General features: G+C 47.3%; 1 protein-coding gene across 1 annotated transcript; it reads right to left on the minus strand.

The window, feature by feature from the left end:
• Positions 1-8,827: 8,827 nt before the first annotated feature.
• Positions 8,828-53,358, minus strand: LOC8053068 (glucoside xylosyltransferase 1). Its single transcript, XM_040221625.3, has 7 exons — positions 52,560-53,358; positions 52,279-52,435; positions 18,967-19,114; positions 15,241-15,357; positions 14,166-14,361; positions 9,117-9,433; positions 8,828-9,028 (listed from the first exon to the last, which is right to left on the minus strand). Exons 1-7 carry the CDS (start codon positions 53,356-53,358, stop codon positions 8,864-8,866), a joined length of 1,899 nt encoding a protein of 632 aa, XP_040077559.1. The 3' UTR covers positions 8,828-8,863.
• Positions 53,359-72,089: the final 18,731 nt, after the last annotated feature.

The raw sequence follows: 72,089 nt of genomic DNA on the forward strand, positions 1-72,089 counted from the left end.
TTTGTTAAACCCTTATTTCGAACTAGTTTGTTTGCGTACTGCCCTTTGAAAAGCATGTCAAAAGAGCCCAAGCGCGCACATGATCTCGCTATACCGCCTTCTCCTTCCGCACGATAAAGTCCATCTGCTATGGACTAGCTTGGAGCCTATAGCTCGGAGTCCCAATCTAGCGGAGCCGTTACCAGAAAACTGGCTGTTTTTGGCATCAGACTCTGTGTTTGCGTGTGCGTCTTTTTAAGAGACGCTTAGTTGATATTGTGACGTTAACCATAGCAGACGGAATTCGTTGTATGGAAGGAGACGGCGGTTTTGCTTATAACATGTGCGTGTTTCGGCTCTCGTCTCGTACTCTTCAATGAACAGTCAAAAACTGCCTGTTGACAAGAGTTAAAAAAGGGGGCTGTCAAGCAGAAAGTTCGAAATAAGGGCAGCCATAAGCTGCAGAGGCCATCCTTTAATGTTCGTAGTCTATGAACCATTAGGTCTCGAGTACAATAAATACTCAAACACACAATTTCATGGCTGCTTTTGTAGCACTCGCCATTTAGCACAAGAGCCCTATACGTTCAAAATGAAAGCGCGCCACTCTTGTTGATTACATTGGAACTTATTTATCGATGTTTTATGTTTATCCGGGTAAGGGCGCCCACAGCGGGTACTTGCAGCTTTAGTCTTAAAGGATGGAGGAGAAGCCTCGCTAGCTGTGACGATTTATATACGGCAAAGTGTTATAGATCGCGCCGCTTTCTGTGCTAACAAAATGTGGCGAGAATTGTTCCATCAGCGACTTCAAGGTAACAAACGCGTGGTTTTGACATCCTGTAGCCTCTCCTTGAACTACTTGGTGAAGCTCGCCTACAAGAATGTTGAGGTCGCTGTACCACCTCTGGTTATGTACATCAACGCTAGCCCTAGTAAACACCTAAGCGTGGGAAATGCAGCCACCCCGAGATAAACTATACGTCCTATAACCTTATTTGGTTGAGTTAGGTCAACACCACCCAAGTAACACTTCAGCTGGCCCTGTCACAGGGCTCATAGAGCAGACAAAAGACAACGGTGTCAACTGCAGATGCATCCGCAGTGCCACGCACGTCAGCCGAACCCAGCTCACGCATTGGACGCGAGCACTGAGTCACTCGGACGTTATGCGATCTTCAACAATCAATCCGTCGACGAAAATATGGATTCGCGTTGGTGGCGTGCCGTGACGGCACTCTTGTCATCGCTTGCGAATGACAAGTTCCATGGTGTGCTGAAAAGGCTTCGTGAAGGTTCGGAGTCATCGGTTCCGGTAAAATACAACGTCACGACCACGTGATTTCACATTTCGCTTTTCCGTTGACGAGGAAATCTCAGGAGGACGAATGTTAACAAATCATTTCGTGGCGTTCGAAGCATGTTTGCTTCATATATGTGTATGCGTCGAGCATGTGTGCAAATAGTTTTGGGATAACCAGTGTGACAGGGCCATGATATAAGGAGGAAAGGTGCCTCGGACAGTTGGCAGTTTTAGGGAACCGTTTTTGCACATCCGATATACGGTACGATGGGCCATCCGGCACGAGCTGCGCGTATCAGAGTCTTCTGCGGTGGCGCATGTGCAGTTCGTACCGGAGAGCCGTACGTGACTCGACTAAAGCCCCTCTATTCAGGAAAAAGTGGCGCCATTTATTGTTGGAGAAATGCTCGAGGCACGTGCAGCGCGTCACTTCCGGGAAATTCAGGGCGTCTGAAATCTAGCTCAGTGCTGCGCTGAGCCGCCATGATCTTCCCAAGGGCTGCACGTTGCACGTGCCTCGTGCATTGACATATCTTGCGCCACTTTTGAAACATGAAGGGGCTTTACCGCTCATTCACACTGGAAGCGGATCCGCGTTCGCAAAGCGGTTGCGAACGCGGTTGTATAAAGATCCAGTCCAATTGCACGCGCACTCGATGACATCAAGTGCGCGTGCAGTTGTACTGGATCTTTATAGAACCGCGTTTGCAACCGCTTTGCGAACGCGGATCCGCTTAATTACAAAAGCGCAAAGGACAAGGACAGGACAAAGAATGAACAGGACAAGCGCTTACTAACAACTGATTGTTTAATGCATAATAAGAGAAAGACGAAAATGAGAGGAGATTTGATAAATGAAGACTCCAATTGTTTTCCAACTTAAAATGATTAAAAATTATTTGAGAAAAATTAGGACTGATAGAAAAATAAAATTAAAGAAAAGCATCCAGATTAAGAAAAAAGGTTGAGGTACCCTATCTCTTTCTCAGACAGTGAAATTGATGGTGTGCTAATGCACGTGTCTCCTTTTTCAATTATAGTTTTTGCCTCGAAAATCTCTCTGGCTCTCTTGCTCCGAAAGCGTTTGAGTATTTGCGTTTGATTGAAAAGAGGAGTGCACTTCTGGTCTCTGGCATGTATGGCCAAGTGTCCAGACGGTGACGCATGCAGGGAAAGCTCATGCTCTCGTAGTCGCACATTTACGCAGCGCCCAGATTGACCGACGTACACTCTTCCACATGTGCACGGAATTTCGTAAACGATGTTGACGTTGCAGTTGATATATTTATGTGTGTGCTGGACTGAGCAGTGTTCTTGTCTTTCGTTCTGAGAGTTGATTTTTGGACACAGTTTTTTAAGTTTGTCAGGAGCTGATGTTACAACCTGTACGTCATATTTTGACGCTATTCGTTTCAAGTTGTGTGATACTTTGTGTTGGTAGGGTATCACTGCCGGGCGCCGTGTCTTATCTCTTCTTCTTCTTTCATTGTGAGTGGTCAGGCTCTCTGCTACATCGAACATTAAAAAACTGGTATACCCAGATTCCTGTAGTTTTTGAACTTGTGCCTCAAAACTCTGCTTGGCTGTGTGCTCGCATGATTTTTGCAAGGCTGCTATGAAGCAGCTTTTTACAATTCCTCTCTTGATTATTTTAGAATGGGCCGAATCAAATGGTAGAAGTGATTTTTTGGACCGTGGTTTGTATGTCCAGCAATTATGGTTGTCTTCAAAGGACAGCTGAAGATCTAGGAATTGAAGCTTGATTTCATCTGGTAGCTCGTGGGTAAAGCTTAGTCCCTGAGATTGAGTAAGGAACGTGGTGCAGATATTGTTTACAGTTGAGTCATTTTGTTCAGGTCGTTCATGCAGTAGGACCAGATAATCATCAACATATCTGAACACCCGTGATACCAGGTTTGCTGGGAGCTTCTGGGCTATGTTCTTGTCACATTGGGCTAAGAAGATGTTACACAGAACTGGTGCCACGCATGAGCCAATGCATATTCCTTTTTTCTGGATATATGTGTTGTTGTTGAACGTCACTACAGTGGAAGTGAGGTAGAACTTCAGAAGCTCCATGAATGACTCCACGGAGATACCGCACTGATTTTGGAAGGACACATTTCCATGGTTCTCTATGCACGCACTAGTTGCCGCAAACATTTCCTTGTGTGGGACAGAGTAAAATAAGTCTTCCACGTCTAGCGAAAACCCATACCTCACTGTCGTGCCATCTTGTTTAAGGTGTTCTATCAATGTCTGCGAGTTGGGAATCAAAAAAGGATCGTTGATTTCAAGATTTTTAAGGTGGTCTAGAAGGAATCTAGACATAGCTCCCTGCCATGATGCTTTTTCTGTTACCACTACTCGAAATGGGCAACTTTCCTTATGAGTTTTTGCCGTAAAAAATATTTCCAATTGGACACCTTTTGCCGCGGTAATCTGTTTTCTGAGTTGAGTTAAGTCCAATCTATTGCAAAGTTGGAGAGCTTTTGCTTTTATCACTTTGGGTTTAAGCCCTTCCAAGTAGTTAAAATTCTTGTCAATCGCCAACCGAGCTTTATTAAGGTAGACTTCTCTAGGTGCCACAACGAAGCCTCCTTCCTTGTCGGAGACCAGCAGGTTTAAGTTGTTTTCTCGGAAATGGTCAACAACCCGAGATACGTTCAATTTTCTTTCACATGGTGGGCCTGCTCTCAATACTACGTCCACGCAGTCTGCTACGCATCTCGTTCTATCATTTTCTTGGGCTTTTGAAGCGATGTCGTGGATGTTAGACACCATATACACTCCTTGCTGTTTCGGCTCTGTGCAAAATTTAGGGCCTTTTTCAAGCACCTTGCGTATATTTTCTGGAAGAGGTTCTCCACCCAACAGGGTGACAGACTCACCCTTGGGCTGCGTCTTAGGTGAACGTAGGCTTTTCAGATGAGGGACGTAAGATCCCCACAGGAATTCAGTCATCTGTCTGGCCGTGTTCAAGAAGGTCCTGCATCTGGATCCGCCACCTTTGTCATTGGGGTTTCCACACCCAGCAATAACGCTGAGGCAATACCTGTAAAACCGCACTTGTCGCCACATTTCAGACCTTAGGATCTTGCACATCCTCTTGTTATGTTGCATGGATGGTCTTGCATATCCGCTTCCAGTGTGAATGAGCGTTCGGATCCGCTTCCAGTGTGAATGAGCGGTTAGACTCGACCTCTCATCTGTTGTCTGCAGCTCTACTTTTTCACTTTCGGCGGCCGCGTCTCATGGCTATCTGCCAGGCTTTATAAGTATAGAGGAGGCTATAACTCAGGATCCCAGGGGGGCTATGTTGCGCTTTTTGCACTCCCAGGAGACTAGGGAGACGGAAGTGATGTCAACAACCCAGCGAATGCAGATTGGATGTTGATTTTGTTTTCTTCTGTCAACATCCAATCTGCATTTGCTCTAGTCGTTGACGTCACTTCCTTCTTCCAAGTCTCCTGGGAGTGCAAAAAGCTCAACATAGCACCCCTGGGTTCTGCGCAGCGCGAGCTTTCGCCCCACGGTCTCCAAGCTGTGGTGCGCTATTGGCGACGTGGAAGGCCAATCACAGCGTCGCTATCGGCCTTCAAGATGGGCCCAATGCTGACTACGACGTCAGCAAAGGATTTCTCTTCGACAGAAATAAGAGGAATGGAAGAACTTCAATTTTGGCGGTGTTCGCAGCGTCGGTTTCAGAGCGCAATGATTCCAAGCTTCCACCATGCTGATTACAAACACCATCGAACTTGTTGTTCGCAAGGAAATGACGTCACGAGGTTAACCATAGGAGGGCGCCACCAAAACATCTCGCCTCTAATGCTCCGCTCATCCTTAAAGGGATACTGAACCGAAATTGGAATTTCGCAAAGTAAGGCAGCAGAAGTGTTGGACCGGACGCTACGAACTCCAAAACATCACTCGTAGATCGATATCTCACACGGATGGCCGTACTTTTGGAAAAGAAGGGCGCGATCAAGCAAGTTCTTTGACGTAACTGTCCTCCGGGAGAATTTGAGAATGAGGAGAAGCGGCCTCGCTTCTCTCCTCGCTTCGGTTCACCAGCTTGACGGAACGTAGCGAGGAAAAGAGAGAATGGGTATCGTGATGTGCCTTGTCTCGTCGGCCTCGTCGGCCAGGTTCAATCGCGCACTTCTTTCCCGAAAAATACGGCGATCCGTTAGATATATCGCCGTATGAGCGATATTTTTTGGTTTTGCAGCTTCCCGCCTATCTGCCCGGCCTTGTTTAGTGAGCTCGAAATTTCGGTTCAGTATCCCTTAAGCTGATACTGCAGCCAATGCTACAAGCATGACTGCACGAGATCGAGGCTTTTGAAATGTTCTTCTGCAGAACGAGCGCTCGCGCTTGAAAGGCACGTCTCAAAGGCAGGAGCGCGGGGCAGCTCGCGCTTGTAGCTTTTGCTGTAGTCTTAGCTGAAAGGCGAAGGGCGATTGCAAGCAAGGCCACCGGCCGCCACCATGCCTCTGTTCAGACGGACAAGTTCGTGCAATTTCAATCTTTTCAAAGCCATGTTCACGCGCAAGTTGCACGTGCTTGCACTCTTGGGGCACCAGTCGTGACACCATGCTTGCATTGTCTATACACCTTTTCCCACAAGGGCGTAGCCATCATGAATGTCGTCACTTCCGGTAGGCGGCAAAACATCGTTTTGGTCTCTCCACGCCGCTGGAAGTTGTTTACGAAAAATGCGTGATTGTCACACATTCTTGTTTTGCCTCACCTATATTTTCTCGCATATTCCAGGTTGAAATGTTTTATTATTTTTTCGTCCCGCATACCAGATACGGAACCCACGTGACTGAAAACGATAGGAAACAGAAAACGTGTACAGCACTCTCAGCCGTACACGTGTTGCCTAGTCTCAGTGTCATTTAGAGGTAAAATATTAGAAGCACAGTTCAATCAAAAAGCAACAATAACCTTGAGGGAGGGAAAAAAGGTGATCCTCAAATCTGTTGAAACAAAGCCTGTACAAGGTCTGTCCACCCATGTTGACAAAAAGCGTATTAAGGCCGATATCAACAAATATTCATCGCAATGTCCATACAACTTTTACGAGCTGCAATCTATTAACTTCTGTGTCAACAAATGCTATACATGTTTACGCATGTTTCTAAAATGTACATTACAAATAGGCAGTAAAAACCTGATGCCATGTTTCTGGAAAAAAAAAGAGTCTGTTTAGTTAATATGAACAAATATATTGATAAAAAAAAATGGCCCGGTGAAACGTTGCCGAAGTCGTTACGACGTCGAAAATATTTCTATACACTGTCCGAATGTTTCGTATGTAAGGGCATGCAGTTGCAGTCATCAGAGCCATAGATAGGGGAAGAGGCTGGCCAAGGGGCGTGGCCTCCTTGACAGCTCGTCATCCACGTGACTGACACGTCACATGAACGCCATGGGCACACCCCAGTTCGCCATCTTCGAGCCGGGCAGACTCCAGGGACCTATAACTGCGTGCTTGAATCTCGGTTTCCTTAAAAGTAGGACCGTTTGATTCTGTTTTAACTCAACCGCTAGCAGTATTTATGCTGTTCGTGTTTATTCAGTAGCTCCAGTAAGTTAGTTCCCGCCTACCTTGTCAATTCTCCTTTCATTCGCGCAGCGGCAACAGCCCGTTCCTACGCATAGCATAGCATGTGCTCGATGTGTCGCGCAAACTTCGATTTGTTCAGTTTTAGTTCATTTCTTTTGTTATTCAGCGGGGCACATAACTGACTACTAATTCGCAGCTGGCGAACTTTCGGTAGAATATTACGGTCGGCGAAGGTAAACAGGTCGTCAGTGGATTGCAGGATACGGTCGTCACCCGAGAACTTCTCGGGTGCACCCATTTTTTTTTTTCTTAGACAATTGTCCGTTACGATGTAAAAGGAACTCAAGCCATTCAACCCAAATGTTTGTTTTACGAAACTCAGTTTTTCATCTTTTTTTTTATTACTTATTTGTCAGCGTCTCAAATAAGATTGCTTTCTCGAGGCGAGGCTCCTGATTTTCGCGCCGAGAAGCTCGCTATGGGCGCTTCTGTTTTCCTCACTGTGGGTAGTGCCTGTGCTACCCACGTGTCGGAAGTTGAAGTAACCTCACTCTGGGTTGCGAAAACATTCTTCCAGGCTGCAATACCCAAACTTCTCGACGCGAATAGGATTATCAGGCCGTGCATGCCTACCGCGAGCGTCAACCGAGATCTTTCACCAACGAGACACCGATCTTTTTTTCTTCACATCGTTGAGGAAGCCGGATGGTTAAGTAAACTTCGAGCGGCTGAGCGTTAGACGACTGTACGCGAATAGTAAGATACAGCTCTTTTTGAAATAATCTATATAAATTAAATTAATTTGTCATTGTTTAAGTTGAAAAAATTAACCAAAGACAAAAATAAACAAACTCACATTTCAATGCGTAAAATTACATTGATTGGAAGCCATCAATTAATGTTTCGATCAATTAATTTTATGGTGTGGGAAGAGAGACAGGGAAAATAAGCTGCGCAGCGTGTAGCATAGGACGTCCCCGTTTTCCGCTGCATTTATTCACATTATGGTCCTGACCAGGGCAAGATCAGCATCGTAACTTCATGCGCAAGCAGCTCTTTCAAGAACTTATGTCACGAGACCGAAGCTACTAACCATTCTTTAGAAACCCGTACCCGTGTTATCGCAGCTTTGAGGACAGCCATGTTCCGTAAATAGAATTTTTATATCAAAACAAAAATTCCTTCATCTCAAAGTCCGGAACCTGCCGTGGATGTCCACTTGATTTTCACAAACTATTTATATTTTGATTTCGTTTTTAAATTTTTGGGTTATATATCCTTTTATTTTTATTTCTGGGTCATACGAAGAGGTAGACCTTGACGGCTGCGGTTGGAGCATTCAACGGCACGACACCCGACAACTGTTGAACCAGATACCTCAAAGCGTTGAACTCGGTACACGGAATACCATGTGGCCCGGCATGCGCACGCATGAGGAGTGGAATCAGTGATGGCGAGCAGGTGCGCGTTGTTCGCACGGCATCCGCCGTTGCAAGGCGGTTGCTTGACTTGCGAGAGGAGCCAAGAGGCAGCAAGAGGTCACATAAAGCAATAGATGGCCAAACTGTCCCCCTATCTGTGGCTCTGGTACTGACTAAAGCCGTACTGACTCGACTCCAGCGCCATCTTCAGCCACTTTCCTCCTTTCACTGCAAACAGATTGTTTTGCCCACCGTTAGAAATGACCTTTTTTTTTGCAATGGATACGAATGGTTTTCCGCATTAAAACTATGCAGTATATGTGGAGGCGCATAAGCGCGTAAAGAGGACTGGTAACCTGCAGTATCCAATGCACGTGCGGAAATCTCTTTTTTTTTTTTTTTTTGCAAATGCCTTAGTGATCATTTTGGATCCGCATGTAACTGTCCACGATTCACAACGACGGACTGTTTTCGTATTCAGTAGTGAACTATGAGTCAACTAAACATGCGAACCTTCTTGGCTATTTTTTTTGTCTAGTGTTCAGGATTGTCTAAATAATGTTGCTAGTAGTTACAGCAGGAACATCATGACGTGTTCCAGCCACGATCTGCGTCGACCTGCCGCGCAAGTTCTCTCCAGTGCTTCACGAAGCGTCGAAACCTCTCCGCGCACAGTGTCGTTCCCACACTTTGAAGGTTCCTTTCAAGGACGTCCACGAAGTTCCGCTCCAGGCTTGTTCCCAGTTCGTACTGCGTGATAATGCATCCGTATTCAGACACCCGAGCTCTCGTTGGCGTTCCAGACCGCGCGACCTAACAGAGCGCATGAATGACCTACCTGCTGCATTGCCGAGCCGATGGCACCGTAAGCTTTCTCTTTCAGCGGATCAAAGAAGGTGTTCTCTGTGCCGTGCACGATTGCCGGTATCTCGTCCTGGCAGGCCAACTTTGACCAGCAGACTCCGTGTATGAAGTTCCATCGGCAGGGACCCACGAGAACCCTGTCAGGGTGGTCGTGGAGCACGATGTTGAAGAGGTCCTGGTCCCTGTACTCGAGGTCATTGCGGTACTCGTCTGCCAGGCCCACCAGGCGAGCCTCAAGGCCGAATTCACGCATCCGTGTCAGGTTCATCAGCATCACACCGGAGTTGAGACCTGTACATCATGGTCGTAGTTAAAGGGGCCGTATAAAGATTTTCAATTGGAATGTCTTTCATTTTACACGAGCTTACTGGCACTAAGGGGACTCAAGGATACTCGCGCTCAACGCCACTGGCGAAGAAGCTCCTTTGTTGCGGCGTAAACTCAAGAAAAAAGCGAGCGTCTTCATTCAATCTCTCTTTCGCAAACCTTGGTGATGTAGCTGGGCGGTCGCAGCACCGCCTACTGACAATATTCGAATGCGACTCATAGATTGGACCCGAGCACTGCGTGGACACTCGATTTGGGCTCGTGATAGTCATCAAAAAGGAGGAGGCAAGCCGCGAATGAGCCTTCCTCGGCATTATCAGATAGTGGGGTCCCGATCCCTTGTTATCATCTACGGTCATCGACTTATCTCAGCTAGGAGTGCGCTATGACGAGGCTGCGCGTAAAACGCGCCAATCAAACCTTTTTTTTTTTTTTTTTTTTTTTGCTTCCGCGATGCTGATAAAGAGTTTTGGGCTCAATCTGAAAAAAATGAGAATCGCTATCAAGCAGCTCCGGTGCAGCGTCAGACTTGGCTACTGCGCAACGGAGGCGCACAGCTGGGCACGCGGCGGCGCCAATGCGTCTGCCGCGGCTATGACGTCACTCCTCTAGAATGCGCTGACCGGTGAGGCGCGCGCGGCGGCGGCGGCGGCGGCGGCGCGCCCGCTGTGCACCGTGTGGCGTCACTGCTCCTCGCGCATGCGCAGCACGGCTCTCCAGGAGCCACGCGAAACTGCTCAACCTTGGCCAGTGTAGCTCACACTACAAAAACTGTCCTTGAGGTGTGCCTAGAGAAATTGAATTTAGGACTTGCCCATAAGTGATCATAAAGCAGTGATTACTTCAGTCACAAAGAATTAAATAAAGACAAACAAAGTCGTGTACGTGTCTTAATTGCAATAATATGTAAATCGTATATATGTCGTATAGTTGTCGTAAAGTTGTAAAGATAACAGCTTTGCTGATCCTCCATTTTCACGTGAAGTGGTTGGGCTCTACAATTTTGTGAATGATATAATCCTGGCATGGATCAGCAATACCGGCCATTATTGTTGAACTCATGTTTTCAGGAAGCCAATGCGCGTCAATGTCAACATTACCTAACCCCAAAAGCTCACCGAAAAAAAGCTCACCTTTTTTTTTCACAGACCCGATCAAAAACTTGCCTGTTGTTGTTGTTGTTGTTGTTTCTGTTGTTGCTGTTGTTGTTATTTTATCTACTCGAGCGAAAGACGGGCTGAAATAAAATGCGGACGCGATGGACGTTGCACAATTTTTAGGAGAGCGGCTACACCATCTCATGCAATGGTATCGAAAAGTAAGGAATAACAGGTACGGAAGCAACGGTTTGGGACCAAAATTTAGGTCACCAAAATTGAGTGGAGTTGATAAGATCAAGCTTGGTTGACTCAAGGTACGCCTGAGCACCCTTTCGCCGCGCACAAGAAACTTCGTGAACCGAAGTTTTTTTTAAACCGAAAGGTGACCTCGCTTCTTCATTGTGCTTGTGTCACTCTAGACGAGCACATAAAGGTTAAGCACAATGTCTCTTCCCTAATAAATGGGTATTCTTAGGGTTTAGAGAAATACTTGAAGTGAATGGCTAAGTAAATTACATTGTTTCCGCCATTGTGCGTCGTAAATATATGTGAAATCAAGGATTTTCTAAGGGTGATGGGAAAGGGAAACTGAAGCCAAACTGTCTTCTACAAACCATGGAATTGCGAATTTTTTAAAAGTAGTTTGCAGGTACGGGAGTTAAGCCTTTTGGACAAGTAAAAGACTGACGACAAATTAAAAAAAAAAAAAAGAAAACTGTGCAAGATGTTGGACGGGCTGGAGTTGTTTCCACCACAGCTTGTGCCCGAAGGACCGACCTACATTAAGGAAAAGTCTACCGGTGACGTTAGCGACCTGCCGGACTACCATGATTGCACATATGTCACCGGCCCGTTCCATAATACTTCTGTTCCTTCTGCTGCGGAACGTTAAGCGAATTCTTCGCTTTGCCTGCTTGTGCGCCGACGACAACCGGAGTTTTCCCCGGAACGGTAGATATGTACGACACCATGCTACAATATGAAGACCGGACGAACAACGCCTGCGAAGGATGGAATAACGGGTTCCAGAAGCATGTCGGCCACGCTCATCCAAGCGTCAGGAGGCTGATTGAATGCCTACAGCAGGGGTGGACAGGTTGACCCAGCCTAAGAGCCGCAAACGAAACCACGAAACTTCCAAGAGCTGCGGTGAAAGGAGGGGGGGGGGGGGGAGGGATTTTGTTTTGGGCAATAAACGAAACTCGAACTACTTTTAATCTATCCCAGACAAAAACAGTCCATGTGTACCTAAGGTAGCAGTAGCACAAGACCACCGAACCGCAACCTGTCTTTCGATTTAAAACGCGTTCCGTTTCTCTTTGAGAAAGTGCTCGTGTAACCGGAAGGGAGGCGAGGCGGGGCGGGGGAGGGGGCGGGGGAGGGGGGGGGGGGGGTTAGGGGGGGGGGAGCCGAGAGCCGCACTTCACCACGCGAAGAGCCGCAGCTTGGCCACCCCTGGCCTACATACACCAAGATCAGGCGCTCATTGCCAGGCATTGACACAAGCCCGGTGAGGTGAGTCCCCAGTGAAGCTGGTGCGAAAAACCACCCTGTGACTGCAGAGCCGTCTGAAAAATATTTGCGAGGGGTTTCAGGTACACCGAGATCTACCAATTCTGCTGGAGGCAGTAGGGGACTGCATTCGCTTCGAACCAGACGATAAATAAACTTTTTAGAGCGCAGCTTTTAGGCGCCAGCTTCCGGCTTGAGCTGCGTCACTGTCGGCGTAACCGCGCGGTGCATTATGGGAAATGTTTCATAATGCACCGCGCGGGACCCTCGTGGCGTCACTCGTGACGTCACGTGTGACGTCACGAGGGTCCCGCGCGGTGGATTATGGAGCATTTCCCATGATGCAACGTGCGGGGAGGAGGGGGGAGGACGAGGGGGAGGGGAGGAGGAGGGAGAGGAGAAGATAAAGGGAAAGAGGATGGAGTTGGAGGAGGAAGAAGAGGGGAGGGGGATGACGAGGAGAGGGAGGAGGAGAGGAGGAGGAGAGCAGCTTGAGGGATGAGGGAAGGAGCAGGAGGGGAGGAGGACGAGGAGGAGTATCAGAGAGGATGAGGAGGTGGGAGGAGGGGTATGCCCTCCCCTCAGTACCCTTTCCTCCTCCTCCTCAAGAGCTGCGCTCTAATTCGGCGTTACAGGGTGTTGTAAAGGTCTTTCATTTTTTTCCACTCTAATTAACAAGCCACGTACCTGTTCAATTTAATTTATCGTAGCATATTTTGGGTCGCACGCAAGCAACCAAGTTGTCCGCACTCGTGTTAAGACCAACATGAAATATTCTCCTGGTGAGCTTTTGTCCGGGTTTGTGAAAAAATGAGCAAGCCTTTGGCGGTTGAGGTTTTGCCCAGCGGCGTATATCCGATCGCCTAAACCCCCCACGCGGCGAGGGAAAAACGAGGGAGAGGAGGGTACTGTAGCAACGATAGACACCCCAGCAATGGCGCTCACGCCGGATTGGCTGCTCGGCAACGCGCGGGAACTTGGATTTCGGAATTGGACCGCGCGTCTATCACTGGGGGATCGTGTTAACCCATCCCCTCGCCTGAGTTCACGCTGCTTCGCGGCGCGGCTGCTCATTACAGAACTATTATCCTACTTGAGCCCCCCCCCCCCCCCCCCATACACGCTATCCCCCATGCACCTGGGGAAAGGGAGTCCCATACCATTTAGTTCGGCCAAGTTTCGTCGACAACACTCGTTTTTCTTCAGTGTTAATCGTAGAAAGGGAATTTCGTATATATCACGAAATGCCTCAACAAAATAAAATGTTTCAGAAAAAAAATTAAAGCCGTTCACAACTCCCTGTAACGCCAAATTAGGGCGCAGCTCTTGAGGAGGGGAGGGTACGGAGAGACGGCATGCCCCTCCTCCTCATCCGTACCCTCTCCTCCTTCCTCTTCATCTTCTCCTCCCGTGCTCCTCGCCTCCTCCCCCTCTTCTCCTCCCCCTCATCCTCCTCCCTCCCCCGCGGTGCATTATGGGACGTTTCCCATAACGTACCGCGCGGTTACGCCGACACCTGTGCGTTAACGCGTCGCGCCTATGCGCTACGCCGACGCGTTACGGTTACGGTGACGCCGACGCGTCACGCCGATGCGTTACTGTTTTGGCGACACTGACGCGTTACGCCGATGCGTTACGCCGACGCGTTATGATTATGGCGACGTCGACGCTTCATGCCGATGCGTTACGGGTTACGCCGATGGGGACGGCGACGCTGCTCAAGCCGGAAACTAGCGCCGAAGAGCTGCGCTCTAAAAAAAAAAAGTAATCCCACACTGGATCGAACCGGGGTCCGCTGCGTATGACGCAGACACCTTACCACTAAGCTACGCTATCGCTTCGGAAAATCGTTGTAACCGCTGCCTATGTTGACGGCGGCAGCGTCTATCTCCAGAAGCCAGCCAATACGGCGTGAGCGACGTTGCTAGGGTGTCTGTCGTTGCTAGCAGTCCTCCTCTCCCTCTTTTTTCCCCTCGCCGCGTTGGGGGTCTACGCGATCGAATACACGCTGCCAAGTGAGCTTCTCTCCGGTGAGCTTTTGTCCGGGATTCAATTCTTCCAATGGTGCCCACGCGTCCACGTACCGTAGCGTCCGTAGCGAGGCATCTTCCGTTGTCTGTGGAAGTACAGGCTGAGGGACGGGTCCTCCACATCGGAAACCATGAAGGTCAGCTGCTGGTCGTTCATCTCGCCGAAGTACTTCCAAAGATCTTCGACGGGGTGGAGGAACATGATGTCGGAGTCGACGTATAGCACCGCGTCTTCTTTGGGGAGCACGCTCTGCGGAACAGCAACGTATGCTACACAAGCCATCATGGCGCAGGTGCATTTACTCAATTTCAGTTCCACAGTACACACTTTGTACCGCTGTTTTGTTATAGCCTGTTTACTAGAGCTATAAGCACCTCCTTCTGACCAGTGACAAAAAAAAAAAGAAAGAAAGAAGCTTTTTGGCAACTTTGAGTAATTTTTTCACGGTATCAAGTGTTCACAAATAGTTTTCCTTCTGACCAGTTGGCTGCATGCTCTCAAGCGAACAATATAAAGCTCCTTGATATACGCATAACTCACGCTTCACGTGTCCTAAAAGTACTGACGACAACCGTTGTGCGAACGGACATGACACGTGACACGAGCGACTCCCAAACCTCTATTCGCTTCCAAGGGATGCTAATTTCAGTGCTGCGCCGTCTACGGCTGTACGGGGCGCAGGCCTCACACACTGACGCATTAAGCTCTACTTCTAAAAAGAACACAAACACATGAAGGGGCTTTAATCCATACCCTTGCATCATGCCACCACTATTTGTCATCTTAGAACCAGAAAATCCGAGAAGACAAGGAGACCACGCCGCCTTGTCTTCTCGGAGTTTCCTCACTGTCACATGCATGCATCGAAACAGAATGGATCCGATCAGAGGTTTCTCGAAGGCATACGCCGCCGTGTAGAATGCGGTACGACGCTTGCTGGCACGTGGTGCGTGCCAGTAATGTGCCCTCATGCATACCATTCCAATTTACAAGTCCTCAGCCTGAAGCGTGCGCCCTCCCGAGTACACCACACGCATGATTGTCGTTTCGGAAAGCGAGCAGTCACGCACACAAACACAGAAAATGGAACCGGCCAGGAGCCCTTCTTTGCACAGGGTCTATACGTACCGGTAGGAACATCCGCTGGTAGTCGCACCGCTTAAAAATATCTGGGCGCTTCGGAATGCGGACGAGACGAAGCTCGTAGTCGACTCGCTCCAGGAATATGGCTGGCCATCCCTGGATCTGCGTAGGAACGCCACGCGTGGGTCACGTGGTTGCCTCTCCGCATACAACCAACGGTGCGTTTTAGCCCGCCCCTTCGCTAAAGCCAACCAGGTAGCACCAAAAGTGCACTGTCACGGTGCTGGTCGTTCTCGTGACCGGCTAAACCGATTACGAACAGAAAGAAGCGCAGGATCGCCGGACATTCAGGTGCCTCAATGGTTTAGTCGGTGATGGCAAACGCACAAAGATGACCAGGCGTCGTGACAATGCATATTTTTGCGCTGTTTGTTTGGTCCACTTGAATTGTATCCCGAGCAAAAGTTCCTCTGCTTCTTGCATAAGGGTTTCGATGATGTCAGAACGCCAAGCTCATATTGGCTGATTGAAAAAAAAAAAAAATAGTGGGTAGACAATTAGGCGTCTAGCCTTGAGGTATACCAATCATCTCTTCAATCAAGGCCAATCAGACCTCGGCGTCGTTCTGACGTCATCGCAACTCCTAGACAAGAAGCAGACGAATTTCTTTCCACATACCGTCAACTGCGGCCGGACTTCAGGCGAGACGAAGAATAAAGATGTTTTTGCAGCACCCCTTGTGCCTAAAAGGGTGCTGGCTGCCGGTAGGGTTTTCAAGTAGAACCTATAGCTGCAGTGGTTCTCAACTATTGATGTTTCGCGGACCCCTGGTGGATCGCGGCGGCGATGATGGAGGACCCCGTTCATGGTGAGCAAAGGGAAAGGTATAGGTTAATTATGATAATGACTTAATAATAAATGAATATAACTTAGGGTTAATGGGTAGCAGGCTTCTCTTATTGACATACTCACTGGAAAACTGCTTCGAAAATTGGAACGTTTCTTCTGGATTTGAAAAAAAAAGACAACTTTTATTGCCGAGCTTGCCAAATGAGGCGGGGCTTCGCGGACCCCCATTTGAGAACCACTGCTATAGCCGCTACAGGAACTACCTAAAGTGTTCTACCCCTATTGGGCAATTATGGTGATAACCCTGCAAAAGCTATCAAGTAAAAAAAGAAACATTAGATACGTATTTTGTGGCTACCCCGGGCTACGCTCTCAACGCACGCGTACATTTCTGCAATTAACGTTAATGCACCGCGTATTCCGAAACAACGAATACGAACGTCGTCAAGGACGTGCGACACTAGAGTCAGGTCCTTGGTGGCTGCTCATCCGCGGGATGTATACCCGACCTTTGGAAGTCAACGAATACGACAGGGGACAACCTCAGCAATAGTTACAAACATCTTGTTTTGTCTCATTAATATTTTGCGTGAAACAAGTTCTCGGGATTGACTAAGAGCATCAGCTTGGAAAGGGCATCGGTACAAGCGACACACTTTTTAAACACAGTCGTTCAACAAGCTTCGCTAAGGCGGTTCCAAGCTGGTGTGTATGGGCTGCACTGCACATCATCGCCCCCTCTTCACGAGCTTTCAAAAAGCGTACGGTTAAAGGGGAGATCCTGTGCGAAATAAGAACGCTGAAATGATGCAGCCATAGACCTTCTTCAAAAGTTCATCAAGCAAAGTTAGCGGTCACCATTGCTTCGACACGAAGCGCGTGATTGGATCCGAGTCCTCGCCGAACGCTGACGTCACACTCGTTTTCAATACAAGCCGAGCCGAATTCGCGCCGAAGGCTGACGGAGCCCTCATGTCCAATAGACGCTCAGAGTATGTGATTAAGCAATGGCGAACAGGCGGTGGCGTGAACTTTGGAAAGGGGTCTGATGGCGCAAGTCACCGGGGCACCTTTTGAACTCCCATTATGAGTCTTGGTGCTCGAATCAATGTTTATAAAATGCTCGATGTGATTATCAATACTAGCTGCGAGCACTGCTAACGCGAGAAAACCCGCTTTTTGAGAGCAATGAAGCATTCGCGTATGTTCCGAGGGGATGACGCTGACGACCTGCTTTTCAACTTTCATCGCGAAACCGAAACCAAAAACTTTAAATAAGTCCCCGCCCCCTTCAGTCGAGTGAGTCCTCCCCTCGGGGCAGAATGGAATCGCCCGGAGCGCGCGCAGCGCCGCCAGCCACCGTCTCGGCCACGTGCTCCAGGTGGGACTTTCATATTGCAAGGAACTGTTCATTGATTACTTTGTACTTTATACTCTAGTTCCATATTCTAGAAGCATTAGAGTCACTTGACCTTGGTTTGGTCATAACCTTAACACTATTCGCAACTCCTGAGGAGGTGACGCACCCAGCGGAAAAGACATGAAGGACAGAAGCCTGCAGCTACCGCTTGTCTAAGTGTGGAGCGAAAACTGGCGCGCCCTGTCAGCGGAAATGTGAAACCATAGAGTTATTATAATAAACGCTAGAGGCTCAGCTGGCGCTAGTGTCTATGGGACTTCCGGTTGCAAATTGAAGCAGACAGCATGCAGTCTACTTTTCCAGTCTTCCTGTGTATTCCTATGAGAAAACGCGCGTGAATTTTGTCTCGTCGCCGGAAAATAACATTAATAACTTTTGTTATTTCGGTTGTACCGGATAGTATGTACCTTTATTAATATTGTGAAAGTGTAATTGCTTTAGTTACAGCATTTTACCTGTATCACTGAACTAGTTAAACTTCGCTATATTTCAGGCCCAAACCTCTGTTTTACGGCGGGTATGTAGAAACGAGCGACGATTCCAAGCAAAATAACAATCGAAAGGAATGTAGAGCGTGTTCAAAGTGCGCCAGCATTCCGTTGGTGCTTATATATATTGCTAATATGCCTGTCCTCTCACTATAAGAAAATTCCCCCGCCGTGCATCTTTACGAGTGGTTAGAAAAACGTTCGAAACGTAAATAATAAAGTACGTGGGTCACGAAAGGTGTATTTTCTTATTATTTCCTATGTTGGACAGTTTTTATCGCGCACCTGTTCCCTGGCTTCCCCCTATTTGCAAAGATTTGGAGCGTGCGGGTGATGATTTGAACACAGAACAAGCATCTTCGCATGCATTCATGAGCAGAAAGAATAAAGCAGTACTTATTTATTGCAAATCGGACTATATTACGTGACTTTCAATTTATTTTGATCGTCTGCAAGCACAAGGAGTTACTTATCCAGTGTTACTGCGTAGTTCTTGCCGTCTCTCTTGGTTTTCCACATGTCCTTCCGCCGGCGCCGTGTTCGCGCTAACAGTGTCCGACAGTGCGCATAAATACATGTACGAAGCGGCTTTAGCACCGTTTTTCATGTCACGATTTTAAAATAAAAACGCCGTAACTGACCAATTATTTCATCTGCGTGTCTGAGAAATGTTCCAATGTGCCTAGTAGGTACGAATTATTCGTGATATTTGCTCTTATAATCGAGCGCAGGAAGGAAATGCACTCGCTTTTTTCCGTAGAAATGCATTACCGGAAGTCGATTTCGGACTGCTTGCTGTCTGCTTCAATTGGCAACAGCACACTAGCGCCAGTTGAACCTCTAGCGTACATTATAATAACTCTATGTGTGAAACAGGGCGACGGTAACTAGATACGCACGGTTGGAGTTGCAAATACTGAAAGCTATATTAATTCTGCTCAACAACCCAAAGCCCCCGAGCAAATGGGTCTGGATAATTCCCTGCTAAGGAAAACCATTTCGTGGGAACGTTACCATGTCCTGAAGACGTTGGATGTTATCGACATCAGCGAACAGGATCAGACGAATGTGAGCCGTGGAGAAAGCCAGAACTGATTTCAGGTTGATCATGGTCGTTTCCAAGCGGTTGCCGCAGGTCACCACCACCATTGTAATTGGGCTCCTGCGTTGAAGGCACCCGATGTAAACATTTCTCTCTTTTTTACTTTCACGTAATATCGTTTAGACCTCTTTCTTGACATTCGTAACCTAAAGAAGACGACATTGAAAATTCGTGTTATTATTGCCCTTTGTTTCCTCACCCTCTAAGGTTTAAAGTGACAAAAGCACGGGTTAGTTCGTTATTTTTATTTAGACACACTAACAACCACTTAAAAAGGAAAACTAGTAAACGGGCAGCAACAACTGCCTCAACTCGAAGCCAGAACAAGCGGCGACGTAATCTGGGGCCGATTATATGCCGCAAACGTCTATCATAGCCACGCGCTGAGATGCCAGATCACAGTGCACGCTCTTAATTCCACACATTCTTAAAGGGGCTATGCAACGATATTGGGTAAGAACGTTTCTCACTTTACGCCGGCTTACAGAAACTATACTCCGTTTCACGATAACTTGGCGAACTGGGCCCCCGCAACCCAATAAGAGCGCCAGAGCAAGGCACGTCATAACGCTCCATGATCCAGCCAAGGGGGCCTCGTTACCAACTACAGCAACAGCGCCGTCCGCGACAAAAAGTAGTTCTAGGCTCCTTTTTTTTTTTTTTAACGGCAATTGAATTTGCACGATTTTATCTCTGACGAGAAGATACGAAGAATAAAGAATCAACAATCGCAAATTTATGAGTTTCAAATATATTTAAACAAAAACAGTGATGCCGCATCCGTATCCGCTGTAGATTTTTTTCTCCAGCGCCGTGGCCGTTGGCTATCGCCGGCGATCGCAGCCGCGTAATCGGCTGTTTCCTCTCAAAACATAGCACTGTGCCCTGGCATTAGCACCCGTCATGGATTCGCGGCCAAATTGAGCGTATGGTTGTCTCATGAACTGTCCCTGGAGTGCTCGCTCTTCTAGCGAACGGAAATGTTGCTGCGGTGGGAGTTCATTCAAAGTTGGTTCGTTTCGGAGAAGACGACTCATGGCTAGCGGACAAGAGCCGGTTCCTCCGGGCCTCGCATTTATCGTAATATCGCAAAAACTCCCTTCACGTCGGGTCACCTGCCTCGTTCCGACGCTCTTATTGAGCTGCGGGGCCTTCCCATACAAAAATGGTCTATGGTCGGCTATAGAAAATCCTTTGTATGGCCGGCTATAGCAAATTGGCCCAATTAGCTATAGCCGTTTCTATGGCTGTCTATAGCTTTTCCTATGGTCTCCCCTATAGTTGTCTATAGCTTTTTCAATGGAAATTTCGCTATCGAATTCGGTATGGTTTAGTCTATGGGTCTCTTTAGAAAGTATGCTATAGCCGCCTATGGCTTTTCTTTTGGTTTCTTTAGCCGCCTACAGCATTTTGTATGGTCTGCTATAGAGATCTCTATGGCTTACTCTATGGATCTTTTTAGACACCGTGCTATAGCTGCCTATGGCTTTTCCTACGATTTCTTTAGCCGTCTATTGCCCTTTGTACGGTCCGCTATAGCTCATTCTATAGCTCGTCTTATGGTTCTCTATACCCATCGTGCTACAGCTTTCTATAGCATTTCATATGGTCCCTTTAGCCGCCTATAGCATATTGTATGGTTTGCTATAAAGATCTCTATGGCTTACTCTATGGATCTCTTTAGACACCGTGCTATAGCTCCCTATGGCTTTTCCTATGGTTTCTTTAGCCGCCTATTGCTCTTTGTATGGTCCGCTATAGCTCATTCTATAGCTCGTCTTATGGTTCTCTATACCCATCGTGCTACAGCTTTCTATAGCATTTCAAATGGTCCCTTTAGCCGCGCCTATAGCATATTGTATGGTTTGCTATAGAGATCTCTATGGCTTACTCTATGGATCTTTTTAGACACCGTGCTATAGCTCTCTATTGCTTTTCCTATGGTTTCTTCAGCCGTCTATTGCCCTTTGTATGGTCCGCTATAGCTTACTCTATAGCTCGTCTTATGGTTCTCTATATCCATCGTGCTACACCTTTCTATAGCATTTCATATGGTCCCTTTAGCCGCCTATAGCATATTGTATGGTTTGCTATAGAGATCTCTATGGCTTACTCTATGGATCTTTTTAGACACCGTGCTATAGCTACCTATGGCTTTTCCTATGGTTCCTTTAGCCGCCTATTGCTTTTTGTATGGTCCGCTATAGCTCACTCTATAGCTCGTCTTATGGTTCTCTATATCCATCGTGCTACAGCTTTCTATAGCATTTCATATGGTCCCTTTAGCCGCCTATAGCATATTGTATGGTTTGCTATAGAGATCTCTATGGCTTACTCTATGGATCTTTTTAGACACCGTGCTATAGCTGCCTATTGCTTTTCCTATGGTTTCTTCAGCCGTCTATTGCCCTTTGTATGGTCCGCTATAGCTCATTCTATAGCTCGTCTTATGGTTCTCTATACCCACCGTGCCACAGCTAGCTGCCTGTAGTTTTTCTTTTTACCGCAATCGTATGAAATGTGAAACAAATTATTTGTTTTCACTGGACATCTTTAAAAAAAACCTTGTGAGGCGTGCCGAACTTCATAGCCCCATTTAAAACAAAGAGCTAACATTTCAACAAAACAACAACAAAAAACAAATGCACTCACTCAGGTGTTTGCAAAAGCACAGGTAAACAGACGCAAGGTATTGTTTTCAAATCTCCTAGAAGTTTATTACACACAGCCCATTCTGTAGACAAGCACACACTAAGCAATCTCTACTATGTGAAGAGGTACTACTGAGCTGTTATACAACTGAGAATATTGTAAAGCAAACAAGAACCAAAGGCAATTCCTGGGTAGTGTCTAGTCCCCCGGCAGCCGGCCGAATTCCACCCCCCCTCTTCCCCCCGAAATTCTAATGCCAGTCGCCACTCATTGGCGCTGCAATCAGTTTATCAAAAGACGTTTCATCGAGATCGTTTCATCAACACGTGACGTTTATAAACAACTCAAAATATGTTTTTTTTTTGTTTTTTTGTAATGATTTGCCAAGAAGTGGCGTGAACGGGTGGGCTGAGTAGGTGAGCACGCGCCTCAGGAATACAGGCGTGACGAAATGTCCCTGCAGCGTGCAATTCGCGTAACGAGTGCCGACTAAACGTGTGTCCATGAAGCGTCTATCCACGAAAAGGTGTCCATGAAACGTCTTTTCACGAAACGCAGAGAGAATAAGAATGTCAGTATTCTAACTACAATTTTCACATGATTTCAGAGAGCTAATGGCAGGCGACTGCGGTAGAATTACGGGGAAATTATTCTCCCAGCTGTCAGAAGATAGGCCCTGCCAGGATATAGACACTACAGAACGGTCAATTGTCGCCGAGTAGGTTGCAGCGCACTTACGTTCAAAATACCGGACTTGAAAGACGTAATCCGAAATATACGTCGACATGGGCACTGCAGACCAACCACTCAAACACAAAACCGAGAAGGAAGGGATCCGTGAAGATTCACCACGATGTAGCACAAGCTGTCATTTGCCGAACCGAACACTGAACGCATCACAAGAATGTCTTGGGCTTCTTTGACGAAATCGCTTGTTGCCGACACACGGGTAGGACTTTTCCATCGGGACATCTTTTAACATAGAAGCGAAATCCACAGCAGCCCCGCGGGCCGCACGACACGCGAAACTAGGTCCGCAAGCAGCCTCATTCCGGGATTGGCAGCGGCTATTACGTCATCCGTCAAACCACGTGATCACGCTCCTTCCGTTACATGCGCACAGAGAGCGGAGTGAAGCGATAGAAAGTCTACGGTTGATTGGTCCGCCGAGTCCGCACCTTCTGCAATGCTTTTAGCTTAGGGAGAGAGAGAAAACAGAAAAATTGAAAAGCAGAGCTCCTTCAAGGCCAGAACGGGGGTGCGATCACAAAGACTAATCTTCAGGGGCATACCAACAATGAACACAGCGAGAGAATGTGTCACTTATATCCTGTTGACAGTTCGAGCCAAGGTTGATAGTGCAGTGGATGCTATGTGTGGCCTTGGGCTTAAGGCAGGTGCCGTGTCCAGCGTTATCACCAGCTTCGAGACAGTTGTCACGGGACCCTAACCGGAGACATGATTGGCCTCAAACACGCATAGCGTCTACTCTGCTGTCACTACCGAGTGAACAGGACAGCTCCATGAAGGCCCCCCAGCTTTTGGACTTCTTTCTAAAGCTGCACTTCCCAGAAGTGACCCAAAACCAGGCATGTTTGAAGATATTATGTTTTACGCCTTTTAGCCCACATTCTAATTCAAAATGAATAATTAATGGCGAATACTTTTTCTTTGCGCAGGATGTCCACAAACAAACAATTATATAAATAAATACATAAATAAATAAATATATATATATATATATTTTTTTTTTTACCAAGCACTTTTGAATTATGTGTACACTGTTAGGTTCGCACTTTTAAACGTCGATTTTGGGAATCTTTGCATCGTTGTGGCATCTATGATTGCGTGGTTTAAGAAATTTGTGCCGTAATACGTTTTTCATCCGTGAGTTCAGTCTATATCACTGCCATCAATTACAATCTCTGAGCACCATGATGACTCATGGTGGGGATGTGTGTTCCAAGAAGCTCCAATGAGTTTAATGTCTCATAATTTAAAGAAAAAGAAGAAAAATTAGCCACAGCGCTTGCTGATTTGTTGAATTTGCAGAACAAAAAGATAATAGGATAGCGCGTGCCTAATGATATTAATTTTTTTTCGGCTGTTATTTTTGTATATTTCGCCGTTCTCGACATGGGCTTTGACGGACATTGCACCGCTGCTTACGCCCCTGCCGGGGTAAGCTTTCTTGTTGTCACGACACTCTATCGCGCTATAGGCGCGTCGATTTAACGCTCATGAAGTCTCGAGAGAACTGTGAATTGTTTAGTCAGAGCAACGACGCAGCAATCGCGAAATGAGAGACGACTGCGTGGGACTCTCGAGCGTGGGACTCTCGAGCTGCGTTAACTTGCTGATGATGCAGGGCGCTGCTTTGTCGTTGAGATTCTTTGTCCTGCGAACGCCGGCGAAAACGTTCCAGTGCTCGGCGTACCCTAGGCAGCAGCGCCTGTCAGCGACAGCCCGCGCAGCATCGCAACCTTTCTGGAGCCTACTGGCAGTCTGCGAGCGCCGACGATTTATCGTCGCGACTTAAATGTGAGCATTTTATGAACTCCTGCGGTGAACATGAAACACCGCGAACATGAACTCCCGCGAACATAATCCCCGCGACGGCGAACCGCCGGCGCTCGCAGACGGAGGGTTCCGATGCTGTGCGAACGGTTGTTGGAAGACGCTGCGTAGGGTATACGCCGGGCGCTAGAACGGCTTCGAAGTCATTCGAAGGGCAAAGGATTCGCGACGACCAAGTAGTGTCTTGCATCTTCCGTAAGCTAACGGGGCTCGAGAGTCCCAAGCTTACATTTCCACAGAGCGAGCGCGGCCGGCCAGATCGAGGCGCAGTCAGCACTCGCGTCGCGATTGCTACGTCGTTGCTCTGCCTACACCGATGACATGTGCACCGGCATTCAAAACCGCCCTCTCGAGACTTTATACGAGTCCAATAGACGGCTTTATAGCGCGATAAATTGTCGTGACAAGAGTAAAGCTCACCTCTGTAGTGGCGTAAGGAGCGTTCTTGACGCCGCGTCGAGAACGACGAAATATACACACAAAAAAAAAAAACATTAAATATATTTAACACAGCAGGCAGAAAGAAATACAAACATGGCAGGGACACGGACAACGTAGAAGGCGCGCTACGAAATACATATACTTACAAAATACACTGGAAACGACAGATAATTAGAGCTAAAAAACGGAAGATTGAGATGACGTCAAAGCCGAAATAAGGCAATGCGCAGGGAAAGCAGCCGGCAAAACTGCAATAGTCCTATAGGCAGCTAAGGACGCTTTTGTGATCGCGGGCGTATAACCTCGGCGACGTGCGCCCCGTTAACCTGGCTGAAAAAAATTCTCGCCCCGATCGAGCGCATGAATGACTCTCTTCCACTTTCGTACATCTGCAGTAAAAAAAAAAAAAGAAAAAAAAAAAAGAGGGTCGCGGGCCTATAGCCTAAGCAAACCAGTGAGCCGACTAAAAAAAATGGATGGTCGCGAGTCCATAGCTCGGGAGACATACATCCCTCTATAGCCGGCTAAAGTACATTGTAAGGTCGGAGGCTATAGCATTGGTGACATAGAACGCTTTTGAGTCGGCTAAAGGAAATTCAATGGTCACGATTTTATAGATTTAGGGACATACACCACTCTATAGTCGGCTAAAGCACATTGAATGGTCGGAGGCCTATAGCTTTGGTGACATAAAACACTATAGAGACGGCTAAAGAAAGTTCGATGGTCGCGAGTTTATAGATATAAGGACATACACCACTCTATAGCCGGCTAAAGAACATTGAAAGGTCAAAGGCCTATAGCTTTGGTGACATAAAACGCTATAGAGGAGGCTAAAGATAATTCAATGGTCGCGATTCTATAGATTTAGGGACATACACCACTCTATAGCCGGCTAAAGCACATTCAATAGTCGCGAATCTATAGCATCAAGGACATACATATTTCTATAGCTCGCTAAAGAATATTGAATAGTCGCGAGTCTATAGCTGCGTAGTCATAAATTATTCTATAGCCAGGTATAGAAATCGGAATGGTCGAGATTCTAAAGCTTTGAAGACATACATTTTCCTATAGGTGGCTATAGCGTGTTTTATGGTTTCTAATGGCTGACCATAGAGGGCCATAGAAGGTGATAGCTCACCATAGGATTTTCTATAGACGTCCATAGATCATTTTTGTATGGGTTAGCCTCCACAGTTAACCAAGTTATCATGCAACGGACGACAGTGGAGCCCAAGAATACTCGAACGCAGCAGCAATGACCAAAAAGCGTCTTTGACGAGGTGAGATTCCAAGAATAAAAGCGTACCTTTTCTTTCAGTCTCTCCTTCGCAATATTTGATGACGGAGTTGTGGCGACAATGCCAACGCTGCGAACCGCAGGAGTGCGTCATCAGTCTTTGCGACCCTGCTGTGACGATATTTAAACGTTGCTCATGCAGTGGACGCGATGAATGCGTGGGGAGTCGATTTTCGCTCGTGACAATCAATGCCCCGTCATGCATTCGGGTTGTGGCTCGTTCCCAATCGCTGGGATTCCCGGAATAGTCGAACCTTGGCAATATTCAGTACTGGTCCTGTGCTTCGTCAACACTACCATAGCCTCCTCTATACTGACAAAGCCTGGCAGTACGTCACGTGACGCGGCCGCCGAAAGTGAAAAGGTAGAGCGGCAGACAAGAGTCAAGTAACGGGCGCCCCGCTGCGGCGAGACGCCTAAACACACTTGTCCCGAGCAATGGAATGTCCGCTCGTGCTTCTCGCGTTCCTCGGGCTACCGCTTCTTCTCTCGTCGGGTTTGAAAATCATGTTTTGGGTCTTTACCACTGCAAAAGCTGTGCGCTAAATACCAGACTCTTTGAAAAATGCTCTGTGCTACCAGATCCTCGCGCTCCAAATCTGCGACCGGGCACTCTATGGCTCTCACTATCAAACTGCCAGGTTTTGTGAGCATAGAGGAGGCTATGACCCAACGCGTGGCTATATTAAAAACATTATCGACATATAAGGCGCTCCTAATCACGAAGACGTTTTTTCTGGCTGCGAGTTAAGGGGGCAACCGGTCTGTTTTTTTGTTTCTTTTTTTTCTCTCGGATTTTTCCTGCGACTGCAATTGTGTGGAGAAAGAAAAAAGCAGCCTGTGTTTAATGGGTTATAAATATTCAAAGGATAATTCTAAGATGCATTTATTGAAAGAAGAAAAATTGTTTTATCGCTCCTTTTAAAGCGACCTACAGATTCGTCTTCTGCCGAGCAGAAAACCGCTTCCCGGTTTCCTTCTCCACTCCCTCTAGCACTCTTCTCTCCCCGCCTTCCCTCAAAAGCGGGCCTCTCTGCTACTCTCCGCAGAACGGAAGGGGGTCTCCCTCCTTCTCGAATGAAAAGGAGGAGTTGAGGGAGAGTTTCCTCCTTTCTGGCTGCTCATCGGCCTTTAAGGTTCGGCTTATCACGCCATCGCAGCGATGGGCACGAGCCACTCCACAAGCACTACTCGTGCAGTGCTCCTGTCCACTGTATGAGCCGCGCTTAAATATCGTCAGCACAGGGATCGTGAGGCTTGATGATCAAATTTCGAAGATCGCATTGCTGGCAACAGGGACCTTTAGCAAACCGTTGCGTGCTCCACGTACCGCAGTACCGGAGCCTTTGAAGCATGCTTCTAAGTGCGCGCCCCGTGGTCACTGTACCACCCGGGCGCTAAAGGTTCCTACTGTCAGCAATGCGATCTTCGAGATTTCGTCCGCGAGCTTGGCGAAGGCGAGGCTGAAATATAACGTCCGCTCTTATCCCTGAGACTATGCGGCCACTAAGATACTTTCTGGTCAGTGTCCTCGAGTGCGAGTATACTTGGTCCCAGTGTACTCGTTGTAACATCAAGCAAAAAGCAGGCTTAGCGCATTGTTTTTACGCTGCGCAAAGTAGTTTCAAGAGATTTGATTGTCGTGGAGAGAAACTGAATTTGGCGTTTGAACCGTGTACTTTTGGGTAAAACAGAGTATTGCTAATCTCCAATGCGCGTTCACATATCTTAATTCGCCGAATAAAGGTGATAATAAGTAGTGTTCCGCGGGGAGGAGGACTTTTTTTTTTTTTACTACCGATCTTGAGCTTTGAGTTGAATACTCTCACGGGTGGTGACCGAAAAAAACAATAAATAAACAGGAAGAAATAAACGTTCAATGAGGCGAACTTGTGCCAAAAATAAAAGGGTACAAAAGATAATAACAGAGCGTCGCGGGCGTGGAAGTCGGCGTAGCAGCAGAGTCGAACGCTGGGGCGAAACTGACTCCGGCTTTCCACGCGGAGCGGCTTTTGTACACGCGTCGGTTTCTGGAGCATTCGATGTAGAAGGTTCGACGCGTAGAACATTCTAACCAGGGTGTAAGATAGACAGGTGGAGAAACGAGAGCCAAATGAGCGACCGCAAAAGAGAAAACCCTTCGGTTTTCTCTTTTTCTGTGGCGCCATCTATGTGGAGCACCGCGAACTCTCACTCCGGGTGGGCGACCAGTGGCGACCGGCTAAACTGACGGAGATGGTTTCTCGTAAATTTTCAATAGAGGACTGTCTTGCTCTCGGTTTATTTTGCGCACTCTCCCATAGAATTCCACACAAATCCGATTCCGACTTTTTTTCCTTTCGCCGCAGCGCCATCTGTCGCAAATCGTGCGTACCCGCAAGCAGACGAGGACACAATCCGGTCACGGCGCTGCGGTAGGCTCCTATGGGCCGTTTCCCCACCTGTCTATCTTACACCCTGATTCTAACCTCGAATCAGCTAGACGGTTCTCGAATTCACCAGAACATCACATTACAGTGTAAACAAAAATGCGTAGCCGCGGCCAGGAATCGAACCCTGGCCCTTCGCGTGGGGGGGCAAGCGCGATAACCGTTAGGCTACGGCCGCGCTGCCTACTTGGCACGTGGCCATACAAGTATAGTTCCAGTAAGCTTGTGTAAAGTGAAAACCATCCCTACGCAATATCATTGTACGGCCTCCTGATGAGTAGGTACCGACTCCATGAGTCTTCCTTTAAGAGTCCATCTGAGGCACGAGCCCGAAGAAGCCCACTCGTCTGTAGGGCATACACGACTTGCGCAAGACGTCTCTCAGTAGTGCGGGCGGTGAAGGCTCATTACTGCTTCTAGTACCCACACTTAAAACGAGACAGGACGGTGCCTGCAGATAGAAACCTCAAACTTTCATTTAGGGCAGTAAGGTGATACATACTAGCTGATTAAATGTTAAGGCATCGCTCTCTTTCCTTACTAAGCGAGACCAACAAACTTACCACTGTCAGCGGCGGACTGGTTCGCAAACGACCGAGGTCGCGATGCTTCCAACCAGTAGCGCCATCTCCCGACAGTCGGAGCGAGCAGATGCCGGACTTTGTTGTCTGCTCGCTGCGTCTGCCGGGAGGTGGCGCACGCGTTACAATCATTACTAACTAGGTCGTCTGCAGACACGTACACGATACCCCCCAAAAAGTAACTAAATACCGTTCCTCGTTACTGGCTCGAAACATAACATACTAAATACGTTACTCGTTAGCGATACTCAAAAGAAACGTGTTTCTTTTCCTGAAAAGTAGCGAGATACCTCTCTTGTTACTTTGACGACCAAATACACAAATTTTTTTTTTATGGTTTATTATTTTCTTATTAGTAGCCGCGGCATTGAAGCAGTAGCTACTTCTCGAATTTTTCATCAGTCATGCTTCCTGCTTCCCTGAGAATACGTCTCCCGCGACGGTGAAGTGCCGTTCTGCTGACGCGCTCGAAGAAACGGCAGTGTTGTGCTTCAGCAAGAGCTGACGAATCTGAGATTCCTCTCTCTCTCTCTCTTTTGTTCTCTCTGTTTCTAAAGTTCGAAGTTGACAACGAATTCTGTGCCTTCCCGCGTTGGCAACCTCCGGGTTTACATTCGGCCTGCGCACGACTCGAGATGGTTCAACAAACGAACCTTCAATAATACTTCAAAAGCAAGCGAGCTGGTGATGATTCATGATAATAAAACCCGAGACTCAGGAACACAGAAGGGGACGAACACAACACAACGTCTCAAACACAGCTGAACGTTTATTTGTCAGACACTCATTTAAAAAGGCGAGCCCCCCCCCCCCCCCCCCGGTGCCCCCACCCGACATCCACAGTCCCGAAGGTCAAGCCGCTTCCTCCCGTCCAGTCCACGTCAGCAGCCCTTCTCGCACACACAGCCATCCACATGCCCTAGGCGCCACAGAGTCGATGAGAACGTCCACGCAGTTGACTTATCACCTTATTGTGTTCGCTCGGTAAAGGACATTCCTAGCTGTACAGTTCGTCTGTACAACCCCCCCCCCCCCACCCCCTCGGGGCCAGCCGCGACACCCCCCGGAGCGTTGCACCCGGGGCGGTCCGCCCCCCCCCCCCCCCCCCCCCGCACCCCCTTGTGACGCCACTGCTTGGCAGTAGATTAAACCCTCAACTCACGGTCTCCATCAACATCGAGGTGGAAAAATATGCTACAAAAGTCTTTCTTGAGCAATAATTAAGTTGATGGCAAACAAAAAACAAAAAAAAAACACGATAACCGTGATGTGGTTTGAATGGCTCAATCAAATCGTAGAGTCTGCGCAAGTCGGACTTGGCGTGAAACGGAGCATACTTATGTCTCCACGTTACTCTTCAGCTGGGGGAGCGATCGCGGGTTCAACGCCCGCAGTTTTTTACTCTCTTTCTCTCTGTTCAGTAAAGCTTTTTATGCATTTCTCTTTACTTAATTTTTTGTGAGGTTTAGAACATATTAAAGATCGTACCCGAATGACACAAGCCCGTATCTCTAGTTTAAATCTTATTGTGGTGTGCACATGCTCCGACCGACATGCCCACATGTTATATTCACGAGGTTAACATGCGCGACCCTGAAAGAAAATGTATTACTTTCAGCCAGGCAATGCCCCGGCTATCCTGCTTTTGCAGCATGCCTGACGCAGGAAGTCGTATGTTAGCGCTTATGGGTCTCCAGCGGAAGCTGTTAAACCTACCACTGTTGCGCGCGGATTTCAGGCCGAGTCTTTTAGGGGTTTGGAGTCGCCTCCATCGAAACAACCCATAAAACGCCAGGTATGTGGACGACAGAACGACTGACCTAAAAGCACCGAATAGGTTACGCTTCAGTGTAGGGACGGTTAACATCGTGGCCCTCTTAAAGTATTCCTTGCCAGTTACACGAAGCTCTTTTTGAAATCGTAGGAAACTTTTTTGTCGTCCACCGGGAATGTTAAACTTTCTACATGACACAGCGAAACAATGTCGCCTGGGCTTCCTTACACTCCATCGAAAGCTCATAAAGCCATATTCCCGGATCGTGACGATATGGCCGCACAAAACGCCAAAATGGTGGCGCCTACTAAGGAGTATGGCGCCGACGAACTCATCTCTGTTTCGTCACGGCGCGGTGGTGGCGCATCGGGCGCACTTCCGGTGGTCTGGGGGGGGGGGGGGGGGGGGGGGAGGTGGGTGGAAGTCCCCATGTGACACGTGTATTCCTGCGTTGTTTTGAAAGGAACCTGAAAAAAACCTGCCTTCTCGTCAAAACGCCGCTACTGCAGCTGTACCAAAAGAGTCGAAAAAAGGTTTGAAGATAAATTTTAATAATAATCAATAGAATATACACCAACCAAATCCTTGTATAAAGACAAAACCCTACGTTTCGAGACCAGCTCGGTCTCTTCTTCAGGGGTTGACTGCGGCTATGGCCGTTGAGGAGCAGTAATCTGTTTTCTTTTTCTTCTACGGCAGTGTCTATCGTTTAAAGACTTGAAGGTGAACATTTGAGAGAAGTCTCTCTGGTTGGGGAGCAACAGTAATAATCAATAGAATATACACCACCCAAATCCTTGTATAAAGGCAAAACCCTACGTTTCGAGACCAGCTCGGTCTCTTCTTCAGGGGTTGACTGCGGCAATGGCCGTTGAGGAGCAGTAATCTGTTTTCTTCTTCTTCTACGGCAGTGTCTATCGTTTAAAGACTTGAAGGTGAACATTTGAGAGAAGTCTCTCTGGTTGGGGAGCAACAATAATAATCAATAGAATATACACCAACCAAATCCTTGTATAAAGGCAAAACCCTACGTTTCGAGGCCAGCTCGGTCTCTTCTTCAGGGGTTGACAGCTGCTATGGCCGTTGAGGAGCAGTAGGGGGGATCGGTGGCCGAGTGGTCTAGCGCACACCAGCTCGGAGCACGTGGAGCGAAAGCTCGCGCTGCAGAACCCAGGGATCCTGGGTTCGAGCCCCGCCCCTGCCCGTTTCGATCTGGATGAGCATCGTACCGGCGTGCGGTCGTGTGTCACTACTGCGTGATGCACGTTAGAGACCCCAGGCTAGCGGCTGTACCGCACTGGCTAAATTTCTCATCTACAGCTGGGAGACTCGTCGCCCCTGTGAGGCAGACCAAGTTCTAGGCTGTATAAACACACACACAACCCAATTTTTTTTTTTTTTTTTGAGGAGCAGTAATCTGTTTTCTTCTTCTTCTACGGCAGTGTCTATCGTTTAAAGACTCGAAGGTGAACATTTGAGAGAAGTCTCTCTGGTTGGGGAGCAACAATAATAATCAATAGAATATACACCAACCAAATCCTTGTATAAAGGCAAAACCCTACGTTTCGAGACCAGCTCGGTCTCTTCTTCAGGGGTTGACTGCGGCTATGGCCGTTGAGGAGCAGTAATCTGTTTTCTTCTTTTTCTACGGCAGTGTCTATCGTTTAAAGACTTGAAGGTGAACATTTGAGAGAAGTCTCTCTGGTTGGGGAGCAACAATAATAATCAATAGAATATACACCAACCAAATCCTTGTATAAAGGCAAAACCCTACGTTTCGAGACCAGCTCGGTCTCTTCTTCAGGGGTTGACTGCGGCTATGGCCGTTGAGGAGCAGTAATCTGTTTTCTTCTTCTTCTACGGCAGTGTCTATCGTCTAAAGACTTGAAGGTGAACATTTGAGAGAAGTCTCTCTGGTTGGGGAGCAACAATAATAATCAATAGAATATACACCAACCAAATCCTTGTATAAAGGCAAAACCCTACGTTTCGAGACCAGCTCGGTCTCTTCTTCAGGGGTTGACTGCGGCTATGGCCGTTGAGGAGCAGTAATCTGTTTTCTTCTTCTTCTTCTACGGCAGTGTCTATCGTTTAAAGACTTGAAGGTGAACATTTGAGAGAAGTCTCTCTGGTTGGGGAGCAACAATAATAATCAATAGAATATACACCAACCAAATCCTTGTATAAAGGCAAAACCCTACGTTTCGAGACCAGCTCGGTCTCTTCTTCAGGGGTTGACTGCGGCTATGGCCGTTGAGGAGCAGTAATCTGTTTTCTTCTTCTTCTACGGCAGTGTCTATCGTTTAAAGACTTGAAGGTGAACATTTGAGAGAAGTCTCTCTGGTTGGAGAGCAACAATAATACTCAATAAAATAATGTGCTCGGTTCGTCCGAGCACGTGGATATGTGCCGTGAAAATGGAAACCCAGACGCCGTCGGACCACGATTGCTTGGGCGGGAGGCACTTTGGGTTGAATTCACGGATACTTGTGGTCGTCAGATTTATTTGTTTCGTTCCAACATGAACGCCGGAAAACTGTCAAGTTGTAAGGACCACCGTCTGACTACGTTCAGTGCGTCTTCAAGTTAAAACGGTCGCCTGATCGTTCGAACTGTCGTCTGCTCTTTCAAACGTTTCTGCTTGTCGTCTGCTCTTTTAGACGACACCGGCCCGTAGACTAAACGTGGGCCCGGTACTTGCGATAAGAAGTAAGTGCAGGCCTCAAAAGACTTAAGCTTGAAGGTCGGTAAGCAGGCTCGATGTAAACAATGGATACAAGGAGATGTTGATCATTGTTATCAGTGGCCATCACCAACCCTGATTTACTTTGTCCGATTCTGCTTACGAGTTTCAGTATCGACGTCGATTATCTCAGCTACGGTTCACGCTTTTGTAGCCCGAGCGACGTCGCGACTGAAAATTGCGAGCGAAATCTCATCATGCAAATCAGCCTTTAGCGTACATCCTGCGGCGTCCACGCGGAATGAATCACCGCATGTCGCATTATTCACGCGAAGTTTTGCGGTGTAACGAGCCTCAGTAATTTCGCTGAGGCCGCTCAAGCAGTGTTGTACACGTTCCTCAAAAAAAGGAACGGAAGCTCGTTCCTCGTTCCTTCTGATTTTTGGAACGCGCTCCCGTTACAAGTTACATCTATACAAAAGAGGAACTCGTTCCCGTTACAGTTAAAAAAAATGTAACGTATCGTTACATATACGTTACATTTGTATTTTGCTGATTACTATCTTTAGTTAAATCAAGAAGAGTTTTTTTTTATCTATCCCATTAGTAGTCAACATACGAGTTTGCATGTCGTTATGGAGGGGCAACTGGAGAAGAAAACAAGCGGAATCAGGGTTTCATTTGTTGATATATTCAAGTTAAAAGTCTCAGCTTTTAACCGTATTCATGTTTTTAGTAGACGATTGAGACGAGCCGAATGTACTTTTACCCAACATTGTACGAGCGTTTTATAACAACCTCACACGTTTCAATTGAACAAAGTCCCTTGTTCGATCGAACTTAACAACAGTTGCTTCTCGATGTTGCTGTCCGCAAGACGAGCAAGTCGAGGAGAGGGTAGGGCTTTTGGAAGGTCAGTCTTAAAAACTACAAATACTTCTTTGTACGTTGGCTTTGTTGTTCATATTGAAGGGGGGGGACAAGAGAAGAAATGAAGTTTTCTCTTTGTATGTATCTTTTAAGGTGACCAATGCTCAGGATACAAGGGTGCGCTCGATGTTTGGCAGAATGTGATCTTGTTGTAACTAGACCTCGTTATGGAAGTTCACAAGTGGCTGCAGTCGGCCTTAGATTTGTGGGTGTATGAGGATTCGTGGAACCAAAGAAAGTAGCTGAGTTTGAAATAACCCTCCTTCTTTGTCTTTCCCTACGACAAAAAGCCTCGCTTTTTGTACCTCAGTTTCGGACAAAAAAGAACCAACGTCCACCAGCTCTCCTGCACCCGAAACTGTTAGCAAGCGAGGACCACACAAAATAATCCATAAGATTAGTAGTCAAAAAGGTAACGAGATCCTGCACTTCGTAAAGATACTGTTTTTGTACTTTCAAAATTTCCCTGTTCGAAACAAAATAAAAATTACCCCACTGGACGAAAAAAAAGAAACGCCGTTACTCTTTCCGTTCCAGTAAAAATGTAACGCGTTCCCGTTCCAGTTCCAGCGATGCGAAATGGAACGGCCACGTTCCTTTGTTCCTCCTAAAAGGAACGCGTTCCAGGAACGCCGTTCCTTGGAACGCCGTTCCGTACAACACTGCGCTCAAGTAGTCAGGCATTGCCAGGAAGACGTAGAATCAACAATTCGAACGCGAAAAAGGGCAGGGGGACTCACACCGACGCCGACAACATCGCATTTCAATAGTTTGTTTATGGGCGACAGCGAGCTTCTAGCCCACATTCCATCGCGCATGCGCGGCGCCAGCGGCGACTGCTAGGGGCGCTGCGGTTTATTTGTAGACTTGAGTTAGTGCATAGCCGAATTACAGCCTCCAGTGCTGACCTTCTCTTGTCTGATCGAGAAACCGAGCCAATGAAAGGGGATTTGACGAGCCTCCAGAAAGGCCAGTTCTGGGGAGAAGGACGCAGTAGAATCTAAAATGGCAATAACCTGCCCTGCGGTGGTCATGATGAAGTGAAGTAAACGGAGTAAGCAGAAACAAAAACTGAAGGTCGGTTATGCGGCGCCCATGCACAGCTCCTGCAAAGCGTCTATAATGTTTCTTGGTACATGGGTAATTTAGTAAAATGTTTATACACGGTGATTCAAGGAGACGCCAGGCTCTTTAGATCGACTGCAAAATTCGGTTTCTTATCCTATCGCGCTACGACTTTGTGCAGCGTTGCCCACAGATGGTGCTTTTTTTTTGTGAAATATGCAAAGAGCGAACTTATTTGAGGAAAAAGTAAAGAAAGAAAAAGGCTTACCTTCTATGAAAACGCAGCGACGCCACCGGTCTTCAAACAACACGGCACCATTTCGCACGAGAGACAAGAGATGGCGCAAGCGGTCGCGACGCCAACTGCCGCCAACGAACGAGCATACGACGCCGAGAGCCGGCGTCTTTAGCAGACAAGGAACTGCATTTCCTTGTTGTTACCGCGCCTGTTTTTGTTTCTGCGACTGTCGCCGCCTGCGGAACGCGCGCCGCTTTTGAGTCGAAAAGATTGTCTGCTAAAGACGCCGGCTCTCGACGCCTGCTCGTTCGTTGGCGGCGTTTGTTGCGCCATCTCTTGTCTCCCGTGCGAAACGGCGCCGTGTTGTTTGAAGACCGGTGGCGTCACTGCGTTTCCATAGGAGCTAAGCCTTTTTCTTTCTTTACTTTTTCCTCAGGTAAGTTCGCTCTTTGAAAATTTTGCAAAAAATATGCACCATTCGTGGGCAACGCTGCACAAAGTCGTAGCGCGATAGGTTAAGAAACCGAATTTTGCGGTCAATCTAAAGAGCCTGGTGTCTCCTTGAACCACCCTGTAGATTCGTCTGACGAACTACTTGGCGCGGCGTATGAACAATGCACAAAGCATTGTTCCTACGCCGCGCAAAGTTGTTCGTGCGAGGTTTGGTTGTCGAAGGAAGAAGCGATGCTTCCGGAGTTTGAAACATGCACGCCTTAATAAGATATCATATATCTCATCTAAAACACACCTACATAGACCGTAGTTCTCTACGTAAAAGGAAAATGAAAAATGTCTCTAAAAAACCGGACCTTCATTTTTTTTTTTTTTTTTGTTTTGCTACGGGGGTTGAGGTGAAAACGAGTACAGTAAGTAGAATACTACGCATAAATACTGCTTTTCCTTGGACTGATTTAGTGCTACAAATCTATGCCCCCGCCCACCTTTTCTTTTATTCGAAAGTTTCTATTGGCAGCATGGATAACGCGGCTACAGCGACCCGTACAGATTCTCTGTTTAGCCAGCACTTGTTTCTAAATTATTACTGACGCCCGATGAAGTGATCAGGTGGTTTATTGGCACGGAACGGCTGCGCACACGGAAGCGTGCCCGTTTGATGTTGTGTTTGATGGTGTGTTTTATGTTGTGTTTGATAGTGTGTGTTTGATGGTGTGAAATGGATGCTATGGGCGCTCACTTCAGCACTCAGACTCCGCACTTCCAAGTCCGGCCATTCGTACCTACTTCAAGTAAGCACTGCCGAATAACCACGAGAATCGTAGTTTTTTGTTTTCTCTCTTTTTTTTTTATATCGCCTTCGTTTTTTGCTGTTTCTGTAACTATTTTTTTTTAAATTTAGGCATATTAAATAGCATGCCTGCAGGAGAGACGAGCAGCGTTCAACCCCTTAACTTCAAGCAGGAACAGGAGGCCAGATTCTTCAATTCGTACCACTATTCGAAAACCCGTAGTCAAAATGCAATCCCCCTTTTCAAAAAAAAAAAAAAGCAAACAAAAATTAAGGCCCCAATCCGCGCTGTGAAGGTGGTTAGACAACGAAGCTGTGGTATCACCTGCAACGATTGCCCACTGCACTATAGACCATTGTTTTTGGCAAACGCCGCCAAGTGGTGCTCCAGTCTTTGACGTCCCAGAGAACTTTGAGTTTATAAAAAGAATGAACAAAGGCCACCTTAAAGACCGACGAGCAGTTCGCGCTTTCCACTTTTCGCCCGCTTACTCCTCTCCCTCCATCCCTTTCCACACACGCCCGCCCCTCTTGGTTCCTTCTTTCCATCCTTCACTTCCCTCACCCGAAGGCGTGGAGAGGAGGGTCTTCTGCCTTGCAGAATCTCGAGTCTGGTCGTCGGCCTTTAACACCGCTGCTCGAAATGTAGGTGAACGTTTAACCACCAATTCTCCAGAGTAACGCAAAGATAACGAAGGTGTGCGACAGGCACGTACCCAGGGAGGTAAGGGCCATGGGTCCCGGGCCCCCGCCGAAATCTTCCATTTTTACTGGAACCTCCTCTCCCCCTCTCCCCCCTCCGCCTCATACAGCATTTTTCTCATGGGCGGCGGCGCCCCCCCCCCCCCCCCCCCCCCCGAAACAAAATCCTGGCTACGTGCCTGGAGTGCGAGATCTGTTAAAATGTTCGCAGTATTCTTGTAAACCAACTTGCCTCCTCCAAGATGTTATATTCTACAACCGAAGACCCTCATCAAATCTCCGAATTTGTTCTTCGTGTAGCATTTATTCTTTCTGGCCCTAATGACATAAGCAAGCTCAAGAGGCTTGCAAAGATGGTGCAACTAGAAGTCACTTGGGACGCAAGCTTAGTTCATGTTTGTAACCAGCAAAACGATCTACGCCAAATGATTGACGAAAGACAGTAAATATTACTGTACCAAAACCTTTTTTTTTTATATTTGAAAGGCTCCATACGCCGCCGTTGTCGTGCCAGCTTATGAAACCACAACCTTTACCGGAAAACGGATGCGGCCAGCGCTACGTGCTTCGCATTGTTAGCGGGGCTAGTGACGTCACTCCACACTTCGTATACACCAACTCAACTCTCCTACGTCACGCCGCGGTGGTGGCGCGTCGGTCGCACTTCCGGTCTGGGTTGGTGGGCAGAAGTCGCCGTGCGAGACATGCATTCTTGTGTTCTTTTCGGTTAAACCAGACAAAAAACCTGCGTTATCGTCAAAATGCTGCGACGGGGACTGTACCAAAAGTGTCTGGAAAGGTTCGAAGATCAGTTTTCATGTGTTTCTGCCCGCTCGGTTCTCCCGAGTACGTGGATAGTAGCCGTGAAAAGGGTAAACCAGACGCTGTCGAACTACGATTGCTTGTGCGAGCAACGCTTTGTGGTCGGCAGATGTATTTGTTTTGTTCCAACATGAACGAGAAAAAACCGCCAAGTTGTCCGGGCCACCCGCGGGTTCAGTGCGTCTTGAAATTCACACGGCCGCATGATCGTTCGAACTTTCGTCTGCTCTTTCGGGCCTGCTTTTTGTCGTCTGCTCGTTCAAACAAAAGCGGCCCTGAGACCAAACTTTGACCCGGTGATCGCAATAAGAAGTAATTACAGGCCTCAAAAGACTTATGTAGGCTCGGTGTAAAGAGTAGATACAAGATGTTGATCATTGGTACCAGTGGCCATCACCAACTTGTGATGCTTGGTCTGGTGCCGCTTCTGAATTTCAGTATCGAAGTCGATCATCGCCGCTACCTTCTACACTTTTGCAGCACGAGCGACGTTGCGACCGAAAATATCTAGAAGAGTCTTATCAAGGTTTTGGTGTCCATTCTCCGCCGTTCACGCGAATGAATCGCCACACGTCAAATTATTTACGCAAAGTTAAGCGGTGTAACGAGCCTTGATAATTTCGCTCAGGCGATTAAAGTGGTAAGACATTGTCATGAGGACGTAGAATAGACAATTCTAACGCGAAAAAATAGTATGCAGACTCGCACAGACGCCAACAACGTGACATTCCAATGGTTTGTTGACGCGGGACGCGGTGCTTCTTGCCGTAAGCGATCGGACTGTCGTCTGCTCTTTCAAACATATCTGCTTTTTGTCGTCAGCTCGTTCAAACGACAGCGGCCCGTAAGCCAAACGTTGACCCGGTAATTGCGTTAAGAACTAAGTGCAGGCCTCAAAACACTGTTGAAGGTTGGTTAGGGTAAGAAGTGTAAACAGTAAATGCAAGAAGATGTTGATCATTGTTACCGGTGGCCATCGCCGATTTATAATGCTAGATTCTACTTGCGGTTCTAAGTATCGACGTCCACCATCTCAGCTACGATCCACGCTTTTGCAGCCCGAGCGACGTCGCGACTGAAAATAGCGAGCAGAATCTCATCGTGCGAATCAGGCTTTAGCGCCCATTCTGCGGCGTCCACGTCAAATGAATCGCCGCAAGTCACATTATTCACGCAAAGTTTTGCCTCGTTAATTTTGCTGAAGCCGCTCAAGTAGTCAGAGATTGTTAGGAGGACGTAGAATCAACAATTCCAACGCGAAAAAGAGCACGGGGACTCCCACCGACGCCGAAAACAATGCAATTCAATGGTTTGTTTATGGGCGACGGCGGGCTTCTTGCCCACCATTCACCGCGCATGCGCGGCGCCGGTGGCGTCCGCTAGGGGCGCTCCGGTTTGTTTGTAAACATGAGTTGGTGTATACTCTGCCGTTGCCGCGGCAGCTTGTGCAACCGGCATCTCTACCGTGAAACGCATGCGGGGAGTGCTACGTGCTTATCCTCTATCACGTGGTTTTTACACTTGTTTTGTGCTTTTCTTATTGCAACAAGCATGAAAACCACCTTGGAATAGAGATAAGGCGCGCGTGAACAGTGATATGGTGCGCGGGTGGGTTTTCTGTCGACCATTTTATCTGTCGACTACTGTCCTCTCGACGCAGACGAAAAAACCCGACCAACGAGACATATACAGCTTCACTGTACAAAAAAAAAACAGAAAAAGCTGCTGCGCTTGCGCATTAACGTTCCCCCTTTCTAACAGAAAGCAAATAGACGTCGCCTTTCTTAGGCTTACATTAAACTCTATTTACGTCCGACGGAGCCAATCAATCAGCGCAAAATGTGCATTGTCACTGAGCTCGTTGTCTTCGTACGTTTCCTGCGTCAGCCGCTAAACCAATCACACCAAAACAAAAGGCGCTGCAAGATGGCGCCGCATTCACGGCGTGATTGGTTTGTAGTCGGTGACATAGCAATCCCGCAAAGACAACGACCTCGCGTGACGATGCACTTTTTGCGGTGATTGATTGGCACCGTCGGATCGTGGCCTTGGCTGTGGTACGCCTCAAAACAGGTTATAGACCAACTCGACTCACTGACGTCACGGCACTGTGGTGGCGCTGCTGTCGGTACTGCGCATGCGCCAACGCTTTACTTTTCTCAAATTTGGTTTCTGCGCAAGCGCAGTGCCCACCCCTGGTGAGGGGCGAAGCGGGCTTGTTTGTAAACACTCTGTTGGTGTATACGGAGAGTTCGTCTGCTCTTGCACAGTGGTGGGCTGGGATGATGTCAGAACGCCGAGCTTTTATTGGCTGATTAAAGAAAAATAGTGGGTAGACCTTAAAGGGGTACTCCGGCCGTTTTTTGAGCTACCTAAACAAATTGCATTTTCTGACTACCCGGGCTTCTGTCGTCATGGTATGCTATTCATTTTCTCGAAATTCAAAATAGCAATTGAGAAAACCGTAAATGAAGATGATACTGAAACCAGCATTCAAATTTTCGCGCGCTCTTCAGTGGTGTGACGTCACACATGGTACAGAGTTTCAGGTCGTGCGTGTAGTCTTAAACAGAATATGTCGAGTGTTTTTTGCATGCGTCTCAGTGAGTCAGTTACTAAGCATTCTTTTCTCCCCACCAAACATCTTGTAATCAGTTGGGAACATGCATGGTTTACTGTCCACTTTGTACCATTTCTGTCGTCACACTTCAATGTTGCCAGTAGGGGTTCCCGGTTTGAGAAGAAACACGATGAAAACGAGATTCAAAAATTCAATAACTTCGCGATTTTTTTTTTTTTTCTTTTCACACAATACTCGGGGAACTCGTACAGACGTGTCTCTCTGCGTGTTGAGCCAATTTTGAGGCAAATCAGCGACCATGAAAAAATTGCCGGAGTACCCCTTTAAGTGCATCGAGTATTGAGGTCAGCCCACCATCGTTTCAGTCAAAGCCAATCAGAGCTCAACGTCGTCTTGACGTCACCGCAACTCCTGTGCAAGAAGCAGACGACTTGCTCTCTGCATAGGCTGCTGCGGAAGCAAGAACTGCGTGCGTCGAGGGCAGTTTTGTACAATATACTAAACAGAACAAAATAACAAAAAAGTAACCAATTACAATTCGTATTTGCTCTTCGTTAAAAAAAAGTATTTAATTAGATTACTTGGTTACTTGAAAGAAAAAGTAGTTGTCATTACTTGAAAAAGTAACCATTACTTTTCCTGTTACTTTAGATTTGCAGAACGGCACATTTGCGTTGAGGTTTGAAAACGGGCCTTTGTTACCAGGCTCAAACTCCAAATTGCGAAGTATTTTTCGCGCTGTGCGATAGTTGGAGCAATAAAGCTAGCAAATTGTCGATTGATCGACATCCTCGAGTACAAAAAAGTTTGAATTCCGCGACCCGCACCAAATAAAGGTATAGCCATGACTAAAAAAAAAAGGAAAAAAAAAACGAGTGGGAAAGACACGGGTGTTATTGTTCCGAAATCCCATGATGCTTCTCTTTTCCGTTATCGGATTTAATGTTGTGTTCCCAAAGAACAGTGACCGTACAAGGCTACCCTCACGTGCAAAAAAAAAAAAAAAAAAAAAAAATTATGCTCCGAGATCTGAAATTAACGGCGAAAATGACTGTATTTCCGCCGCGCTGAAATTTTAATATTTATACACGATGAAACTATCCCTCGTACGGCTTGCGCGGACCGAATCGCACATCTGGAATATTCTCTAATGTCGGGTTACAGCGTAGTCGCAGTTGTACGCGTAGTACCTTACTGTGGCGTTCCTTTCCCAACCCTGTGTGGACGTTGTATTTTTTTGTTTTGGTTTTTTTTGTGTGTTTTTTTTTTTTTACGACTGCCACACCAAGAAATCGGGAATCTCATCCTATTAGCAGAAACCTGGAGCAGACCAAAACCTTGCATCGTGCCGTCCAGATGATGCAAAGAATTGGTCTGGGACAGGGTGCCTGCAGGTCTGTCTACCACAGGGTGAAGACGTATTTGGTTAAGTGAGTGGGCCACTGTATGACGCGTTCGCGCACTCAGTGCGTGACTTTTGCGGTAAAATGGCGTCTTAGCATTAGCCAAGGCTAGGCGCTAGAGCTGGGTCATACCGGATAGCGCGCCCATGAAAAAACAGACGCGAAAAGAAAAGGCTGAGACATCACCACTCAAGCAAAAGCGCACGTGTGTATGAAGCCACCGTAATCTCCGGTCGCTTTAAATTTCGGAGCGCGTGTTTCGTTTAATCGCTTCTACGGCGACAGCATTTGAAGTCAAAAGTTTCACAGCCGCACTTAGGGCTTCATGTACGTCGTGCACGTGACGTCACATCATCACGTCCATCATGGACGTGATGATGCGACGTTGTACCGACGTCACATCATCATGTTACCCGACGCCGAGTAACATAATGTGTCGTCGTACCGTCACGTGAAATTCGGCGCGACGACACAACGTCGCGTTACGTTATGGTGTGACGCGACGTCGTAGTGCCACGTGACATCACATTGCCACTTCACGTCATACAAGACGCGATGCTCTCGCGTAAGGTCTTGCAAAAGAGCGTCATCTATTGGCTGATGCGACAATGAGCCGAGGTCGCCATTCTTTGGGCACATACTCTGCGCATCTATTGGACACGACGCCTGCGTCATCGTTCGGCGTGATCTCGGCTCAGCTTGTATCGAGAGCGAGTGTGACGTCAGCGCTCGGCAAGCACTCGGATCCAATCACGTGCTTGGTTTCCAAGCGATGGCGCCTGCCATTCTTGCTCGATCGGGCTTTGAAAAAGGGGTCTATTCGCGGAGCCGATTTGCTTCTATTCTGAACTCTGAATGTACTTCGTCTGTCCTTTGAATGCACGCAGTCGTGTCTAACGCGCGCACAATTTTATTCGTTTTATTTGTTTACACTGCGACTATTGCCAGCAAAGAGAGCACTTCGTGCGCATTTCAGATAACGTCACATGGTGTAAACAAACAGTTGAACACTCAAATAAAAGAAAAATACATTTGAATATGTACGAAAATTCGTCGATGTACATCAACACATGGCTCTGACGTCACGCCCGTGTGGTGGCGCTGCTGTCGGGAAGGGGCATAAGCAGACGCTTTTTCTTATTCGAAGCCGGTGTCGTAAAATGCGAGCTGTTTCTAAACAGTGCATGGGACTATAAATTACGAAGTTAATAAAAGAAAAGAACCTGCATTGAGATAGAGATCTGAAAACAAAAGAGGCAACGTCTTAAACATCAAGACGTGCTTCAGTGCCGTGGACAGGAAAATTATACGCCCCGCTTAACGGGTATCTCTTTACTCCGTCTCACTCTACGATGGACTAGGGCCCGAAGGCTGGCGGGCGGTGCACTACTTCAGAAAAGCGTGCATCCCCATTTCAAAAGAGCGCGCGAGAGAAATTACGGTACGCAGAGTACGAAGAGCACTAATCTTAAGCATATGGTTCCCTGTTGCGATAGCGCGCCATCTTATATCGGTGAAGTAAACGCACATGGTACTTAGTTTCATAAACTTTCATGGCCATATTTCGTAAACGTATCAACTGTCTGGAGAAGTTGGAGGGAGAGCTGGCAATAAAACCGTTTCACCTTAGCCATAGCGATCCGATCCAATCCATTCTCGAACACTAGATCCGATTAATCTTCGTTTCTTTGTGTCCACTTGTTCTGATCCCGGGTTCTCTTCAGCACATCGCTTCCAGGCGGCATTTAGCCTCTTCAGTAGTAGCAAGCAGACGGAGCCGCCGCGAGGGTTGGATAAGCAGACGAAAAACTCGCTTCCCCATGACGCATCTAGCGCACTGATACGTATACGACGGAGCAAATATTGACCTTTGCATCGCTTATCAGCCGGGCGAAAAATGCTGGGTCACTGAGCTGTGGACGCATGCACAGTGTCCGCCGTCCGGTATAGCGCACAGCAGAGCAACAGCATGTTCTCAGAAGGCGTTCCACAGCCCAGCAGACGAAGATGGCAAAGTGCACGAGGTGGCTTTTGCAAAGGTCTATATGGTGTCCCAAATCACCAGGCTCGGTCTAAAATCGACCGTAAAAATCGACGCCCGCATGGAGAATCTGGAATTTCCGTCAAAAATGTATTTCACAGGTCGGTGTTTTCTTGTAAAATTAGAAAGCGTACCTCCCTTTTTTTCAGAAATAGGGCCAAGAAACTTGCCAGGGTCAACGGCGGGAGCCGACGCAGAATTCCCAGTCACCGTGGTTCCTCAAATAAAAATAAACAAGTATTTCGTGCTGCTAAGTTAACGACATGTGAACAACGTTGGACAAAATATCTCATTGCAGCGGAGGCATACAAAAAAGAACTTGACAAAGCAAATTTTCAATTGTTTACGCCTACACTACCGAAAATGTTAAATAACGATATTCGTACAATTTGGGAATATTATGAGTAAAAATCAAATTCTTCAGTCGTGCTAAATACTGAGAACGGCGTAAATATGCCACTGGAAACAAGTGCCAATATTTTAATAGAGTTTTTTTCTGAATCATTCTCACGTGATAATAGCCAAAAATGCCCAGTACTGCATAGTTCTAAGTTTTTGACCATGGGCCCCCCCCCCCCCCTCCCCCAATTCTGCTTGATTGTGCTAGGGTTCAACATGTAATTGAGGGGTTAAAGTTGTTATCATCGATAGCAAGGGATTGTACAAATACTGGTTTAAAAAAAATACCAACGTATACTCTTCAATTACACTAACCAAACTTTTGGATCAATCTATGCAAAAGTCTGTTTTTCCTTTAGATTGGAAAGCAGGGAAGGTGGTTCCATTTACAAAACAGGTCGCCAACATCACTCTCCATTATCGGCCGATTGCAATCACCAGTGTTCCCTACAAAATTCTCGAAAAACCTTTTTTGTTTTTTGTTTTTCAGCAAAGAAAATGCAAATTGACAAGCTTGAAGCCACAAAAAAAGTAGAAGCCTCCTCGATGAGTAAAACTAGCGTCTGTTTGCGGTGTATTTATCTATATTTTTTCTCGGCAGTTGGAAAAGTATGAGGTTCAGAGCACGCAGTTACGCGTTTGTGTTTAAAACTGAAATTGATAGGCGGTGTTGCCACTATTGCACGTCGTGATATTTTCCCTTGATTCTACTCGCGTCTTACCACGTATACAAGTACTCCGCTGGAAAGGGGGGGTTACAGGTGACTGCATTGCTTTTTCCACTTTTTAACTATTTTACCTTAATCAAATGACACAATGTTATTAGTTTGTTCATTATCAATTTTTATGCTTAGAAACCTCGTTTCTGATTGGAATAAATGTTGCGAAGCAAAAAGGAAAATATATATGAAAATGTCCTTCAGAGCACATCTTCAGGGAAGACTGCCGCAGATTTCCAGGGCGATCTCACAACAGTGATTATCCTTCCAGCGACGCGGAGTACCTCTGGGAGGATGATCGCTTATAATATAAATGCGATAAAACAAAATACGATGAAAGGACTTTCACCGTATTCTGACCCAAGGTGCTATTTGTACAAAATATAAGCAAAACGGCTTATAACTTATACAGTTTCATCAATACGCTTTTGTTTCTCCATTCACGCATAATTGCATGATCTAGCCTGAATGCGCCAATTGCGGGTCGAGTTTCGGTTTCGAATTTTGGGGATGCCTGTCGGATGCGGATGATCGAACTGTTATCCGCGCAGGGCTGTATGGAGGGTAGTCACAGGACGCCATAGTCGAGGGTGTTTTTTGAGAGCGCATGCTCGAAACTAGATCAGATTAATCCTGTTGGTGTCGAATACACGTTGCAAAAGAACTGCGGAAGCTCGCCGTTAGCAAGCGCTCAACAGTCGCTTACAGAGCTATGTCCGCCAGTAGATACCGGGTGCGATTAGTGAAGGAAGAAGCAGCCTCGCAGACAGTTCTGTCTGGGTTGTAGGTTCTGGACAAACACCGCACGAAGTTCCCGATTCTGGCAAAACGGTTTAGGGGGTGACTTTACGGTGTTTATTGGTAAATACGAAAAAACACGTAACTCTATTTTTAAATACGGTTCCGCTTTTTTTTTTTCAGTCTATACTCTATACCGTTACCGATTGCCCCCCCCCCCCGCCCCCACACACACACACAAACCCCTAAAACAGATATTTAACCTTTGAGTTTGTTTTATTAAAGTTGAGGAAAACCGAAAACACCGCAAAACACGAAACGCCGCCGAAATAAAAAGAAAAACCCGAACATTTCGGAACCGTAGTAATACCAAGCCGTGCACTTTTCGGTTTTAACCTTAGAAACACCGATACACATCCGTTGATGTCAACACATACAAAATTGACTCAAATCAAAAGATCACCAAACTTTTTTTTTTTTGTTTTTGCATGGTCAGTTTTTTGGGGATTTTCCGCGGATCAAAACATTTTGAAGAAAATATCAACATTATTTGTAATTTGCGCCCTATGATACCCAGGAAATCGTAGTCCTCGGGAATATTACGATATATGTTGTCGAGAAAAGCAGAAATGTATAATTTTGTGAATGTGTCCCAATGGATCCAGTGCAGAAATATTTGTAGAGCCGTGGATTTAAAAACTACAAGCGTCGCAAAGTAGAATGACTGCTTATTGATATTTTATGATTTATGAATATTGACTACTATGGGATTTTATGACTGTAATCTAAAAGATCTCCGGGGAACATTCCAATGTTTGTTGTTCAGGTGATATTCGCATTTTAATGCGTACGCCGTGACGTTGGTGTCCAAGAACTTTGTGGATGTTTGCTCTAGCAACTAGTGTTTATGTCACAGCCCTCCCCTTTTAGAACAAAAATCTTAGGTTTCGTGTTTTTTTTTTTTTTTTTTTTTTTTGTCATTGATAATCGCCGTTTTTAGCGTCCGTCCGAAGCAGATCACCGAACTTCACCGACATCCTAAAAATGAATAAAACCGAAAAACATCCGTTCATTTTTCCTATGGATTACCACCGTAAAACCTACGTCAGTTGAGTAATACTCTCGTGGCTAGTTTAGGAGCCAAATTACTTACTCCACTCCAGCAGGGCTGTGCTGCTTCGGCGGCCCCGAAGACTGTGTTTTGCAAGAACGGTCAGTGACGCACGTTCCCAGAGGGTACCTGGCCACCAAGATGACGATGTTGGCGGCGACGAACGCCGAAAGCAGGAACGCGATCCAACGAGACCACCCAGACATCTTCAGGCGGTTTACAAGGGGCCCTACGGGAGGGGAAACAAACGTCATATTAAGCGCGCCTGTGTCCCTGAGACTGATTCAGTGATTGCTGCAGCGCGGCAGTGAGATTAGCGCACCTGTGCCAGCATTGCGAAGGCATGGGCTACTTTCCACGCTCCCAATGAGCGCAGCTGTACTTGAGTGGGAGTAAATGACGAACAGGCAGGAGGGAGGGGGGGGGGGGGGGGTGCGCTCGGTCTGGGTTCTGACGAGCGGAGCCGGGAAGCGGGAACCCGAACAACTACGCCAACTGCCGTATCTTGCGAACCTACGTTTGTCCCCTAATATTATTTCTTTCCTGACTGAGAGATGACTTCTCCCCTACTGCTACCGTCTACCCTCTTTCACCTCAAAAACCGTAAAGAAAAAAAAAAAGATTGGGCATTTTGCGAAACGCTACTTCTTTCGCGTTTTCTGCGGGGAAGTATCGATGAAGCCTGAAGCCGCAGGCACACTGCCTCATCAATGTATACGAAGTTCCCGGAGTCCGAATGACGCCACCAGATGTGAAGCCGGGGGAGACTTCGGCTGATGAGCCGAATGCAACGATACCCGAAACCGAACGAAACCAAAAGACGTCATTGGACGGAAAGGTCACCCTTGGGGACGTTCCCACCGACATCGATTTCTACTTCCTACTTCACTTTGGGTTTTCTCGCTTGGCTGCCTTGATCCGGTTAGAGTAACTGCATAGACCTTTCCAGCGGCAATCTCGAACGAAGCATGTCCCTTTTTGGATTTGGATTTGGATTTGGATTTAGTGGCGTCCCCTTTGTAACGGGTGGCCGCTCGCCGGAAGTTCCGGCGATGGCCTGCCAAAAAAAAAGGCTTGCTCAGCCTGGTTTTTAGCCAATCCTAGCCGAGTTCTTGTTGTGTTGGAGCTTCGGTTGGGTCCACGGTGTGGGGCAGGTCGACTTGGGCGGAAAAAATCGGTTGTCCGGCTTGCGCTTGCACGTCCGGCCCAGCTCGCCTCTCCCTCTTCCACAGCCGCCAGGAAATCTCCCACCACTGCTCTAGTCGGCGCTTGGTGGTCTCGACGTGTTCCTCGCCGTCATCCCCCAGCTCCGCCGTCCGGAAGCCCAGCGCGTCCGGCAGATGGTCCACCTGGGGGTACGGGCTGAGGGCCTTGCACTGCAGCACCAGATGTTCGGTTGTCTCCTCTGCTGCTCCGCAGGCGACGCAGGCGATTGGGGCCCCAGCGTCATATCGCGACCTCCACAGCCTGGTCTTGAGGGTTCCCGTGCGTGCCTCGAAAAGCAAGCCGCTGCCCCTGGGTCATCGTACAGCTGCTCCCGCTCGATCGCCCGCTTCGAGGCCGCATACACAGTCATTGATGGTTTTCGTGTGGCCGACTCCGTCCACCTTCGCGTCTCGACCTGCCGCACGTGCTTCTTGAGGTCCGTAACCCCCTCTCGGAGCGGCCGGCCGCCCAGCAGGGTCGGTGGTACCTCATACTTCCCCGCGAGCCTGGCCACCCGTTTGGTCAGACGCGTGTTTACACTCCTGTACACGAGGTACTTAAACACCCTCCTGGCCCATCACTCCTCTCCGAGGCCGCAAAGACGCCTCTCGTAAGTCAGCTTAGCCACCGCTTCCCTCGACTCAAAAGGAGACCATCCGAGGTCCCCCTGCACCCCTTCGTTTGGAGTCCCCCTGTGTGCCCCGAGTGCCATCTGTTCCGCCTCCCGCTGTCGAACCTCTAGGAACTCCCGAGTCTGAGACGACGTGCACAGCACCCGATTCGCAAAAGTCAGTCCGGGCACCATCACCATCTTCCACAGGCTACGAGCAACCTCGTAGCGGTCGAAAGCCCACATGGACGTTGCTGCCAGCACTCCCTTTCCCCTCATGGCCTTTGCTCGGACAGCCGATTCATGTGCCTGGATGTAGTTCCTACCCGTGGACAGGTGTACACCCAAGTACTTGTAGTCCGTGACACACTGCACAGTCTCACCCTGCAGTACAAGCGGTGTGTCCAAAGCCCCCTCTACATTCTCTGTAGGCCCCCACTTCAGCACTTTGCACTTACGGGAGCTGAACTTTAGGCCCAGTCTGTCCCCTTGTCTTGTGCATATGTCCAACAGCTGTTGCATCTCTTCACAGGTGCCCGCCGTCAGCACCAGATCATCCGCATAAAATAGTCCTGGAAGATGTTGTCTCACCATTTGCCCATTTTCCATGTAAGACAGGTTGAGGCCTCTCCCACACTCCTCCAGTTCTGCCTCCCATGTATTCATATATAACATGAACAGGAGAGGGGAAAGGGGGCATCCTTGTCGCAAGCCTCTTGTCACTGGGATTGGTTGCGTGTTCATGCCCTCCCATTCCACCACAACCGTTGTGTCCCTGTACAGCTCCTGGAGGAGCTCAAGCACTGAATTTGGCACTCCAATCTGTGTCAGTTCCCACCAGAGCCTTGAGTGGGAGATTGAATCATAGGCCTTTTCAATGTCCAAGAAAGCCGCCCATAGGTGTCTCCCCTCCTGTTGCACAATCTCAATTGCTTGGGTCAGCACATACAGGTTGTCCTCGAGCTGTCGGCCACTCCTGAAGCCGTTCTGGAGTTCGCCCAGTACATGTTTCTGCTCCGCCCAGCCTTGCAGTCTGCGTCTTATGACTTGCATGCCTACCCTGTACATAGTGGAGGTCACAGTAATGGGCCGGTAGTTTGTCAGGCCTGTCTTCTCTCCCATTCCCTTATATATGAGCTTCACTCTCCCGTGCCTCCAATCTTTAGGTACGTCTCTGCCGTGTAGGACATCTCCAAGTGCACCTTGTAAGGCTTCCTTCATCTTGGGTCCCATTTTCTTCAAGACGCTCATCGGCACCCTGTCCGGCCCCATGGCTGTGCCCGCTTGCATGTTCTGAAGGACTCTGTGCATTTCCACTTTCGATGGTTCTTCCAGCAAGTCAGAGTCTTCCGGGGTCTCTTCCCCCGTGTTGTTGCTCTGCCTTTGTGCTGACCCTCCCGTGCTAGGTGTAATCTCATATCGTGGGTCCCCTGGGTGTGCCTCCTCTTGGAGCAGTTTGGCCACAGTCTGTGACACCAAGCTGAGACACTCCTCGTCCTTGACGATTTCCAGGGTCAGTGGACTCTTCAGGTGTTGTAATGCTGTTGTTGGCCTTCCTAGGCGTTTCATATGCCTCCAGAATTTCCTGGGTGCTGCTCTTCCGCTTCGCTTTAAGTCCTGCAGTGTATGCCTCCCCACTGCCCTTCTTCTCCTTTGGACCACTTGTTTGCACTTTAGCTTGGCTTCTCTGTACTTCTCCCAAAGTTCCTTTTTCACTTTCCTTTCTCTCGCTGCCCGATGACACCTGCAGGCCTCTTGGCGAATGTTGATGGCTTCTCTGATTTCCGGGTGCCACCAGCTTTTTTAATTCCCTCCTCGTTGACATGCCCTTGCCTTTGTTCATCTTCTTAATTTCCATGCTAATGCAATTCACAATGCTCTCATAGGTCATGTCTCTGTTTGCCACCTTTTCTAGCTTACGGGCAATCTCTTCAATCTCGTTCTCTCGTAGAGCTCGCTCCCTTGGCAAGTTACGTGTAGCGCCTGTGGTCCTCGGTCCTCCGAAGATAGCCAAGATTCTGTTGTGGTCGCTGCCAACACTGACCGCACCCTCCTCGTCGATGGTAACCCTGACCAGTTTTCTACTTATCATCGGGGACATGAGGATGTAGTCGATGCATGACTTTCGGTCTACGGATACTCAGGTGTACTTTCCCTCACATGTGCTCAGTGTGTTTCCAAGTACCAAGTCATTGGTCTCTATCAAGTCAAGTAGGTACTGCCCGTTTCCATCCCTCCTACCGTCCAATTCCTCAATATGTGCGTTAAAGTTCCCCAGGAGAATTATGTCATCTCCATGGTTCCTCATCTCCTGGACGTCTTCATTCAAGCACTTGGCCATTTCTTTGTTCTTCTCCTTCGATCCTTTCCCTGTCCACCAGTACACGACGTCAACTGCCACCGGTGTTCCCTTCACTGTGCCCCTCATCCACATATGTTCACAGCACTCCACTTTTGTTCTGGACCATTGTTCATTGTCTCGGAAGAGGACTCCAACTCCACCTCCTTTCCTCATTTCACCTTGCCTGTTACAGCCCTCCCAAACCAGACCTGGGAAAATGGGTGGGCCTTCTTTTCCTCGTAGATGAGTCTCCGCCAGCCCAAAGATAGAGATTTCTTCTTTGTCCATCATGGCTGCAACCTCGTTCCACTTTCCTTCTCCCCGTCCTCCCTGCATATTTAGGAAAGCCACCTTCGTCCCTTTCCCCGCCACCTTTCTGTTTCGGCGTCTTCGTCTTCGCTCCTGTGACCTCTTCATTTGTCGATCACCCTTTCTCCCTGTGTCGAGGGGAAACCCTATGCTGGCTGGCGTCCCAGGACATGCCCCAGTTGGCAGTTTACCATGTGTGCCACCATTGAAAACAGGTGGGGGATAGGAGCTACCTCGGGTCTCCGTTGCACTAGCACTGGTGGCTGGGGCCCCCATTGCTGGGGGTGTGTGGGTTCCGGTAGAGGTGGAGGCGGGAGCCCTACGAAGGGGTTGGCCTGTGGAAAGCTCTGCTCTGCTGGGTGTTGTGGGCGGTGGGTGGGCCACGTTTTCTCTGTCTGTGACGTTGCCTCGTTTTGCCGCTGTTCTTGGTCGCCTGGACCGCACCGCTGTGGACGTAGCGGTTTTGCAGTTCGTACCCAGCTGGAGTAAAACGTCTGGTTCGGTATCTCCCTGCCTCGTGTTGTTGTCTCCTGGTGCTTGCTCCCTTGACTCTGTTGACTGGTCCGCTGTGTTTGTTTCACACTTCTGCCTCGTCTGCGCGTACCTAAAAAACGACTTATCACCCGGGCTAGGCGGTCTGCTACCTTCCTTCCTCCTTCCTGACTGTAGTGCAGTCCATCTCTGGTCATGTGCTCACGGTACAAGTCCTTGCTGAGGTTGGTGTATGTTGCCCTCAGCTCTTGGCAGAGGTCTCCCAACTTCACATTCAGTGACATGGCTGCAGCCTGAACTGCCTTTTCCCTAGTTGCAACCTCAGGCACTGCACAGATGGCTAGGACGTCACTTCGTTTCGACCATGTGTTCCTGAGATGGTCCACAATCTCTTCTGGCCTCCTTCCTTGCAGCAAATCCTTGATGCCAACATGGAGCACATATAGTCGGCGTACCTTTCGTGCCTGACTCTCATAATCTTCAATTAGTTTCTCGGCCACCTCTGCTGTTGCCTCCCTGTTGTACAGCACCTCCAGCCGTTGGCTATCGCCTACTTCCCTGTCGAGCGCGCGTGCGAAACGGGGTACGTTGTCGTCTCCGACTACAATCGCCTCTCGCGTCACACCCTGGGGTGGTCGCTGGAAGCCAGTTGTTGCATCACCCTTTTCTTCTGCTCCGTCCACGTGTTTCCGTTTGTCGCTTCGCACTCCGTCCGAACTCCTCGAGGGTAGCATACTCTCTAGGCTCTGTTGTCCCGCATCTGTCGTCCTTTCTGCAGCTTTCTCTTGCTCCACATTTCCCGCTGTGTTGACTTGTTGAGTGCTGGTTTCACCAGGTGCCTTCGTTTCTTCTCTGTTGCTCCGCTGGACTTCTAGGTCCTTTTCTCCGGCATTGCCTCGGTGGGAGTCCATGTCCCCACCGTCACGATTGCCATCGGATCGCACTGGTTGACACAAAACCCCCCGTCCACTGCCGGAGTGTGTCAGCTCTGGGGTAGCCGCACTGGCCGTACTCGCCACCTAGTCCTCTAACCGTCGGATCTGCTCAGTCAGGGAGCTCACCAGCGCTGTCAGCTCCTCTGTCCGCATCCCATGCATGTTTTCCAGCTCTGTCAGCCTCGTGCATATGTTGCAAATGGACGGGTCTGTGTCTTCCTCCACCTCCGAGACATCCTTGTAACGGCTTTCTTCCAGAAAGGCCCACCTCCTGCATCCGTCGCACTTTATGCGCACTTCGTCGCCAGATTCCCCGCTGCGCCATAGCCGTGGGCTCTGCTGGTTTTCCACTGGCTGTTTGTTATTCGCCATTTCTCCGTTTCGCTTTTTCGCCATTTCGCGAGTCACAATTGTACACAATCAAATTCGCCAGTCAGGAACCAACGTGCAACAACCGCCATTCATACGTACGCCCAGGTTGCGTCAGTGTTGCCCGACTGCGCTGGGCTGTGGGTTTTCTCGTTAGTGGGCCGTGGCAGCCTGCGTAAACGCAATTCCGGATGCTTGTGGCGGCCTAATTAACGCGTTTTGTTGTTTATTTTGTGTTCTATGGCAAACAGAATTTCTCGAGATTTAAAAAAAAAACAAAAAACATTGTACTAGTTTTGGAAACAAAAGTAAACGAATGAGAGCCATTTTTGTGAGATTCTGCGCGACAGAACAAATGCATTTGGAACGTTTGTGTCATTTCATGTTAATTTTTTACTAAACCACACACTCAGACGTGTCAATCTACAAAGGTCTTAACTGTCGAAAATAGTTGAAAAGGGTATAGCCGAGGTATGTGCGTATTCCCCGCTTACAACACAAAATTCAACGAGTCTCATCAATCGAACAACATATTGTACCATAGCCTCCTCTATACTCACAAAGCCCGGCAGTTCAACGACGCAGCCAGAGTGCCCGGTCGCAGATTTGGAGCGCGAGGATCTGGCAGCAGAGAGCATTTCTGGTATTCAGCGCACAGCTTCTGCAGCAGCGAGGACCCGAAACATGGTTTTCAAACCCGACAAGAAAAGAAGCGGTATCCCGAGGGACGCGAGAAGCACGAGCGGACATCCCACCGCTCGACACAAGTGTGTTTCGACGTCTCGCCGTAACCACACAAGTCGGAGACGCGGTCAAGGCACCATAACTTACACCGTATATATCAGCACCAAAGTTACCACTTGGCCACCTCGACCGCTACCATCATCGGCGCACCAGTTTCTAAAGTCGCCAGTGATGATAATTTTCTCTCCTGGTAACGTATATTTATTGTTCTCTTGTATAGTATTTTTTGGTGCATCTTTTCTACAACTTCATACTCCCTACTGCGAAATGATCTGGACAGTGAAACTATTAAAAAGAAATGAAAGAATGAATTAAAGTAATTTTATGCACATGTAAGATTAGCGTGTCTTTAAATGTATGATTTGGCAAAAGTTTTAGATGCCATAAACATCATTTGTTTGAACTCCGATCACCAAATATTTTTACAAATACTTCGCGTAGTGTGTTAGAACTAATGTCCCTGGGTCCTGGAAAAGAAGCGCCATTGCCTTCCCTACCCGCTAGCCGGACACAAGCAGGTGCTCACATACAGACGACGAAACCTCCCTAGGTGATTGGCTGATCGGTCTCAGTTGCCACGGCAACCGCCGCTTCGGTCCATTCAAATAGTGGAAGCTTCGAAAGGGTCGTTCTGTACCAATCGCGCCAAGATCGCTATGGAGTCTCATTACACAGAAAAAGCGCCTCGCCAATATCTTTAGCACTCTGAATGCAATCAACTTATCAATCATGCCTATCTCCACGGATCTATTGTAATGGCATTGCTGTTCTTGCAAATTTGAAAGCAATATATAGATTCATTTTTTTTTATGCCGCCAAGCACCATGCAACACCGCATCTGGTGGAGGTGCGAGGGAAACGTCTTCTGGTATGTGGATAACAAACTCTCGGTATACAAGAAACGTCTTTATAAACCAGCTTACGTTTACAAATAGAACGAAGGGCAGCGCATACGCGATAGGGTGTGGGCAAGAAGCGCTGACGTGAAACTGACGGTATACTAATTGACTTTCACGAGCGGCTTGATAGCCGAGTGGTACAAATAAATAAAATAGCTGATGTATGTACGTATTACTGACTACAGAAGAAAAAGAAAACAAATAATTGAGGTTTTCTTGGCTTTATACCAAAACCACAGTGTTTTTTTTTAATTTGTTTTTGTAGTCTTTGATACGTACTTTAGCTATTCAATAACTTATATCGCATCCTTGTCAAGCCCCTCCTAAAAGTTGGGGCCGTCTGTTCGATATCAGTGCGCAGTACGCCGAATTAAAATTCTGTGGTGCATTTTACCAGAGGAAAGAATGTAAGACGACACCTTTTTATTTTTATTTTTTATTTTTTAGAGTGTGCAATAAGAAAACACGGTTCAGACAGAGCTTGCAGACTGTCTTTTGAATGATGATGATGATGATGATCTCCACGCAATAAAGTTTACATGGGCAGAACGTAAGGGCGCAAGGGAGCTGGTGTATATCAAACGTTTTAGTGAGACGTTCTCCGTCCCTTCCTTGTCGTTGTCTGTCGATACCTCAGTCTCGGGTTCTTCACTAGTTTACATTGTCTTGTTTTCATTTCACCGCAAAAATAAATTACGCCTCGTCGAACGCTCATTTTCCGCCCAAAATGTAGCGCTGGCGCGATCTGACCCAGATGACAAAGTTTCAGAATCAATACGTTGTCTTACTTCGAAAGTTATGAGGGATTTCCTGAAGATTCCAACGGGTAAAACAGTGGCCGACTGAGTCCTCAATTGCATAAAGCTAAATGTGCTGCCAGTTACCGAAAATGGGCCCCATTTGTCCCAATGAAAGATCCACGAAATCAATGATAACTTTGATTGAAATAACGGTTAGTTCTACAGACGTTGGCATCTGGGTCGAACAGCTAGCGCTACATTTGGGAGGAGAGTCAGCGTCTGACAATGATCGTTTATTTTTCTGAAAAATAAATAAAATATTGTTTTTTTCACATTGGTTATTACCGTGGCCGCGGCTCAATAGATGGCGGCTCTTTTTTTCTTTTTCTTTTTTTTTGCGGTAATTTTTGTACAGTGTCTCGGAAATACTGCGGTCAACATAGTCGAAGTGGTACACCGCGTATACCATGTCCTAGTGCACTGCCGGCACCGCCAAGCAGCTTTTATTGGACACCGTCTGCTTCTTATCCAGTAAATAAATGATTACTGCCTGATGGCAGTCTTTATATATCTACTGAATTATTTACGCAATTTGTCGACTCTTTGCTCTACTACGAATTACCGAAGGGTCTGCTTTTACCAGTGCTTGACAAGATAGTAAAAAAGTATTCAAAATGACTTACTAAATACGTGCTCCGTAAACTATTTAGAGTGCAACTCAAGACACATTTGCAGCAAAATATCTCGAACAGAGTACAAATACTTGAAAATGTAATTCAATGATTTCAAGGATACTTTCACACTGCGTAATTATTATCGACTTCAGTGACACTCAGAATGATTTATTTGCAAGCAACGGAAGCAAACAACACAAAAATCGCGGTGCTATTTGACTCATGAAAACCGCAGTGCGAAGAGCAGCATCACTTGTGTATGTCGCTGAAAATCACATGTTCTGCTGTGTTCATAAATTTTATAATGTGCACCTTGGGCGCACCATTTTACTAAGCGCAGTAGTCACCCGTGGTTTAAGCTAAACAAATTAAATATACGCAACCTAATGACCGGATGATAATGACGGCCCACGTATCAAAGGCAAGGCACTTGCCGTGTCATCTTCAAGTAAATCCCCCCAAACGCTGCGTTTAGATTTGACTGACCTTCGAAATAGAGGCGCACAGGGACATAGACAAGAACTTCTCTGTTTCACAGGATTGTGGAGTTTTGTATTGTTTTTCCCTTCATACAGGAAAAAGAATTCAACACGGGCTGAGCTGGCTCCTATAGAGCTTATAAGCTTTTGGAGCCCGCTCAGAAAGGCGAATACCCTTGGGATGACACTTCGTGAGCATTTTCAGAGTTCACACTGCTCGCAACCTGCTTGCCTCGTTGCAGATACAGCAACAAGACAGTTGTTGCAATACCTGTCCTCATGAAAAGGTCGCCTTATCAGTGTGTCACGATTTTTGTCGCTGCAAGTTCAAACAACAAAAAAAAAGTCGTTGTTTTTTCTCCTTTTTTTTATCAATTTGAGCGTGGATAAAGGGTCCTGGCTTGTTTCCTGTTCAGTGTTAGCTCTATTCCGCTTCAAGTTTGCAATCGGTTCCATTTTGCGTTGGGGTGAGTCGATTACTATATGCGTAAAACCTTTCCACGACAAATGTTTTCAAAATATTAAAAATAATGTATTTGAGATGATCAGTGAAAGATACTGAGAATTGTAACTAAAATAGAGCAATAATTAGTCTTAGATCAAATGCATTTGCAAGAAAAACATTCTGCCACAAGTAATTGAAATACAACATTTTAAGTAGATAATTTGAGATAGGCACAGGGTCTGGTTATTACATAGAAAAATGCTGCTTCTTCATAGACGGAAGTAAGAGTAATATCAGACTCAACTTTGACAGTGGTGGTTTATGAATGTGATGACTCCAAACATCCACTAAGTTTATTTACACGCACCATCGAGCGTGTTGTTTGCCACTCATAATCCTGGTCGTGCCATGTTGAGGAAGCATAGGGGGTTACTACCGAAAAACATCTCGCCGACAATAAAGGCAAATATTACGCGGGTCACACACCGAGGTGGAGGGCCTTAGAGTGATAAACTGGGAGCTGAAAGTGACTTCCAATTGGCCGCCGCCATGCTGCACATTTTTGACCACTAGACACGTGACCTTATGGTTTTATCTCTAGATTTTAATGAGCTTGCCGCGCACAGATAAGTGCCTGTTTATCTTTAATTACAGCACCGACAAGATAAGTTGTGTTTCGTTTGTTTAAAGTCCAAAATTGGCTTTTACGACAAAAACTCGGGCAGCTTCGCAATGCCTCCACTAGATGCCGTCAGCCCCGGTGCTGTATTTTGGGTTTTTATTAGAGCTAGACACCGATCATTGGAGCTAAATGTGTTGAAAAAATAGTTTATCATGTTTTTTTTACAGCGATCGCAATACAAACCTCAGCTCAGTCTTGCGTAAAAGCCTGAGAATTTGGTACGGTCACGTGCCTAACGGTCAGAATTGTACAACATGGCGGCAGCCAAGTGGGGGTCACTTTTGTCTGGTGAACGGGATACCAGTTCATCGCTCTAAGCCCTTCTACCTCGTTGGGGTCTCAGTACGCGGTGCTAAGGTTCTGAGCTCGGTTGTAAAAACACAGCTGTATATAAGTCGATGAACTGAGTGCAATCACACTATCCACAAAGACGCCATAAGGTGGATCACTCAAATTTCATGAGTGCATGTTTTCGGAAAAACAATTTAAGCCTATAGTGCAATTTTATTTTTCCCTTAGCGCAGGAAAGAAAACGGTATAAATCGTTGACGCTACTACACGTAGATCGTAGGAACACAGGCTCGTAAATGTTGGATCTGCTTGTTTTTCTTCACCTCAATGAGTTCACGTTCTTGCTTTATGTTGTATAATCTGTGGCTAGCAGCGTCAAACAGACTGTCCGCTGTCATTTTCCTTTCGGTGCATTACAAAAAAAGATATTGCAGGCGTATTTATTTTCCCTGAATCCTACATCCTACAGGTGCCGTAAGGACTAACGCCATTGGCACGCCTTGCAAATATCGAATTCCAAACGTGCATACCAGATATTGGGCACGCGAGCCTAGTTTCGCAAGAAGTTTTATGTATATCTCTTGGAGCCAGACTTGGACGTAGTTCAACTACTCTACTCAAACTACTGTAGTTTAACTACTTTCTTGAGTAACTTGGTAACTTTCAATTACAACTTGATTTGGGTAATTAGTAGTTTTATTTAACTACTTTTTTCAGGTAACTTCTACTCAAATTACTAACTACTTTCGGAAGCTAGTGCTAATTTTGCTCATCACGAAAGTTTGAGTGCAGAAATGAATAAGACGCCGGCAGGTGAAGTGGCATTCCCGAACAAGGGGCCCCATTGTTCGGGAAGGCGTCCTTGGCCCAAGGTGGATACGAGCAGCCAAAACATAACACCGGCGCGCACGAACACAGGAAGAGATATAACAAGCCTTGGTCGGGTATTGGCCTAATCCGGTAATGCACACAGGCGCCGCGTTTCCAGCTGCAGCCGTAAAAGACGGGGAAACTCCGAGCGCTGTTGCTGTTTTCGTGTTGTCTGTCTTTAGTGAGTTTTGACTCAGCGGTAAGTTCCACGAAAGGTGCCACTGGAATGACCTCGCAGCTGGGCGCCTGTTCCAACGGTCGCCTCGTCGTCAGCGCATACGTCTCTGCAAAGCCGGACTCCCCCACACACAAACCCTGGCACGAATAATCCGTTCATGGGAGTACGTTCGCGCTTCCAGCTGCAACTGTACGAGCGACGATGCTTGTTCACGTAATCCTTCGCGTCCTTCCGACCTTCCATGCCTGGGAGACCTCCTCTTTGTTAAAAACGATTTACTTGTCAGGCGTGTCAGGCGCGTCTGAATATTGTAGTCGCCGGCGAGGATTGCGAGTTACCCTTGGGAGATCCTTTTGTTGGACCCGGCGTCAGCGGCCATCTTCTGTTAAACCAAAACAATTTTTTTTTTCAGTAGCGTAGCACTAGCACTACAACGAGATGCGCAGTCGTCCGGATGATCTCATCGTCGTGGCGCGAGACTTGAACCCTTGAAAGTCTGGTGCACTCGCTCAGCGTACTCTCAGAACGTCGTCGGAATAAAGAGGGGCGAGTCATAACAATCTCGACTTGCCGAAGAAAAAAGAAAAAAAAATAGCAAAGTTTGTTATTAAAGATCCTCTACCCGAGTCAAACCTCACATGTTTCGTCATAGTCACCTAAGATGCCGACACTCGCTTACCTGACCCTGCACAGCCTCTTTCTCAAATTCAACGGTGCCGTTCCATCCAGCGCGTCGGTGGAACGTCTGTTTAGCTTGGCTGGGGACGTCTTTAGAAGGAAAAGGGGAAAACTGTCCTATCAAGAACTTTGAAAGTAATTTGCTTCTGCGAGCGAATAAACTATTTTGGTACAAACGCAAGCCATAAATAGACTGCATTTATTTTAGGATCGCAGGGTTTTTCATTGATCTAAACTGCTGTTCATTTTGCTACCACAAAAATATAAAAAAGTAACTTTGAAAGTAACTTCAAAGTAACTCGCTACTTTTTACAGTAGTTAGTAGTTTACTCAATTACTATTACAAATGCGTAATTTCTACTCTACTCCAATTACTTTTGGCGTCGATACTCAGTAACTTAACTTAACTACCTCTTTTGAGTAATTTGTACACGTCTGCTTGGAGCTAACCTCGGAAGTGGTCAAATATAAAAAAATAAGGCAAAATCAGATGCCGTGTATTTCCGTTCGTGTGTCATGCACACCGCTTTATGAGCTCGCTCCCGGATGGCTTGCTGAAAGAAAAATGCTAAGAACCAACAGTATGCTGGCGATGAGCAATATAATCGCGATAATTAATACATTAAACAAAATATATGAACCGTGACAACCTGGGAGCAAGCTCGTAAACCAGTATGGAGACAACGAACGTCCGGTATAGGGCATAGGAATTGAACGGCCCTATTTCGTTCTTCTTCTTTTTTTTTTTTATTTTATCGTCCCTGATTTGAGTTGTCAGAGAAATAGACTTAATTTTTTTCTTTCCAATCAATGTTCGCATGCCCAGCTCCAGATATGTACGTCTGGAATCCGAATTTTGCAAGGCGTGACAAATGTATTAGTCCTAACGGCCACACCCTGTACAATATAAAATTTGAGAAAATTCGTCAGTTTAATTTACGCTTTTTTTTTTTTTTTTTTTTGTTAACACGAGAGCGTTAAGTAGCACGTTTCGCAGAAATACCGGCGTCGGCGTCGGTGCGACGAGAAAATCATGATTGGGCAATAGGGTCATGACGTCACAGTCACGTGACCTCGCGCGGGAATTTCAAACAACCCACAACGCTCACGTCAAAGGTGACGTCGTGCGCGGAATGAAAGTGACTAAAACACGACATGTAATGCGAATTAAACGTCGCTGCATGCCTCAAACAATTCTACTTTATAAAGTAATTCATTCCCCTTCGGAAAAATATTTGGACTTTAAGGAGTCCAAATATTGCGACCACGACCACTCGGTTGCGCCCCGGACACGTTTGCACAGTTTTCGCGTTTCACTAATAAAGGCGAAGCTTAAGCGCCCCCTTGTAAATTTGTACTTCCGAACAGCGTTCGGAAACACCAAAGTAGTAAAGCGACCAGAAAATCGGCGAGCCTTTGTAGACCATCAAAGAAAGGGTAAAAGCACAGGCGAACTGGTGAAGGACTTCAAAGTAACCGGAGACACGGAACGATAAATAAACGGACTAGACAGCAAGTCTCAAACACAGCTTCTAGTTTAGTTGGACACTTTGGAAAACCGTACGGACCATATATTGTATAGGCGCGGCGACGAGAGCGTAGATTGTAGGGTACTCGTGACAAGAAATCAAATTGTAGCCATTTACTTCTTAGAGTAAATGTGTAATTATTTGAATACGTTTACTAGGAAGCTATCGAAGTATCAATCTGAATACTTTTCAAGCTACGAAAATTACTTGCAATCGTTACTGTCTTTCCGTTCCCTTTTTAATCGCTGCCTTTGTTTCGACAAGTTTCCTACCGAGAAATCCTCGCACCAGCACTCCAACAGAAGGATCGTTTAGCGAAATTGGCGGATTAAAAATATAACTTGTTTGTACTTAGGTGATCCTTATCCAATAATGAGCAGAACCAAAGACCCGTTTTCAAGCCGGCAAGAGAAATGTCGTTCTGGAATTGTGAAGCAATCGGGAAGATAACGATAACTTTTCCAACTAACAGCCAATTACTTTTCTTCTCAAGTACTCTAGTAACCTAATTAGATACTTTTCTAAGCAAGAGTAATTGTAATTGTGATCGGTTACTTTGTTCGAGTGACATGTACAAGACAGCGTAACCCAAGCCGTCGGAGAGGAGGGGATGGTGAAACTTCACTCTTGCCCGAACTGTTTTTCGTCTACACCAAACGTCACTTTTGACCCCGTCGGAGATTCCCTCCTTGCCTCCTCCCTAGCGTTCGCGTGTTGAAATGTAGGGTGAGGGCGTTGTAGGAGGAGCTTGCACTGCTTTCTTAACCCATCGTTGACTATGGTCGAATAGAGTAGAGCTCCCAACTTTGCCGGATGGTGCCCCATAGCAGGGGCTTCAACTACTACACCCGTTTCGTTTGTTATTGCCTTCTGGCTCTAAAAATATTAATTAAAAATAAAAAAAACGCTGTCGCTTGTTCGTGCCGAGTTCAATTTAGAACGTTTTGGCGAACGGAAGTGTGTTGGAGGTCGCCTAAAAGCTGGTTTCCGATCGTCGGAGGACAAAGCCAATTCGTTGCTACACTGCACTTACGTGCAACGTGAAATAAAAGCGTCACAGCTGGTAGACTTGAAAAGAAACAAAACAAAAAAACATCTACAAATGCTCTTTGTCTGTAGTCGGGTTTCGACGCTAACGAGAAACGTGACGTCCGCCTAGATTAAGAGCAAAAAAGAAAAAGAAAAAAACAAAAAATCCGGGCCAGTGTTTTCTGCCACAGATGTCACTAACTCAACTCTGCGACGTCAGGCCGAAGCGCTGTATTACGCTAGTCCGCACATCTGGCACTGCATCCGCTGAAGGGCAGACGACGAAATGGATTTTTTTTTCTTTTTTTTTTTCAGTAAGCATTTGCATGCGCATGCCCTAACTGTTCCTGGCGTTGCTTCCGGCTGTCGCCATTTACAGTGGGCAGCACGTATCTCTTCCCGTAGTATGTCTTTTTTGGCGATTCTTCTTATTTGAGGTGTCGGTAGTATGGGTAATATAAACAGCAATGAGAACCGATACGACTGCACCGTGCCAATATATTTTGCAGGGCGGGGGCGTGCTCGGCTGCCCTTCATTTGTAGTTAACAAACAATCCCCCAGACGGCTGTTGCGCTGCTTTCTGGAAGTCGCCAAGGTGTATCAAAGTATGCCACGGTCAATGCTCGCATATTGCTTGGACAGCTATAGGGCTGCAGCAGCAGGGTGCTTCTATCATCCGATCTCTCTATTCGGGTAACGCGGTGAGGGCAGACCTTGCAGGCTCTGAAGTCAGAGGAGCTGGCAGTGACAAAGGGCCTCCGACAGGGATGCCTACTCTCTCCCCTTCTATACATGTTCTACGTAGCTCGGATGGAAGAGAGGCTAATACAGTCGAGAGTGGGCTACTCCCTGAACCATCCAGAGAGTGGCGAGATAAGAGTGCCTTCATGTGCGCTTCGCATAGAGTGATGCCAACCGCCTGTTTCCCTTTCCCACACCCTCTTCCACCGCCATTTTGTTCCTCTCATTGTTTCCCCGTGCGCCGGAAAGTGGCCTTTGTGTCCATGGGTAATCCCATCCGAGGGGGAAAATGCTAACCCTTCCTCCGTGGGTTCCACAACGCTGTTCCGAACTTCTGAGATAAGGTGCTTGTTTCCGGGAGGGCTATAAGTCCCACGAATTATCGCCGAGGAACAAAATGGCTGCTGGTTTGTCGGCGAGTGGTATTACAAAGGGTGGCATCACGCCAGCAAAGCGCACATGAAGGCTCTCTAGGCGAGACGGTGAACAGGGTGCTGCCAATTCTCGCTTACGCCAATGGCACCGTGCTCATGGCTGAGACGATGCATCGGCTAGTGGACGTGTGTAGTGAAGAGGCTACAACGCTAAGCCTAAGCTTCAATGCGAATAAAGCAGCAACGGTACAGTTCGCTGGACTTGAAGAGACAGCATGCTCTTTCCTAAAGTTGGGTAGCAAGGTTGTGCATATTCAGAACTCTTAAAAATACTTGGGGATCGCTCTCGCCAAGCTCCGGAATACCTCCAAGATCACCACGCACATCTATGTCAGTCAGCTCTCCGAGGAGCCAATGCCCTCCGCAAACGCTGTCTGTGGAGCTGCAACAAGTATGGATGGATGCCGTTGCGCCAAAAGGTTATTCATCTTGTGGGCGGTCCTTTAACGCCCTTTCATTGGGTGGGCAGACAGACGCTCTAGGTTAACTGTTTATTACCCCAACGTAATGCTTACGAGGCAAGCCTCATGTGAATGTCCGGGCTGACGGCGGGCAGCGCGCAAACGTCGTCATGGGCCGGCTTGCCGATGGTCTGGAGGCGCGCAAACGTCGTCCATGGGAAGCTGCTGTTCCGGACGAGTGGCCGCGTTGATTTCGACGCGGCACAGCAGCATCCAGGGGCTCCGGGAAGGTCACCGGCTTGCGGCGGCAATCCAAGCCCCGCGGTCCAGAAGCCAGGCAGTCGTCTGTCATGGAAGGCCGCAGCTCCGGGCACGTCGCCGGCTAGCGACGGCGATCAGAGCCTCGTGCTCAAGAAGCCAGGCAGCCGTCCTCGTTCGCCCCGCACAGCCGAGAGCCCTAACCGTCGTCTCTTCGTCCCTTTTGTAGCCTCGTCATCCTCACGCAGCGCCGCTGTGGGCACGAGATTGTCCCCTTCGGCGACGCCCCTTCGATGCTATCGCCGCATGGCGTCCGCAGCGCACGATGTGGTGGGAAGGAACACGATGGGTTCCCACAATCTCCACACACATGCCGGGAATGCAGACACGATGGCAGACGCGGCTGCACCGACTTGAGAGAAAATTAGGCTTCTTTGCGGAGACTGCACTCACGGGGGAGAAGAGGAATGCAGAAGTGCGGGAAGAAGAATCCCACAGGGGGTAGAAGCGGCCCAGGAAGTCGACTAGGGCGCTATACAGGGATTACAAATCAAACATCTCGGCTGAAAAGCAGCTCTATGGCAACAGCTTGGGCAGCCGTCTGCTGCTCAAGGCTCGAGCGGGGGCCTTGCGAACGCTGGACATGGTTGGACTATCGAAAGCGCTATGACCCCAATGTGGAATTTACAGAGTGCCGCGCGTGCATTATAGGGAGTCGAGACAGTGAAGCGCCCGGTGCTATTATGCGAGTGTCACGCACCACCTCCGATGGAACATCGTCAACCCCATGCCGGGAGGCCGCTGTACTCCGTTCCCCTTTAAATGGATACTAAACTAAACATCTCAATGTCCATAATAAGTGGCGCACGATCTTTCCACGAGCCAGCAGCCGTCGGTGTGCGCGAGCACGCCCAACGGAAATGACGTCATTGTAGTGGTGCAAAACTATCGACAGTACTATCGATAGTATCGATAGTCATCAGAAATCTGACTATCGATAGTAAAAAAACTAACGATAGTACTATCGACAGTCGACTATCAAAAAACTATCGATAGTAGTGTCGATAGTCGACTATCGAAAAGCTATGGATAGTACTATCGATAATCGACTATCGGAAAGTTATCCTTAATCAGCCATCGAAAAAATATCGATAGTCGACTATCGTAAACCTATCGATAGTACTGTCGACGGTTTACTATCGATAGTTTTGCGACGCTAGTAGTTTGCGTCGCTCCCTCTTCTCTTTTTCTCGCTTTCTTTTTTCAAATGGGACACCAACTGGCCCAAGCACTTACCATCCCAACTTTGGTTCCGATTTCAGTGATGACGGAGTCGGGAGTTTGGGCGAAGAGAGGAGAAAGGTAAACCAGGGCAGTGGTGCGGCAACTGTGTTTGCTCTAGTGGTGCAAAACTATCGACAATATTATCGATAATATCGATAGTCGCTAGAAATCCGACTATTGATAGTAAAAAATCTATCGATAGTACTTTCGATAGTTGACTATCGAAAACTATCGATAGTATTATCGATAGTCGACTATCGAAAAACTATAGAAAAACTCTCGATAGTACTTTCGATAGTCGACTTTGATAGTTCTGTGACACTATCGACACAGCGGGGTCTGGTGTAAAAGATAAGCGATTAATTGCACTAAAAAGCGCTTAGCTTTCACTTGTGGAGATGAAAAGCCTGTCTTTATTCTCCTTTTGCACGGAGCCCATACATGTCAGTGTCATCTTAAAAAGCCCCTGACAAGCGAAAGTTTTTTGTTTGTTTTTTCACGTTAGGCGTTAAAATGGTGTCTCAGGACATCACCAAAAAATGTTTCACTTTAGAGTTGCGTAGTTTTTGAAGCCCAATTAAAAGTGCCCGCCAGTGCCCTGTGGCGTAACAATGTACCGCAAGATGTCGGGGTGGTCAGAAGGGAGGCATCGCCGGAAGTCACGTGACTTGTGTCACTCCTCCTGCTTACCGCAACCGTGTGCATATTTTTTTTTTATATTTTTGTTACTTTCCGCATTTTCGCGAGCGATCCAAGCAGACAAGGTTTCTTTTATTTGCTTTTCATCGCCTAATGTTGCTGTGCTGTGGAGCACTTTTCAAAATAAATGTTCTTCGATATGGCCCATTTTTGGCACTTTTTTATTTTTGTGGCTACCGGTAAATCTGTGGCGGCATTTTGACACCCCGGTTATTACTTACCTAGGAAAGATCACAACATGCCTAGCGGCTGATTTACACTTAAGTAATCACTGCCATATAGCCACTGACATAATAAGAACGGCAGGGCGTCTCTTTCAGATGTTTAGCCTCCAACATATGCTCGTTGCCTTTCTCCATTCTGTGGCTGTGCGTATCCACTTAAGATCACGAGGCACCGAAACGCTATAGAAGGTAAGAAACGTGTGCTGGAGGCGGGACAACTGGAACTCCTCCCTGACATTTTGGGCAGCTAAGTGGCAGCATTTGTAGTAAGGTAGTTCACTAAACTGAAGACAGCTGGTGACCAAGTTGGTAAAGTGCTATTCTCTTTTGCTCCAGGCAAGCCAATTCTTAGTTGAAATGCACCTTAATTTGTTTTGTTGTCATATTTTATATTCTTAATGAAATTATAGCAATCTAATATTCTATCTAGGCTGTTTTCCTGTAACTCATTGGATAGCCAAGAGCTGGAACAAGAGAGCACTGGAATTTGTTAAAATGTATTGTAGCTATGCCACAAAATGTTTTTACCAGACAATGGATGTCGAAGAACAAACTCGGAGTTTCAGCAACAACGCATGTCTTTCAACTCATGCCATGGCCATATCATGGTAGTCAGATTGTCTGTGAAGCGGCAAGCGTTATGAACTCTGGCTTTTTTTAGCTCCCCTTCCTGCATCTCGGAAGCACATCACAACAGTGTTTCCCCAGTGTGCACATAGCAAATATAACTCGCTGTATCATAGTCCTTGCCTTGTTTACCGAAAGAGAGCTGTGTTGAACAAGAAGGCACAAAAATAATAAATGCGCAAACTGTTGGAAACGATATTCCTTAAATGTAAACATTTCGGCGGAACTCCTGATAAATAATGTCGCACCACTGAATAAGTGACCAAACTGTAAAGTACAGAAACAAAAACCGAGATGGGTTTAAAACCAGGACTCCGTTGTCCAGAGATGAGGCAAGCAGATGTCTGCTAAGGGAATGTACAAGTGTATAAACCATTTCATTTAGCGCTCTCTGGCCGGCACCATTTTGTTCGACAGCAGCGCCCTCTCCATACATCCGGAAAATTCAGCGGGTTCGGCTTGGTTCGGCGGGGTAAAACGAGAGAGAGGGCACGCGCTCCACTCCGCTAGCAGACGACAAACCGGGAGGTTGCCGTTCTCGATCTTTGGGCTGTACCGGCGGGCTGTACGGAGCACCAAACTCTCGCTCGTGGCTGCCCCTTGTGAAGTGTTTCGCGTTCTTATAATAGTTACGGCTACTCCAAAATCAGCCTACAGCTCTCTGTTGTTCTATTTCGGTAAATGATCAACTAGCATATCTTTTTTTCCGTTACTTAAATAGCAGTTGAGTCAGCCGGCAGTACTACCCTCAACTACTGCGTGTATTGCGGCAGGAGAGCACGTTTTTATTTATTATTTCAGACTTCGACTCATGGTCGCTTAAGGCCCACACCAGTACGAACTTTTGTATAGTAAAAAAGGTACAACAACCGGATTTACTTTTCGCCGGAGAGACCGGCCAATCTGACACAGTTCGCCCTGTTCTTTTTTATTATTTTTTTTTTTTTTGCAGGCAGGTAACGGCGCAATTGGACCCTGTTAGTCTTTTTATCTATCATAGTATTACACGATAACTGGCATATCGAAATCTGCGCATCTGCGCTTGAAATTTCCAAAATGACGCGATTTTAAACAGAGTTTGTACGCCAGCCGGATGCTAGGTACAGCCCACTCGGCGGAGCAGACGAGATACGGGTGAGAGGTGGAAGGCATTTTTTTCTCTATATTACCCTCTCTGCTATGACCCTAATGGAATGGTCTATATTCCCTGACACCTTTACGTCTTTCCCTGTTTGTTTGATTTTCACTTAACAAACTTTTTGAATCAGAAATCATGTATGCGTCGCTGCTGAAGGAGGCAGACATGGTTTATTTTAGGTATATCTCAAGTCTGTTTAGTCTTTATCGAATAGAACAGCCGCTTATATGCAATCGAAAAGGCGCCAAACGACAGTCACGTTAGCCACGGTGAATCGAAGTTGCGTTCCAATATTATTTTCAGGCCGACTGTTAAATACCGAGCGAGACGAACACATCGTAGGCTTAAGCGCTGTCGCGCCATAGGCTTTAACTATAACTGGTAAGCACGACAAAGGTCGCTCTGGCTGGAGGCGGCTCGGCGTTCGAATGCGCTTGCCTGGCATGCAGAACGCTGGTCCGGTCCCGTGCCTCACGTGCTCGCGCCAGCTTAGCGCCAGCAGCGTAGCGCTAGCGTAGCATCAGCGTCGCACCAAAGTCGATACACTAAAGACAGATCGATTGTATCGAGATCTCTCAAGTGGTTTACTTCAACTCTATTTTAAACGAGAACTTTCTGGTATTCGGGAAATAGCCCTGAAAATACTCAAGAGTTACTTACAGTTTCGCTTTCAAAGTGTTGTAATAAATTGCCAACGTTCTGAGTCTAGAAAACTTAATGCAGGTGTTTCACAAGGTAGTATTTTAGGGCCTCTTTTATTTAACCTGTATACTAACGACATAGCTAACATTGACGATGAAGCAAGCATGATAATTTATGCAGATGATGCTAGTATATTTTTTGCGGGGTCCGATATTTCGGACATTATGAAGACAGGTAATACATTTCTAGAAAAACTTTATGCGTGGACAGTCCAGGACTCTTTAGTGATAAATAGTAATAAAACGAAAGCTGTTGTTTTCAGGACAAAGGGGGTAAAAATTAGCGGAAATCAGATTCTCTCCTTAGATTCACGTGGTATACAAATTGTTCAGAACGTCAAAATTCTTGGTGTCATGTTTAATGAATACATGCGATGGGATGAAACAGTTCAGATGATAGCTAAAAAACTATCGAAGGTGGTGGGTATAATTTATAAGCATAGAAAAACCTTACCCCAGTCTCTACTACGACTTCTTTATAACTCTTTATTCTATTCCTGTTTTAATTACTGTTTCTTGGTATGGGGAAATACAACTTCTGCAAATATTCATCGTATTCATATACTTCAGAAAAAATTAATTCGTATTTTGTGTAGTGAAGCACATGACAGCCACACGGCACCGTTATTCAAGAAATTAGGAATTGTTCCAATTACGAATCATTATGAGTATAAACTTACCCTGGCATATAAAGCAGCGATAAACCACTCGGGAAACAGTCTTCTTTCTCTTTCTTCCCTCCACTCACAAAACACCTCGTATGCCACCCGCCATGCCGACGCCTGGACGGTCCCGCGCTCGAGAACAAACTACGGAAATCAGATGGTGAGATACCAGCTGCCCAAATTGTTAAACTATTTTTTGTCCCGGAATATTACAATTGAAAACTGTTCTAACAAACGCATACTATCATTACTAGTTTCGTGAGAAATCTGACTGTGTACTCTTGAGAGCGTTTTTTTTTTTTTGTTTTTGTTTTGAGTGCCTCTTCTGCTGTTGATGTTGGGGGAGGAGAGGGCACTGTCAAGCAGTTTTGTACTGCTTTTCTCCCTCCTTCCTCTCTTCTTGTATGAAGAGGAATAAAGAAACTTGAATGTCATCTCGTTGTTACACCGCTGGTACGCAAAACACATGGTGACATCGGCGACGGTTCACGTCTTCGTTCACAACAAACACCACTGCCATTCCAGGCTCGTCGTCGGTGGGCGCTCAGTAACGGATTACAAAATACAAAATAGCACAGGAGACGCACACGCGAACCCGAGACTTTTATGACCGACAGACAAAACATTTGCTGCGGCAGCAAATGCTGCAGCAGCATTACGGACCACCAGGGCTGTAACTAGGGGGGGGTGGGGGGGGGGGGGGGGGTTAGGGGGTTCTGACCCCCCCCGAAAGTTTTTTCTGGGTACGGCCCTGGTCGGTGCACTTGCAGCCAGCCGATATTAGTCTCCACCTCTGCGCACGCGCAGTGGCACCGGTCGGCTACCGGGCACCAAACCGGGACCGGTTCTTCGGTGTGCTATAACTCTCCATTATATGCCACCGATGCACATGATTCATAGGCGAAAATAAGACAAAATGGCCGCCGTTGTCCCCGAAAACCCCCCCCGAAATTTTTTGCTGGGTACGGCCCTGCGGACCACCGCCACGACTGCGGACGCCGCCATATCGAGGCCCATTGTGCGTAGCACTGTTTCAGACGTTGGGAAACTTCGCTCTTTCTAACGGTTCCGCTTCACGAAATGAACGGTGAATAGGGCACTGCAGAAAACATTTCTGAGTCTGCGTGCTTGGGTTGGGAGATTGAAGTATAGACGGCCTTCGCCGCAGGGCACTAGGGTGGAAGTATATTCCCGTCAGCCTATGGGGGAAGGAAAAGATATTGGGTCCTCCCTTCTCTCTGTGTCCGCTTGGGGGAGCGTCAGTAGAAGGGACGTAGACGCTCAGTTTCTACCTTTTTCCTCCCTTTTTTTTTTAAGTGTGGGCACGCTTAACTGCAGTCCAGGTTAAGTCACGATTACCGCACTATACTTTTGAATAGCGTCGTGTTGCTCCGCATTGAAAGCTAGTCAAAGCTATGGGAGGACGTGCGCTTGCACACCTTGAGCGCCCATCGAAGCTGTGCATGCGCAATCCTCTTCTGATATAGCTGTCCGAGAGTTCATTTTGGAAACTGTAGTTGACCGGAAGTTCAATTAAGCGTGACTTAATTGCGGTTAAGGGTGCCTGTGTGACAAGGGTAAGAGTAAGAGAGGGAGCAAAAACCATGGATAGCGTTTGCAATGTAAAGGCGGACGTGTCCCGCCAAGGGGTTATATTGGGCAGGAGGTGGCGTCCTTATTCTCCATATATGAAGCGAAGCGTAGCAGAGGTTGGGACGGCCAAGAAATGTCCCCTCAATGTCTAGGGCAATCGGAATACTGAGTTAATACGCCGCGCCATTAAAATATAGGTTTCCAGCGATTTATTGGAATTACCCTGGACGTTTTTTATTCTTCTTTTTTCGTCATAGCCAGCGGATGCATAACCAACAGGGCTTGCGAACGTTAGGTCTGAGCTGTGTGAAGGGATGTTATCAACCTGAGCGCA

This window comes from Ixodes scapularis, unplaced genomic scaffold, assembly GCF_016920785.2.
Source record: "Ixodes scapularis isolate PalLabHiFi unplaced genomic scaffold, ASM1692078v2 PGA_scaffold6__148_contigs__length_123643588, whole genome shotgun sequence".
Classification (NCBI taxonomy): domain Eukaryota; kingdom Metazoa; phylum Arthropoda; class Arachnida; order Ixodida; family Ixodidae; genus Ixodes; species Ixodes scapularis.

Bases quoted from the DNA above. Each gene is read 5' to 3' on its own strand.
- LOC8053068 (XM_040221625.3), bottom strand. From the start codon at position 53,358: ATGGACTCCCACCGAGGCAATGCCGGAGAAAAGGACCTAGAAGTCCAG. The intron at 19,115-52,278 runs GTAGGGCTCCCG...CCTTCAACGCAG, and splicing joins TTCCACAGGCCAACCCCTTC to GAGCCCAATTACAATGGTGG. The intron at 15,358-18,966 runs GTAACGTTCCCA...GTTCCTACGCAG, and splicing joins TCCAACGTCTTCAGGACATG to ATCCAGGGATGGCCAGCCAT.